The 72,089-nt window shown below is 32.3% G+C and overlaps 3 protein-coding genes across 5 annotated transcripts; 2 read left to right on the top strand and 1 right to left on the bottom strand.

The window, feature by feature from the left end:
- Positions 1-10,156: 10,156 nt before the first annotated feature.
- Positions 10,157-16,203, top strand: LOC120124770. The gene is made up of 4 exons (XM_039143348.1): positions 10,157-10,186; positions 10,785-11,118; positions 15,512-15,612; positions 15,976-16,203. The coding sequence occupies exons 1-4, from the start codon at positions 10,157-10,159 to the stop codon at positions 16,201-16,203; spliced, it is 693 nt and encodes a 230-aa protein (XP_038999279.1).
- Positions 16,204-56,003: 39,800 nt separating this feature from the next.
- Positions 56,004-57,420, top strand: LOC120124968 (transcription factor bHLH137-like). Its single transcript, XM_039143512.1, has 7 exons — positions 56,004-56,236; positions 56,323-56,454; positions 56,535-56,600; positions 56,676-56,744; positions 56,813-56,896; positions 56,991-57,110; positions 57,196-57,420. The coding sequence occupies exons 1-7, from the start codon at positions 56,054-56,056 to the stop codon at positions 57,235-57,237; spliced, it is 696 nt and encodes a 231-aa protein (XP_038999443.1). The 5' UTR covers positions 56,004-56,053; the 3' UTR covers positions 57,238-57,420.
- A 4,855-nt stretch (positions 57,421-62,275) lies between these two features.
- On the bottom strand, positions 62,276-66,454 carry LOC120125101. 3 transcript variants are annotated; one of them, XM_039143593.1, is made up of 7 exons: positions 66,052-66,454; positions 63,870-65,372; positions 63,527-63,778; positions 63,323-63,403; positions 63,178-63,225; positions 62,758-63,078; positions 62,276-62,491 (listed from the first exon to the last, which is right to left on the bottom strand). In XM_039143593.1, the coding sequence occupies exons 2-7, from the start codon at positions 65,085-65,087 to the stop codon at positions 62,435-62,437; spliced, it is 1,977 nt and encodes a 658-aa protein (XP_038999524.1). In that variant the 5' UTR covers positions 65,088-65,372; positions 66,052-66,454; the 3' UTR covers positions 62,276-62,434. The 3 variants fall into 3 exon arrangements, with proteins under 3 accessions (XP_038999524.1, XP_038999522.1, XP_038999523.1); XM_039143591.1 differs by having other exon boundaries at positions 62,758-63,225; XM_039143592.1 differs by lacking the exon at positions 66,052-66,454 and having other exon boundaries at positions 62,758-63,225; positions 63,870-65,939.
- Positions 66,455-72,089: the final 5,635 nt, after the last annotated feature.

Here is a 72,089-nt window from a genome sequence, read left to right as displayed (position 1 = left end):
TTGATTTATTAATTATAAGCTTAAGCTGCTAAGATCACAATCAAAAGAGAGGTTAGCCATTAGTTTAATAAATCAATATTCATAAATAATGTGATATGGCAAAATTGGTCATGTTGCTAATGATGATGTAAATGATGCAAAAATGAATAAAACACCAAACATATAAGTTCACACCATTCATAAATCCAAAATCCAACAATCCACAAAATCAAACAATTCAAAATGTTGAAACAATATTCATTTTGTTCAAAGTTTTAAAGCTAAACATAAAATCAAGCATCCGGATCGGTAGGAGGAAAACGGGCTCGCATAGCAGCCATTTCATGAGTTAGTTCATTGATACGAGCGTTGGTTGATTCATTGTTTGCACGCATCTCCCGAAGAATCTCTAATTGTTGAGCTCCCATTGTGGATAAATGAGACTCTATAGAGGAAAAGCGCGAGTCCATGGTAGCGTATCGGAAATCGAATGTCTCCATAAAGGATTGAAAATATGGAGGCATTTGATGCGTTTGTTGTGCTTGCTCCTCGGGCTGCTCTTCGGGCTGATCAGGCTCATCTTCGGCTTCATCGATATCTTGCATTAATTGCTCAAGCTCGGGATCTTCGTCAGCTTCGGGTGGAGCTTGTGAAGAACTAGCTCCCGGAGTAGAAGATCGAACCCATTCACCGGTTTCTTTGTTCTTTACCCATCCCGCTCTCGTTAAGGAAAGAAGATTTATTTGTTTCTTAAGAGGAAAAACGACATCTAGACCGACTCTAAGCCCAGCTTTGGAAAACAGATTACTCAAAAAGCAACCGTAAACTAGAGATGAACAAAGTTTCTTGTTAGGAACAAGATTTACGGTTTCAACAATTTTAGCAAAAATAATCTGAGGTAGGTTAATTTTAATACGGTTTTCGAAACAATGTAACCACCAAAGATCCAAAGCTCTAAGAGTAGAATAACGACCTCCGGATGGTCGAAACCACCAAGAAATCATTAGATGAAGAAAACGCTCATGTAGGTCTAAGACACTCGCACTATCTCTTCTTTTATAACGAGAACCTAAAATTTGTTTTTCATTCGAAATACCATCATTATCTAATCCAAATGTATTGGCTATATATGCCGGGTCAATATATAAGAATTGTCCTAGGAGGTAGGAACGAATTCCTATGGTTTCGGTTTCATTTTGATTTTTAATACAAACGGCATTAGAGTAGAATATACGAACAAGTTGATGGTAAACGATGGGTTCAAGATCAAATAGTTTATCAAATTTCCATTCTTGTAAAATGGGAAGATATTTAAAATCGATAGCTATCATAGCTTGACGAGAAGGAATACGTTCTTCCCGGATTTTGTAAGAATCGAAATATTGATAATACCAATATCGGTGATTTCTAGACCCAGTATGATTAAAACACGAATTTTGAATAGTCAAGTTAGGATCAGTGGGATTGGGATTAGGAATAGGATTTTGAGGAATAGGAGGAGGATTTGGTTGACGACTAGAACGACTAGATGAAGACCTAGGACGTTTAGGATTTGACATGGTGAAGGAAATCGGAATAGATAGAATAACCTGCAATTTTAAAACAGATGTATGCAATTCAATTAATCCCAAAACTCAAATGAGTCCTCAATATTTCAAGATTCTCTAAATCAATCCTCAATAATTAGTTGTAACATCTAGTTTCTAATCCCTAAATAAGCAATGCCCAATCACTATTTCAACCTAGAACTAATTACAACTAATCCTATGTTCAAAAATAATGAAATAGAGAGTTTAGAAAAATTACCTTGAAAGATGAAGATTGAGGGGATTTAGATGTTGTTTGCACGACTTTAATGATTTCAACAGGTTTAGAAGATGATATTTGAAGTAAATTCCGATTAATATCGTCGATTTGAGACAAAAATGGAGATTTGAGGGTGTAGGAGGTGAAAAACGGCGGAAGAGAGGGAGAGAAGAGGGTTTTGGGATTTTGGGGGTGTTCTGTCCGATTTTAACAGAACCCCAGGGGGTATCGATTCCCCTGTGGGGGGAATCGGTTCCCCTTCAAAGGGGGAATCGGTTCCCTTAGGGGGGGATCGATTCCCTCTGCACCAAAATGCTAAAATCTGATTTTTTAAGCACAAAATGCTAAATTAATCTTTTCTAGTGGTATTGGCAACTCATATATCAAACATTAATTATGTTCAAACAATTAAATTAATCTTTAATTGATTTTTGAACATAAAATTAATTTTCACTTAGAATCACAAACTCCCCCTAACTAATAGCAAGAATGCAATAAAAAATTATTATTATAAGCATTTTTCAAGATTTATTAAAAGTGCTAAAATTATTTTAAACACTAAGTGAAGATAGGTTGGTCAAACCTAATTCTCTCCTAAGTGTCCAAAATCTTTCCTTGTCTAAGGGTTTTGTAAAGATATCCGCTAATTGGTGCAAAGTATCAACAAATTCTAGAACTACATATTCCTTAGTGACATGGTCTCTAATGAAGTGATGTCTTATTTCAATGTGTTTAGTTCTAGAGTGTTGGATGGGATTTTTAGTGAGACAAATAGCACTAGTATTGTCACACTTGATAGGAATGGTACCTACTTCAATTCCATAATCAAAAAGTTGTTGTTTCATCCATAAAACTTGTGCACAGCAACTACCAGCTGAAATGTATTCGGCTTCAGTGGTAGATAATGCAACACAATTTTGTTTCTTTGAAAACCAAGAAATCAGCATATTTCCAAGGAATTGGCAAGTACCGGAGGTGCTTTTCCTATCTAATTTGCATCCTCCATAATCCGCATCAGAAAAAGCATGCAAGCTAAAGCTAGAGTCTCTAGGATACCAAAGTCCTAAACTAGGAGTGTCCTTAATGTATCTAAAGATTCTCTTAACAGCTAGTAAATGTGATTCCTTAGGACATGATTGAAATCTAGCACATAAGCAAACACTAAACATAATGTCCGGTCTACTTGCAGTTAGATAAAGCAAAGAGCCAATCATTGACCTATATAATTTAACATCTACACATTTACCTCCTTCATCTAAGTCAAGCTTTGTTGAAGAGCTCATTGGAGTGTTATGAGGTTTCCCATTTTCCAGTCCAAACTTCTTGAGCATATCTTTGACGTACTTAGCTTGATTGATGAAGATACCATCTTTTCTTTGCTTGATTTGGAGCCCCAAGAAATATGAGAGCTCCCCCATCATGCTCATCTCAAACTCACTTTGCATTAGCTTAGAAAATTCTTGACAAAGAACATCATTAGTAGAACCAAATATTATATCATCAACATAAATTTGAACTACTAATAAATCTTTACCTTTTCTCTTTAAAAACAATGTAGTGTCAACCTTTCCTTTTAAAAAACCTTTTTCAATTAAAAAATTTGACAATCTTTCATACCAAGCTCTAGGAGCTTGTTTTAAACCATAAAGAGCTTTTGTCAATTTTAAAACATGATCTGGAAAGTTTGAATCTTCAAAACCTGGAGGTTGTTCCACGTACACTTCTTCTTTTATAAAACCATTTAAAAATGCATTTTTAACATCCATTTGATATAATTTAAATTCATTGAAACATGCAAATGCCAATAACATTCTAATTGCTTCCATCCTAGCTACGGGAGCGTATGTTTCATCGTAGTCTATGCCCTCTTCTTGAGTATACCCTTGAGCAACAAGTCTAGCCTTGTTTCTCACTATATTACCACTTTCATCAAGTTTATTTCTAAAAACCCATCTAGTACCTACAGTAGATTTATTACTAGGCCTTTCAACTAATGTCCATACTTTACTTCTCTCAAATTGATTTAATTCTTCTTGCATAGCCATAATCCAATGTTCATCTTTTAATGCTTCTTTGATGTTCTTAGGCTCTATGCATGAAATAAATGCAACATAATTACAGATATTTCTAAGAGAAGATCGAGTAGTTACCCTTTTGATGGATCACCTATAATTTCACCATCCTTGACATAGTTGTACTCTCTTGGAAAAGATACTTCCCTTTCTTCAATGGTTGGATTCTCGAGGGGATCATGAGTTTCCTCATCTTTTGTTTCTTCCTTTGATGATGATTCTCCAACGTCATTTCTAACGTCATTTGCTTGTACAATACCTACATCATCATTAACAGAAGAATCCTTCCTCGGAAGGGGATTATCATCGAAAACAACATGTATAGACTCTTCTACAACTAAAGTTCTTTTATTAAATACACGATAAGCTTTAGAATTTAAGGAATAACCCAGAAAAATTCCTTCATCACTTTTAGCATCAAATTTACCAAGATTTTCTTTACCGTTGTTTAAAACAAAACATTTACATCCAAAAGGATGAAAATAGCTAATGTTAGGCTTTTTATTTTTGAGAATTTCATATGGAGTTTTCTTTAAAATTGGCCTAATCATTACTCGATTCACAACATAACAAGCGGTATTTGTGGCTTCCGCCCAAAAATATTTTGGCAAATTATTTTCACAAAGCTTGGTTCTAGCCATTTCTTCTAAAGTTCGATTTTTCCTCTCAACAACTCCATTTTGTTGAGGGGTTCTAGGTGCTGAAAAATTGTGGCTAATACCATTAGAATTACAAAACTCAATAAATCCAAGATTTTCAAATTCAGTTCCATGATCACTTCTAACACTAGTGATAGAGTAACCTTTTTCATTTTGGATTATTTTTGAAAATGTGATGAAATTTTCTAATGCTTCATCTTTAGTACTTAAGAATAGAACCCAAGTGTATCTAGAATAGTCATCTACCAAGACAAATGCATATTGTTTTCCTCCCAAGCTAGTAGTTCTAGTTGGCCCAAAAAGATCTAAATGGATCAATTGTAATACTCTACTAGTTGATACATCATTAATAGATTTAAAAGAAACTCGTTTTTGTTTTCCTTTAGCACAAGCATCACAGATTTTATCATTATCAAATTTAAGCTTAGGCAACCCTCTTACTAAGTCTCCTTGAATTAGCCGTTGCAAAACACTCACACTAGCATGACCTAGTCTCCTATGCCATAACCAACTATCATGCTCATCCTTAGCAACTAGGCATAAATTAGTCATATCAATAGAATCTAAATGTACCATGTAAATGTTTCCTATTCTATGACCAATAAGCATAATCCGATTAGATGCAATGTCAATAACTTTACAACCATTAATTTCAAATAAGACATTGAATCCTTTATCGCATAATTAACTAATACTCAATAGATTATGCTTTAATCCATTCACATATAAAACATTTTTAATTTGTATGGAAGAGGTATTACCTATTGTACCAATACCTTCAATGTGACCTTTTGAATTATCACCAAAAGTCACTTCTCCTCCATTTTTGACGTTAAGCTCTATGAACCGGCTTTTGTCTCCGGTCATGTGTCTTGAGCATCCACTATCAAGGTACCATGAATTTGAATTTGTTTCCCGTGCCTTGTAGCAATGCTCCTTTCCCTACAAACATAGATTAATTTTTGATTTTTGGTACCCAAATTCTTTTGGGTCCATATTCATTAGTTTCCAAAATCCTAGTTCCCTTAGGTATCCATTTGTGTAGGATATCTTTATCTTTAGTAGTAATGAGTCCTTTAGGAACCCATAGACTTCTAAAGATTTTACCATTTAAGGTTCGTTGAGGATATCTATGATTGTAGTTTCTAAAATCTTTTCTAACAAAGTTGGATTTTGAATTTTCTCCTTTTTCAAAACGTTTAGTTCCAACTTTATCAAAAGAAGTTTTAAGATCATCAATTTTCTTTTGATGATCATCATTGACCTTTGAAAGTAAATTTTGCAAATCTAAATTTTTCTTTTCAAACTCTTCTAGTTTGATTTGCAAATCTTTGATTTTACTTTCAAGATCATTGTTGGTTTTGGATATGAGTTTATTTTCATTTTTCAACTTTGAAACATCATTTTTATATTTTAAAAATAATTTCTCATAATCCGAAGCCAACCCATTATATTCCTCTAATAGCTCATCATAAGATAAATCATCAAAATCAGATGAGTTAGAGGTTACCTTAGAATCTTCCCCAAATGCCATTAAGCACAAGTTTGCTACTTCTTGTTCTTCTTCATCGGAACCTTCTTCATCGCTCCATGTAGCCACATGAGCCTTGTGCTTATTCTTTGATTGACCCTTCTTCTTCAATTGTGGGCAATCATATTTGACATGCCCTGGCTTTTTGCATTCATAGCAAATGATCGGGTCCTTCTCTTTTGGTTCATCTTTGAGGCCTTCATTTCGTTTGAATTTTCTTCCTCGGTAAGGTCTCGTCATTTTTCTGAACCGTTTGGCAAATAATGCCATTTCCTCGTCATCATCATTAGAATCACTCTCATCTTTTGTGGATTTGAGAGCAACTCCAATGTTTTTCTTCTTCTCCTTCTCCTTTGGTGTCTCTTCAACTTTATCAAGGTCCACCTCATCTTCAAGCATCATCTCATGAGTGAGGAGTGAACCGATAAGTTCTTCAAGAGTTAAGGACGATAGGTCCTTAGACTCGATGATTGCCGTCTTCTTTGATTGCCATGATTTTGGGAGGGAGTAGACTAACTTCCTCACAAGCTTTTCATTTAAGATGATCTCTCCATATGATTTGAGACCATTGACAATCGTTGAAAATCTATCCGTCATAGCTTTGATGTCTTCATTTGGTTTCATCCTGAAATTTTCATAGCTATGCGTTAGAATACTAATTTTTGATTTCTTTACCTCATCGGTACCTTCATGTGTGACTTGAAGCTTGTCCCATATTTCTTTGGCGGTTGTACACGATGAAACTCTTCCGTATTCATCTGGTCCAAGAGCACAAAAGATAATATGGATGGCTTTGGAGTTGAGCTGGAACATTTTTGTATCTCCTTCACTCCACAACCTTGGATGAGTGATAGGCTTAATGTATCCTCTTCTACGGCATTCCATGCTCCCATGTCACTTGCTTGAATGAAATACATCATTCTATTCTTCCAATAGGCGTAGTTAGCTCCATTGAAGAAAGGATGCTTGTTGACGGGCATCGAATCGAGACCGGAGTTGAAGTTTGAAGCGGAGGCCATTGATGACTTTAATAATCGATATAACTCTTCCCGAATCGACTCAAGAGGCGATAAAACCTTCAAATGAGTTAGGCTCTGATGCCAATTGTTGAGTTAATCGAATGACGAAATTGGCCAAGAGGGGGGTGAATTGGCAATAAAAATTTGTGGAAGCTTTTGCAGAAAATTGAAAGTAATTGCACAACGATTTACAGTGGTTCGACTTTCTCAAACAAAGTCTACGTCCACTACCTTAGCTATCCACACTAAGGATTTTCCAACAAATTCACTAATTTGTTCTTTCTTTTGAGGCCAAAGAGATAACCTTACAATTCCCTCAAGAGTATACCCCAACTCTTGAGAACACTCTTTTCTCAAAGAGAAGATTACAAATTTGCAAACTTACAAGAAAACCTCACAAGGTAAGATGTTTGCACAATTCTAGAACAAAGAAAAGAACACTCAAAGATGAATACAATTGAGCACAAAAAGTGTTCTTGAAAGAAAAATGAATATTGAATGAAAATAGGCTTGAAATGCTCAAACTTGAGGTTTGATGCTTTCTCTTTGATTCTCTCTTGATTCTAGTTGCTTGATGTTTCTTGTTCCTGATCAATGGCTTCTAAGCTTGCTTAAATACACCTTGGATCACTTCTGAACGTTGGGGATGATTAGAGAAGATATTATAGCCGTTTTAGTGTGAAAACATTTAATAAAACAGCTTGGAGCGTGGGGGGAATCGGTTCCCCATCATAGGGAATCGGTTCCCTAAGTGTAAAATTCAAATATTTCGACCGTTGAATAGGGGGGAATCGGTACCCCCTTGGGGGGGATCGGTTCCCTCCGAGCATACTGGAATTCTCGGAACAAAAATGTTTAGGGGGGAATCGGTTCCTCCTATGGGGGAATCGGTTCCCTCCGAGCATTCTAGAAATCTCTGAGCCAAACCATTCAGGGGGGAATCGGTTCCTCCTATGGGGGGGAATCGGTTCCCTCTGAGCAATCTGTAATTTTTGGCTTTGAATTGGTTCGAAATACTTTGTAAAATTATTTTAAAATTGTTTTATGATTAAAACTTAATTTTACACTTAAGTAAGGATTAAAAATGATTTTTGAAATATTTGGAGTAATGTTTTGATATTCGAATAGTTATATCGAATATACTTAGAAAATCATTTGGAAAATCTTAAAATCAATTTAACTTAATTTGTTATATCGAAATATTAAAATGTTTCAACATAAACTTTGTTTTGCCTAAATAATATTTTTATGTTTTATGAATGATGAATTATGTTTCCTATTAACTATTTTTCTCATCGTTTAAATATTTTACCTAACGCTGTAAGAGAATCGAGAGATAGTCTGGGGTCTTGGTAAAACATGTCTTGGCAATATAAGAGCAACGAGAGATAGCCTTTTATCTAGATAGTGATTCTTAAATTCAAGAGAATTAAGATAGATCCATGTGAGCAATGGAATGAATCCAGGATGGTGAAGTTCTAATTTGTTATCTTAAAGATAAGGAGTGAGTTTCAAACGACCAAAAGGGATAGATGCTAGAGTATGATAGACAACGCCTATAGTTTACGCTAAGAGGTATTGCTACAACAACAGTTTGACACACCAAGGGTTGTAGTTAACAGTGAGGAGTATTGCCATAGCAACCGTCTAAGAATACCTAGTAATCTTGTCGGGTAGCTTTAGCAAGTCATAATAATTCATTCTAGACTCAGAATAATTGTTGTCAAAGCAAAAGTTTAGCATAAGTGCTATGTGATACGTCTGAATATGTGAGATTGTTTGCATTATATCAACACTTGTCTTGTTTTATTTTAGCATTTTGTATACTTATTTTGCCTCGACCAAACTTTCATGCAATCGTTAAATCACTTCTTGTTTTATTAATATTAGTTCTTAAGCTGACACTTGGTAGGACTTAGTTTGGGGACACTAGTTCTAGTTCTGGTAAAAATATATTTCTCGACCAATCCCTGCGGAGACGATACTCACTTACCTTATATTACTCGAATTGATTGTGTATACTTGCACAGATTTGCTTGCCTTAACATATACATTTACAAGATCAAGTTTTTGGTGCTGTTGCCGGGGATTGGCAACTGACGAAATTTTTAGCCATAAGAAGTTCGTTTTGTGTCACCTTATATTTATTTAATCTAACATAGTTTATTATTTTCTTTTGTAGTTTTTTATTATTGCATGACCTTGAGATCTGTTGGCAAGCCTTTGGAACCATTCAACCCTGAAATTGAGTAATCACTCATATAAAGGTTGCGTGCCCAAAGAACTAGAGAACAATTAAACCAAATCCAAATACAAAACAACATGGGAGATTTAAGACCTGATGCAACTATCAATCTTCAAGTTGCAAGGTCAAGAGAAATACGAGATCATTTGAACCCAATTCTCGATGACCTCAATCCAGGCATAGTGGCACCTAAAATACAAGCCACACATTTCGAACTTAAACCGATTATGTTTAACATGCTAAACTCTATTGGATAATTTGGTGGTTCACTCAATGAGGATGATAGTCAGTATGTTCGTGTTTTCCTTGAAGTATGCGACTCGTTTCGATAACAAGGAGTACATAAAAATGTGCTTAAACTGAACCCTTACTCCCTACGCGATAGAGCAAGATCCTGGCTCAGCGGAGTTCCTTCTGGCTCAATGGAGTCATGGACAGATTTATGCAAAAGTTTCCTACTCCGATATAATCCGCCCAATATGAATACACAGCTTCGCAATGACATTGCTAGTTTTCAGCAAGGAGATTATGAATCAATGTATGAATGCTGGGATAGGTACAAAAGCCTACTTCGCAAATGTATTAACCATGGCTTTCATGATTGGATGCAAGTGGTGATGTTTTACAACAGAGTCAATGCACCAACTCGAATGATGCTAGATGCCTCAGCAAATGGCACCTTACTGGGCAAATCACCGGAGGAAGCTTTTGACATCCTCGATAGGATAACAAATAATGATTATCAATTTCCAAATACAAGATTGGGGACCGGCAGAAAAACATCTGGAGCATATGAATTAGAGGGTAAGGATTTGGTAGCAACTCAACTTTCTGCCATAACCAATATGTTGAAACATTTGCAACATCCTAATGAGGTAAGAGAAGTCAAAGTGACCAATAACGCATGCTTATTTTATCATGGCAACCATCATGAGATTGAATGCCCGGAAAACCATGAGTCGACCAATTTCGTTGGCAACTACAATCGGAGCAACAATAATACCTATTCAAACACGTACAATCCTGGTTGGAGACAACACCCAAATTTTTCATGGAGTAATCAAGGAAACGACAAATTACATGCCACAACAAAATGATTCTGACCATCAACATATTCAGAATCAGCATCATCAACAACCATGGCAAAACAATAAAGGTATAGCTTCTTCCTCTAATACAAATTCCAATACTAATTCCTTGGATTTGTCATTGCAGGAATTTATGGCCTCGACGAAATATTTCATGGCCTCGACGAAAGATTTCATGGCCTCCACAAAGAACTTGATACATGAATATTCTATAATAATTAAAAATCAAGGAAACTTGTTACAAAGCCAAGCAAAACTTTTGCAAGGCCATAGTTCATCCCTAAGAGAATTGGAGAATCAAGTGGGACAAATTGCTACATCACTACATTCTCGCCCACAAGGAAATCTCCCTAGTGATACGAAGATCACTAAACATTATGGGAAGGAACAATGCAATGTTCTTACACTAAGGAGTGGAAAACATGTCAACCAATATGACAAGTTTAGGGGAGAACACCTTAACAATCCTCGCCATGGGATAACACAACCAGAGGATCGAGTTGAAGATGTTGAACGAGAGAAAGCACCTGAAGAAAAGGAAAGAACTGAAGGCTCAGAAAGGCATCGTACAAACAATGAGAAATTCATGGTTAAGGCCAGAGATTTTTTAGCAATATTAGAAGATAATGTGAGACCTTCACCACCATTCCCTCAACGGTTGAAGAAGCATGATGATGATATCCAGTTCAAGAAACTCATTGACGTTCTGGATCAATTGTGTATCAATGTACCCTTGCTAGAAGCCATCGAGAAAATGTCTTCCTATGCCAAGTTTCTTAAAGACATTGTTAAAAAGAAACAAAAGGTAGAATGTGTTGCCACGACAACAAAAATCTGTTCAGCATTGAGCAAACTCCCACCAAAGCAAAAAGACCCTGACAGCTTTATAATACCATGCTCAATTGGTAATGACTTCATAGGATGAGCTCTTGTTGATTTGGGATCAAGTGTGAACTTGATACCAAATTCCATATTTATGAAACTAGATAGGTATCACGCCTGTCCAACCTCAGTCATCTTACAAGTAGCCGATCGGTCATATGTGCGGCCAGAGGACATAATAAAAGATGTCATAGTAAAGGTGGATAAATTCGTATTTCTAGTTGATTTCCTCATCCTGGATTGCGAAGCCGATAAAATGCCCCGATCATTCTGGGACGACCCTTTTTAGCCACTATGAGAATCCTAATAGATTGTGAAAATTGAGAGTTCACAATGCGAGTAGGAGAGCAAAGTATCACCATCAATGTATTCAACTCCATGCAATATGTGGACAATTCAGAAGAGTGACAATGCATTAGAGAAGTAAATGAGAAGACATTCCTTGGATGAGGCGAATCTTTAAGACTCGATGAATACATCGCTTTGTACCATGACCCTACATATAAAATGTACGAACAATACACTTTTGGCCCAAGCAAATTATTTTCAGAAGACGATCCAGAAAATCATGGCCCAGACAATGGAAATTTGAATAATGAACGCCCTGAAAACAATACCAATGCACGATACGGATGAAAGATACATGATCAATCGAGACTTCTTTATAGTAGATCAGGTATGAAATTTGAACCCTTAGATTATGATGAAATTAAGTCTCAAGAGTCATCCTTACAATATACACCAAAACTGGAACTTAAAATTTTGCCATCACACTTGAAGTATGCCTATCTAGGAGTTGATGAAACTCTGCCAGTGATAATTTCTGACAACCTAACCTATGAATAAGATAATAGTTTGTTGAATGTTTTGTCACAGCACAGAAAAGCTCTCGGATGGACAATGGCAGACTTGAAGGGAATCAGTCTGACCATATGCATGCACAAAATCAATCTCGAAGATAGCTATAGCATTTGGTGGAACCCCAAAGAAGGCTCAATCCAGCCATTAAGAAAGTAGTCATGAAGGAAATTATAAAATTGTTGGATGCAGAAGTAATATATCCTATATCCGATAGTTCATGGGTTAGCTCGGTGCAGTGTGTGCCAAAGAAGGGTGGTGTGACCGTGATTAAAAGCAAAAATGACGAACTCCTCACCACAAGAACAGTCACGGGCTGGCGCATATGCATGGATTACAGGAAGCTCAACAAAGCCACAAAGAAAGACCATTTCCCCCTCCCTTTCATCGACCAAATGCTTGATAGGTTAGCAGAAAAAGCATTTTACTGCTTCCTCGATGGATACTCAGGGTATAACCAAATAGCCACAGCACCGGAGGATCAAGAAAAAACCACTTTCACATGGTCGTATGGTACCTATACATTTAGACGAATGTTGTTTGGACTGTGTAATGCTCCAGCTACATTTCAAAGATGCATTATGGTAATCTTTTAAAATATGGTGGAAGAATGCATGGACATATTCATGGATGACTTCTCCATCTCGGGTGATGATTTTGACCGATGTCTCAGCAATCTATCCAATGTACTGAAACAATGTGAAGAAGCCAACCTAGTGCTGAATTGGGACAAATTCCATTTTATGGTAACAAAGGGAATAATGTTGGGTCACAAAATTTCATGTCGAGGCATCAAAATCGATAAAGACAAGGTGGACGTGAATGCAAACCTTCTCCTACCCACCAATGTGCGAGGTGTACGCAGTTTTCTTGGACATGCAGGCTTCTACAAGCGGTTTCATAAAAGATTTTTCTCAAATCTCTAAACCCTTATATCTTTTTCTTCAACAAAATCATCCATTTGAATTTACTAATGACTGTTTGAATGCCTTCACAGATTTGAAGAAAAAACTTTCGACAGCACCAATCGCTATCCCACCAGACTGGCGAACCTTTTGAGCTCATGTGCGACGCAAGTGACTATGCAGTCGGAGCTTTGCTAGGGTAACGAAAAAGTAAAATCTTTCATGTCATATACTATGTGAGCCGTACTCTTAATGATGCACGAGTAAACTATACCACCACTGAAAAAGAACTCTTAGCAGTAGTATTTTCATTCGATAAGTTTAGGCCATACTTATTAGGCACTAAGGTAATTGTGCATACAAATCACTCTGCCATTAAATATCTGATTAATAAAAAAGATGCAAAGCTTAGACTAATTCGATGGATATTATTACTGCAAGAATTATATTTAAAAATTAATGATAGAAAAGGTATAGAGAATCAAGTGGCGTACCATTTGTCTAGGTTAGATAACAAACATGATTGTCCTGACATAACAAAAATTGAAGAAGATTTCCCTGATGAGAAAATATTATTTGTCACGGTTGCGCCGTGGTATGCGGACATAGTTAACTTTCTTGTTAGTGGTATTGTTCCTCCTGATTTATCTAGCCAGGGCAGAAAGAAGTTTCAACATGATGTGCGACATTACTACTGGGATGAAACGTTCCTATTCAAGCAATGCGGAAATCAAATAATCCGAAAATGTATTCCAAAAGAAGAACATAAAAATATTCTACACCAATGCCACTCGTCACCATATGGAGGGCATTTTGGTGGAATGAGGACAGCAGCTAAAGTGCTTCAGTCCGGATTTTATTGGCCAACCTTGTTCAAAGATGCACATGAATTCTATAAGTCATGTGATAGATGCCAACAGACAAGAAACATATAAAAAAGGCATGAAATGCCATGGCAAAATATTCTGGAAATTAAATTCTTTGACGTTTGGGGAATAGACTTCATGGGACTTTTCCCACATCTTTTGGGGATTTGTACATTCTCTTGGCAGTAGATTATGTATCAAAGTGGGTTGAGGCCATCGCAACACCTAAGAATGATTCCAAGACGGTGTTAAAATTTTTGCACAAAAATATATTCACCCGATTTAGAACATCACGAGCTATCATTAGCGATGAAGGCACGCAGTTTAACAATAAATTGATTGACAAGGCACTAAAGCGATATGGAGTACGACATAGGATTGCTATGGCGTATCACCCTAAAACGAATGGACAAGCTGAAGTTTCTAACTGGGAAATTAAATAGATTCTAGAGAAAGTGGTCAATCCGAGTCGAAAGGACTGGAGACTGAAGCTAGATGAAGCACTATGGGCCTATCGCACAACATTCAAGACACCATTGGGAATATCACCGTTCAAACTGGTCTATGGAAAAGAATGTTATCTGTCTATTGAACTCGAACATAGAGCATATTGGGCCATCAAAAAGCTAAACATGGATACTCAGCTTACTGGAGAAAGAAGACTCTTGGAACTGAACGAAATGGATGAATTCAGAGCACACGCATACGAGAATGCCTGCCTATACAAGGAGAAAACAAAATGATGGCATGACAGAAAAATATCGCCGAGGCAATTCAATTATGGACAACAAGTATTGCTCTACAATTCTCGTCTTAAGTTATTCCCAGGCAAGTTAAAATCAAGATAGTCAGGACCATTCATAGTACACCAAGTCCATAATAATGGAGTAATTGAAATCCATAACCAAAACGATGGTTCCATCTTCAAGGTGAACGAGCAGAGACTCAAGGAGTACAAAGGAGCCCCAATCATGCGCGACAAACTGACATCGTTGCCACATGAAGCCCAAGAGTTTACTTTATTTACTTGAACAAAATTCGTTGCCTAGGCAACGAAAATTTAAATTATGTACATAAATAAATTAAGTTATTTTCTACTTTCATTATTCGTTTTATTTTATTTTTTTTATTTATTGCAGGCATACACATCAAACGTGGCAGCATGGGGAGTTGGAGCATGCATGAAAAGAAAAATAAACCCTATGGTGCATGGTTTTGGCGGTATAATAAAGAGGGAAAGAGATCTTTTCCCCCACTTTATGTCCAATCATATATTTCTCATTAAATGCAAAAATCTTTTCCCTCAGTGGAATGACAAAACTACCCTGAAACCACCCATTACTTTCCAAAGAAACAAACTGCCCAACTTCTTCGTCTTCATTGTGCCTCATTCTCTCTCTACCAAACAAGAAAAATTTTCTTTCTCTCAACGAATTCCTCCCCATCGCCACCACTGATTTCAACCAAGTACAATGGTAAGATCAAGGAAAGCCCCAGCCTCAACACAGAGTTTCGAACGTTTCCAAACAGCCAAAGCAGAAGCATGCTTTAAAATCCTTAAAAACGCTAAGTATATTTGGAAGATGGGTTTGTCTTTACAGCCGAGGATGAAGAACCGTTTGGACCTGAGGTGATGGACGTGATAAAGAAACACAACTGGGAAAAGTGTGCTCACCATCCCAAATCTGTAGCACCGGCTATGGTAAGAGAGTTCTATGCCCATCTCGAAGACCCGTCCAACCACACAGTGTACGTCCGAATGAAGCTTCTTTGATTTTCCCCTTCAGCATACTCGAAAAAACGTGACAAAAACGGACGCCTGAAGGACCACATGGAAATTTACTTCGAGTATGTCAAGGCTAGGAATATGCAACTCAACGCCTTCTTCAAGGAGTTGCTCCCGAACACTAACACCAGACTGTCGACCTTTCCCAGTGTCATCCTCAAATACAATGCGGGCGGCAGCACATTCCATGCCTCGACATCGTATGTCCCTCCAGAAGTTCCCCTAGGAGTGCCCATTGATGTGCCACCACTCGCAACCCATGTCCCACCCATACCATAGGAAGGCCAAGGCAACACAGAAGAGTTCCTCAGCTCCTCTTCCTTTTCCACCTCCGAGAGCAGTCAAGATGGGCCACCTAACTTCTTCCCCAATGAAGCTTTTACTCCAGCATCGAAGCAACCTGAGCACGGTCCTATACAGTCCCCTGTCAGTCAAGCAATACTGGTCCCAGCAGCAGATTCTAGTCCAGTGCCAGTTTCAGCACAACCAACTCCTACTACCGAGTAGTCAACTCCAGCACGCGACTCGACTAGCAAGAAGCACTACAAGAGAACGACATGTCATATAATTCAACTATCTCCCTCAACAATAGCAGTAGTAGACACGGGATCAGAGAGTCCCTCTCCTCCCAAGCGACACCGAACGAGGGCGTCCAGTCAAGTCACCCCACCACAGTGAGTTTCCATTTTAGTTTTCATTTTTTTTACATATGCATATAGCATCATGTAGTTTTAGTTTTCATGCATTGAGGACAATGCATCCCTCAAGTTTGGGGGAGGTATTATACCATATTTTGCCATGCTTTGTTAAAAAGCGGTTGATGATAATTGGTTGAAAATTTTCGTTGTCATGACATAAGCAGGTTAAGATTATTTTTAGGAATGAATTAGGGATGCTCGATGATGAATGCATAATTTGATTGCCTAGGCCAGAATTATTGTTAAGACTGTCTAAAGAAGAGAACCAACCCTAGGTCTGATTCTTTAAAATTTATAAACACAATTGTAGGTTGTCTTTTCTTCAGGTAATCTGTAAAATTTTTGGAAAAGAACTTTCTGCTTGTCGAGACTTCAAAAATATTTTAAAGGTAAAGTAAAAACTCCTTAGTGTTTAAAAACTTGAAAAATAAAAAAGTGACACTCCTCTGTGCAAAGGCATAAATAGAAAAACTCCATAAGAAATTAAGAGTAGCCAAGGCATATGAGTAAATGAAAATAGTCACAGGATGACTCTGTCTGACTAGCTTGGGGGTGGAAGGTATACTCATTTTCACCTAGAGTGTGGAACGGTAGGTGTGATGAGTTGACTCCCCTATATAAAAAAGAGAATAAAAAGTTGATAAATAACTAGGAGTATAAACCAAGCCTGACAAATAATTTGTTGCCTTAACAAACCAGAAGTTATTACTTAAGTTTTCTAATTACCTTTATGGATAGGTTGGTTACAATCACACACATTATAGCAAAGAAGCCTGACTAGGGAATGGACTTGACTGATATGACTGTCGAACATGTTGAGGCCAAACATTTTTGCTGAGGGATGAAATCTCAAACCATATGATTTTCTTAATACTGCTTTGCCATGACAATTTTGAAGACTCAATTTCCAGTCTTTTCACTTAAGTTATTGCTCGTCTAAACAAAGTATGCACAACATTTTAGTTGCATTTACTTGCATATAGGTTATGTTAGCATGTGGTGGATAAGTTTTGCTTAGGCAAAATTTATTTGGTTTGACTGATGCTGTTGAGGAGAAAGGGTTGTTTGGGTTGTGTTTGTGCAGGAAACTTACAGAGAAAGAATATTTCAGTCGTGACAACGTAAATTTACAAAGGCCAATGGAACAAATGGGAACGTGAGGAGAAGATTTATCTCGCAGAGGCAAGGTTTATCTAAATAAGTTTGAAGCAGGTGTGACGAAACCGCGTATGTCACACGCCAAATGGATGACATACTTCATGTGCAAGCAAGCCTTAATTATTCTGACAGCCGCCAACCGCCTTTCCTTTTTAAGTATGGACATTTAATAACAGTTATTTACGGAAACTCCAAAAGCATGCACAACCCTAGGATATCTTTCCTTATAAATAACCAATTGTAGTTGCTAAAAAAAGAGGCAAGTAAGAAGAGAGAAGAGCTTTATCCAAGGCATGAGTGAGCAACTGAAGTGCTTCTTCACCGTTTACCCATCGACCTTCCTTGGTTTCCTCCATGGTCAGACTTTAGCAGAACGGTGATCCGGTCTCGAGAGAGGCTGATCACCAAGGCAGGCGCAGTGCTGATCAAAATCTTTGCGACAGAGCCCCCAGTTTTGGGGGTCGTTCTTCCTTTGTTTTTAACTCTTTATCTACTTAGGGTTGTATTAAATGTTAAATCTTGGATGATTTTTGATAGCATCATGACTGTCTTACTTGATGTTAAACTTTATTTTGTCTGAACAATATTTTTTTATGTTTTATGAATGATGAATTATGTTTGCTATTAACTGTTTTGCTCATCGTTTAAATATTTTACCTTACGCTGTAAGAGCATCAAGAGATCTCCTGGGTCTTGGTAAAACATGTCTTGGCAATATAAGAGCATCGAGAGATAACTTTTTGTCTAGATAGTGATTCTTAAATTTGAGAGAATTAAGATAGATCTACGTGAGCAATGGAATGAATCCGGGATGGTGAAGTTCTAACTTGTTACCTTAGAGATTAGGAGTGAGTTTCAAATGACTAAAAGGGATAAACGCTGGAGTAGGATAGACAACGCCTATAGTTTACGCTAAGAGGTATTCCTAAAACAACAGTTTGACACACCAAGGGTTATAGTTAACGCTGAGAGGTATTCCTACAACAACAGTTTGACACACCAAGGGTTGTAGTTAACGCTTAGGAGTATTACCATAGCAACCGTCTTAGAATACCTAGTAATCCTATCAGGCAGCTTTAGCAAGTCATAATAATTCTTTCTAGACTCATAATAATTGTTGTCAAAGCAAAAGTTTAGCATAAGTGCTCTATGATACGTCTGAATAGGTGAGGTTGTTTGCATTATATCAACACTTGTTTTGTTTTATTTTAGCATTCTGCATACTTATTTTACCTCGACCAAACTTTCCTGCAATCGTTAAATCACTCTTTGTTTTATCAATATTTGTTCTTAAGCTGACACTTAGTAGGACTTAGTTTGGGGATACTAGTTCTAGTTGTGGTGAAAATATATTTCTCGACCAATCCCTGTGGAGACGATACTCACTTACCCTATATTACTTGAATCGATTATGTATACTTGCATAGATTTGCTTGCCTTAACATATACATTTACAAGCAATCAGAAGTCTAATAGGGTAGCTTACTGCTGAGTCTACCTATCACGATCAACGACGGTACTAGACCTTATGAATAGGAAGAACTGTATGAAAATCCTAATCTAATAAATAATAAACTTTACTTAAGCAATTTAAGAAAACCTATTAGTAGCTTTAGTAGCACATGGATCATACGTATCTGCTGGATGGGAAATGCCAGATCTAATCGATCTTCAATTAGGGGAAACACGATTACCCTTATGAAAAAATATTCTCAAATCAATTTTATATTCAATACCCAAATAATCATGTAAAAAACCTAAAATTACTAACCATTTTTAGTTTAACAGGCATACTTTGGAGCTTTCGGGTTACAATTTAGTGGAATTGACCGCAACAACAAACTCAAGACGTCAAAAAATTCAAGATGGTGGTTTTAAAAAAAATCAATGTTCCTCAATGGTCAATGGAAGTGGTTAAAAGTAAACGATCAATGGTCGTCAATCAATGACTCGACTCGACATGGTGCAACTTGGCTCGACCAGACTAGTTCGATCTGGTTCAATTAGACCAATTCAGTCAGGTTCGATTGGACCATTTTAGGATGAAGCGATTTTGGTTAGACGAGTCATACGAATCGAGTCAGACAGTCCAATTGGATGCGGGTCAGCGGCTCGTATTGACCCATTCCCAAAAAATCCACTAGGCGGTGGATAAGCCCCACGGGAAGCGGTGACGCATAGGGTACGATCAGTGGCGTTTGGGTTAAAAAATTTCTAAAATTATTTTAAGGGGTTTAGAGACACTTACCAAGCTCGATTCACGTCGGTGAATGACTAAAAGTTCAATTTTAAAACGTCAAAAAAATTATTCCTCACCCTTCTATATTGTGGTTGCAACAATGAAAATATGAACACCAGTGGAATGAGAAAAACACAATGATCACGAAGGTATGGGAGGTGTCAAAAAAAAGGAGCTTCGATCGATAGCAAAACGACAGTTGAAGCTTCTTAGGTAAAAGTTGCCAAAAAATAAAATATGGGAGGGAGATTTGGGGTTTCCAGGAATAGAAAGTTTTAGTTTTGGGAATTTATAACCTAACACATTTAGAAAATGGAAAAAATAATACCATGGGTCCTTGAGTTTTTTTCTAAATTTAATTAAATATTCACTTTGGTCCCTGAATTTAACTAAAATTTCAATTAAAACCCCAAAATTAATTCTAATAAAATTTCATCCCCTAAATTGGCATGTGACATATTTTTTTTGCAAAGCAGAACTACCCAGAATAGGAAATACTGATATTGCATAAAGGAGTATCATACTTCCTTTATAATTTTTAAATAAACCAACTGTTAGTACTGTTGGTCTTGGCCAGTATTGATACTATGGTTTCATGGTATCTATACTATTATATAAAGTAGTATCGATACTTCTAAAGTATTTGTTCTAATTTTTCTTACTGAAATTTGTACAACTTGAAAAAAAATAGGTAGTATCGATACTACCATGAAAGTATCAATATTTCTCTCACCTTTTACATCAGTACTGCAAGAACAATAATTGTACTATTTATGTGGTATTTATACTGTAAGAATAGTATCAATACTACTTACCCTTAAAACTATTTTTTTGTTCAAAATTAGGTTTTATGAACTTTATAATATTTTTAAAAACTGTGAACAAATTCAATTAAGTCCAAAAACATTTTGCCTTTAAATTATTATATCAAAATATATGGTTCAACAATCTCCCCTATTTTGATATAACAAAACTTTTGATTTTTTTTGCAGAAGTCCACCATAGTAAAACATTTCTTGAAAAAGAGAAAATACTGAAAACTATTTAAGCCCCCTTTTTTTTTTATCAAAAATAGTTCAAACTTTTAGGTTCAAAATAACAATGGAGATTAAATAATTTTTTTTACAATAAATCATTTGAAAATTTTAAAGGTCCCCTTCAATAAAAGCATTCCACGAAAAAATTTGACACAAAAACTTTAACACTTAAAAGATATTGAATTTCAACAAAGATGAACAAACATGTTAGTAACACATGAAATTCAATAAATCCAAGTCCATCATACTTTATGCAATAATTAGTAACAAGTCATTAAAACTCACATGCATAAAGCATTACATAATGTTATGCATTAAATATAGTTATCAATTGTTAAAGAGATATTATAGGCAATAAAGAACATATGCATAAACACCCAAATTAATGTCAAGATAAAAAATAAAACATAAAAAAAATATAATTTGACCAAAAATCATTATGATGAACTAAAACTTTGATATATTTAAAATCAATGTTCATTATAACATGTTTTCAACTTACATGATATAACAACCAATAAGTAATCATTCATGCTCAACACTCATACATGCATAAAATCATTAGACAACCAATATACAAAATAAATAAAAAATTAAGATTAGAGGCTCATTCTTCTTTTGTATGACTAGAGCATTGAAAATTATTTACATTTATCATCACTTCTCCAATAACCTACAAGAGACATTCATTTGGATTTCGGTGCCCATTTTGCTTTAGGTCCTAGAGGGTTAGTTTCAATGTCTCTAGTTCGCAAGGAAGCCCATACTTGTCTAATTTTAAAATGATTTATTTTCTTAATAGGACAAGTATGTACATTATGACCACGATAATGATAATGTGAGCATTTTACTGTTATTGAATTAGATGAATTGTTTAAAATGATTTTTTTCTTTCGTTAAGCATTCAAGCTTAACTTTTAAATCACGATTTTCTTTTTCTAAATCTACAATTTTGATTTTTGAAAGCTCAAAATCTTTTCTCAAAACTTCATTTTGTTTTACAAAATCCAATTTTGCTTTTAAAATATAATCATTTTCATTTTTGAATTTAGAAATCAAATTCTTATATTTGGAATTCATGGTCTAAAATTCCAAATACAATTTATCATAGAAATCTTGTAACTCTTTAAAAGAATAAAAATTTAGTTCACTAGAGTTAGAAGTTACCAGAGAATCTTGTTGAATAACCACCAGGCAAAGATCGACTACTTCATCTTCATCATTGGAGTTGTCTTCATAACTCCAAGAAGCCACAAATTCCTTCTTTTTATTAATCCATTCTTCTTTAAGAGGGGATAATCATAGCTCACATGTCCCATTCTTTGGCATTTAAAGCACACCGAGGGACCATTTTCCTTGTTCGATTCATTCTTCCCAACTTTTGAAGATCTTGGTCATCTCTTTTTCTTCATCCAAATCTTCACTTAAGTCTTGATTACTCTCAATGGTGGACTTGAAGGCATTCATACCTTATTATTTTTCTTGTTCTTTTTTTATGCTTTCTTCTTTTGGAGCCTTATCTCATGGGTGAGTAACAAACTGTTAAGTTCATCAAGAGTGAGCAAGTATAAGCCTTTGGCTTATTCGATGGCAGTAGTCTTTCTTTCCCAAGACATTGGCAAGAAAATCTTTCCTACTATTTTTTTATTGGAATAAACCTTCCTGAAACTCTTCAGCTCATTGATGATGGAAGTGATCAGTCAGATATCATGTTTATGTCTTCATCGGGGTTTATTTTGAATTTCTCATAGTTAAGAGTGATAATGTCAATCTTAGACTGATTCACTTGGCTGGTTCCTTTATGGGTCACATTCAATTTGTCCAAAATCTACTTAGCATTAGATCATGATGATACTATACTTTATTTGTCCACTTTGATCGATTTCTAGGAGGAGTAGGAGAACCGTCGATGATTACATCCCAAACCAAAAGGTCGGTGGCTTGAATGAACATCATCATCATATTCTTTCAATGGGAGTATTTGACACCATTGAAGTAGGGAGGCCATGTGATGGAGTGAGAATCCTCGAGGTAGTACGAGTCGGAGATAAATGTCATCTTCTCAGTTGAAGTTGAAATTGATAAAGAACTTCTAGGATCTTTACAAGGTCGTTAAACCTTTGATTGTGGCCCTCTCAAATATGAATTATTAGGATTTTTAAGGCTCTTTGAACAACTGAAAAAGTGCTAAGAGGGGTTGAATTGGTCTTTTGAAAAATTTAAGTGTGGAAGGGAAAAAAATTAGAAAATTTGTATAATGATTTATAGTGGTTGAACTTCTTCAATAGAGTCTACATCCTCTGCCTTAGCTCCACACTAAGGATTTTTATCAAATTCACTAATTTGTTTTTTTTTTCTAGGCTCAAGAGTAACCTTTACGATTTCCCTAGTTTTTCAAAGGCTAAACAAGAATCACTCCCTTTTTATAAAGGATAAAGAATGTAAACAAAAGAAACATCTAAAGGTAGATATTTACAAGATTTAATCTCACAAGAATGAATCCTAAATATTTTCAATTAACCTCAAAACATTTACGTACAAGAGAAAAGGAAAAATAAAGAGTAAAAGAGTTGTTCTCTTGATCTTGATTACCTGAATATGTGTTGTAACCTTCTTCAAGTGTCTTTGACATGTTCTTATACATGAAATGTGTTTGTGGCCATTTCTAACCGTTGGAGGATGTTTGGAGTCGTTGGAGACTTATTTTACTGCAAATCAAAATTACCCAGAACATGGAGTATCAATACTACTTAAAATGGTATTGGTATTTTCTTTATAATTGTTAAATAAACTAGCATAACATGGAGTATCAATACTTCTTAAAGGGTATTGGTACTTTCTTTATAATTTTTAAATAAACTAATTGTTAGTGATCATTGGGTTTGATATTTATTGATACTATTGTCTATAGTAGTATTGAAACTCTTAGAGTATCAGTACCAATTTTACTTACTGGAATTTAAACAACTTGAAAAACAATAGGTAGTATCGATACTACCATAAGAGTATCGATACTTCGCTTACCTTTGGTATTGGTACTACAAGAACAATATAGTACTATTCATACATTATCGATACTGTAATAATAATATCAATACTGCTTACCCATAAAACTATTTTGTGTTCAAATTCAGGTTTTATGAACTTTAAATTATTTTTGAAAACTTTGAACAAATTTAATTAAGTCCAAAAATATTTTTCCCTTAAATTATTATATTAAAATACATGGTTCAACAATCTCTGTCTTTTCTATATAATAAAACTTTTGGGGAAAATAGTTTTTGGCAAACTCCCCATCTGCAAAACATTTCTTGAAAAAGAAAAAATATTTGAAAAATACTTAAGTTCTCCATTTTTTTAGAAATTGAATTTTTCAACCTTAGTTCTCACCCTTTTTGTTATATAAAAAATAATTAAAACATTTAAGTTCAAAATAACAATGGAAAATAAATAAAAAATTGAATATAAAATCATTTGAAAAATTTGAAGCTCCCTCTCAATAAAAGCATTCCACGAAAAAAAATTGACACAAAAACATTAACACTTAAAAGATATTGAATTTCAAATAAAAATAAACAAACATATTAGTAAAACATGAAATTTAATAAATCAAAGTTTATCATATTTTATGCAATAATTAGAGATAAGTAATTAAAACTCATATGCATAAAGCATTACATAATGTTATGCATTGGATATAGATATCAATTGTTAGAGATATATCATAGGCAATAAAGAACATATGTATAAACATCCATATTAAGGTCAAGATAAAACAATTAAAACATAAAAAACATAACTTGATCAAAAATCGTTATGATGGACTAAAACATTGATAAAAACATTTAAAAAATGTTAAACATAACATATTTTCAACATACATGAGATAACAAAGTAATCATTCATGCTCAACACTCATACAAGCATAAAAAAAAATAGGAAACCAATATACAAAAAAAAATTAATATTAGAGGTTACTCATTTTTCTTTTGTAAGACTAGAGCATTTAAAATTATTTACATTTATCATTATCGCTCCAATACACCTGCAAGAGACATTCATTTGGATTTCGGTATCCAAATTGCTTTGGATCCTAGTGGGTTAGTTTCAATGTCTCTAGTTTCCAAGGGAACTCATACTTTTCTAATTTTAAAATGTTTTATTTTCTTATATGAAAAGTATGTATATTGTGACCATGATAATGGAAATGTGAGCATTTTTCCATTAATGAATTAGATGAATTGTTTAAAATGATTTATTTGTCTTTCGTTAAGAATTTAAGCTTAACTTTTAAATCAATTTTTTTTCAAATCTTTAATTTTTACTTTTGAAATCTTAAATTCTTTTCACAAAACTTAATTTTGTTTTTTAAAATATGATTTTGGTTTCAAAAATACAATTATTTTCATTTTTGAACTTAGAAATCAATTTCTTATATTTGGAACTCATGATCTCAAATTCCATATACAATTCATCATAGGCATCTTGTAACTCTTTAAATGAAAAGAAAAGGAATTTAATTCACTAGAGTTAGAAGTTATCATTAATATAATTGAATAGCCATGGGGAAAAGATTGACTACTTCGTCTTCATTATTAAAGTTATCTTCATCACTCCAACACAAATGCCTTTTTTCTTGATAATTTTTTCATTAGGAGGGGATAATCATACTTTACATGTCCCATTCTTTGGCATTCAAAGCACACCGAGGGACCCTTATTCTTGCTCGAGTCATGCTTCTCATCTTTTGAAGTCATGAATCTTTTGAAGAGATTGGTCATCTCTTCTTCTTTGTTCACCTCTTTACTTGAATCTTGATTACTCTTAATGGTGGACTTAAAGGTGATTCTTCTTCTTCTTCTTGAATCTTGATTGCTCGAGTCATTCTTCTTCTCGTTCTTTTCTTCTTCTTCTTCTTGCTTCCTTTGGAGCCTCATCTCATGTATGAGCAATGAACAGATAAGCTCATCGAGAGTGAGCAACTCCAAGTCTTTGTCTTCTTTGTTAGTGTTAGTTTTTTCTTTCCAAAACACTGGCAAGGAAAAAACATCTCTCTCACTACTTCTTCATTGGGATAAACCTTCCAAAAAATCTTAAGTTCATTATTGATGGAAGTGAACCAATCATGCATCATCTTTATGCATTCATTGGGCTTTATTTTGAAGTTTTCGTAGTTGAGAGTAAGAATGCTAATCTTGGACTTCTTCATTTGGCTTGTCCCTTCATGGGTCACCTCCAATTTTCCCCAAATCTCCTTAGCATTAGAGCATGAAGATACTCTACAATATTCTTTCAATCCAAGAGAACAAAAGATTATGTGCATGGCTTTGGCATTGAGTTGGGTGAACTTTCTATCTTATTTGTCTACTTCGATCGATTTCTTAGGGGGTGGGAGAACCGTCGATGATTGTATCCCTAACCAAAAGATCGGTAGCTTGAATGAACAATATCATCCTATTCTTCCAATAGGAGTAGTTGGCACCATTGAAATAGGGAGGCCTTGTGATAATGTGAGAATCCTCGAGGTAGTACGAGCCAGAGGTCAAAGTCATATTCTCAATTAAAACTGAAATTGATATAGCACTATTAGAATCTTTACAATGTTGTTAAACCATTGATTATGACTCACTATGATACCAATTGTTCAAATTTTTTAGGCTCTTTGAACAACCGAAAAAGTGCCAACATGGGGCAAATTTTCCTTTCGAAAAATTCGGGTGTAGAAGAGAAAGGATAAGAAAATTCACACAATAATTTATAGTGGTTCAACTTCTTCAATGAAGTTTACATCATCTACCTTAGCTCCACACTAAGGATTTCTAACAAATTCACTAATTTATTATTTCTTTTTCTAGGCCCAAGAGTAACCTTTACAATTTCCCTAGTTTTTCAAAGGCTAAACTAGAACTACTCCTTTTTAAACAAGAGAGGCCTCTAAAGGTAAGTGTATACAAGATTTGAGCTCCCAAGAATGAATCCTAAAAAATTTCAATTAAGGTCAAAACACTTGTATTCAAGAGAAAAGGAAAAATAAAGATTAAAAAAGCTTTTCTCTTGATCTTGATTGGTTAGATAGGTGTGGTAACCTTCTTCAAGTGTTCTTGACATGTTTTTATATGTTGAAATGTGTTTTTAGTTGTTTCTAACTGTTGGAGGATGTTAGGAGCCATTGGAGACTTGTTTTTTCTACAAAACAAAATTGCCCAAAATAGTACTATGTATCTTTACTTCCTTTATAATTTTTAATTAAACTAGCCGTTAGTAACCTTGGGTTTGAGCAATATGGATACTAGGGTTTCACGGTATCAATACTACTATGTAAAGTAGTATCTATACTCCTAGAGTATCGACACCAATTTTACTTACTAGGATTTGAACAACTTGAAAAATAGTAGATAGTATCGGTACTACCCTGAGAGAATCGATACTTCTCTTATCAAGAATAGTATCGATATTGTTCATATGGTATCAATATTTTAAGAATGGTATCGATACTACTTACCAAAAAAAATTTGTGTTCAAGTTCATGTTTTATGGACTTTGAATTATTTTTGAAAACTTTGAGCAAATTCAATGAAATCTAAAAATATTTTTCCCTTCAATTGTTATATCAAAATACATGGTTCAACATAGAGTGATGCAAAGACCCCTCAAGGAATAAGAACTAGGAATACTTGGTTCTAGATTAAGCTTAAGAGGTGTTTGGGTAGCTTTGAGGCTGATGTAACACACTCTAGCTCTAACTTACTACTTATATGTCATTTGCATGAGTTTACTTGCTTGTATGGGTTGATAAAGCATGTTGGGGGGGGGGGGGGGGGGTTGAGTGCTTGATGATTGCTTTTTATGTTAAAGTGTTGTAAATAAAGTGATGTAGTTCTTTGCTTCTGGTCCAAACATAGGAAATAAAAAAAGGGGTCTGGGGGGTTAACAGACTTGCAACATGGTTAACTTCCAAGGAAAGGCTAAAGCTCAAAAGTAGTTCTCTATTGGTCAATACTAAGCTTTTTGGCACGAGGTTTAATTATTTTTAATTAAATAATACTTTCTTTAAAAAATGAATGAATAATTTTTTTCTGTTGAAAATCAATCGAAGTATTTTTTTTCCAAATAAGTTCACTCCATTGATTAATTTTTCCTTCATATTGCACTTTCAAGAGATCAAATTCTAAATTTGAATTTGCAACTTTTAAAGATTTGAGGTAACAAATAATTTAATAAGGTATCAATTTTTGGTATTGTAGGGGTAATTTTTATCTTCTCTCATCCTCGTAATTAACTCCCGAATTTAACCTTCTTCTTTTGAATTTAAATGTAGACTTTAAAAAAAATTAAGTTAAAAGGCTTTTTCATGAAAGATAATTTTGTAAGTATTCAGCTATATCTAACATGAATGGTTGAGGAAAATTCTACATTTTAAAACACTTGTATTTTATATAAAAGCTCACAAATTAATAAGTTGGAAAGGACAAGAGCAGCGTCACTAGTGCCCCATTCGTCACTCACAAATCTAAATAGATATTGTGTGGTTGAGGCTCAAGGCTTGGTCATAGTTTGAATATTTAGACGAGATAGATATGTAACGTTGGATCGTTTGTCCCACCACAAGATTTCACAAAACGTGATCTAAACTCCATTAATTGCTCCCTAGTCCTACAATATAATCCACATTTCCATCATTTAATTGCTTTACATATATTTGTCGGCAATGGGAAAGCTTTTAAACTACCTGAGTGACTCAATTATTAATAATGGATCCATTAAGTTGTTTGAACGTTGATCATGCATGCAAAGAGTTAAATTCTTAGTGTGTTTTTTAATTATCCTGGATGATTTTTTTTTCGAAATCTGTATTTTGTATATAATTAATAAGTCTCGCATACAAAATGCAACTCAAATATGAGACTTGTTAAAAAATTTATCTAAATCTGTATGGAAGAAAAAGAGTGTACCAAGACGAAGTCAATGGTAGAAGTAACCGTTCCAAACAAAAGTGGTCGGTCCCAAACAATAAACGCTCAAACGTCTTTACAAATAATGTGCTTGAACCTAAGACTTTTAACGATAACAATTATCCTTTAATAATTGAAATTACTTGATTCGTGTTAATTCTTATTGTAATTAGTTACTCGAAAGCTGATTTTCATTATGTTTGATAGGGAGGTTGCAATTTCATTAAGAGTGCGGGAGTTAGCTGATTTTCCTTCTTTTTTTCAAGTGTTGTGATAGACCGTATGGTGTATATATATACACACACATATGGTCTCATTAATTAAAAAAAGCATTGTTCTATATATATATACACACATATGGTCTCATTGATTAAAGAGAATATGGTTCTCTTTAGATGTTCTAGGCTCGAGTATTGCTTTTGAATGATATATATGTATTGTCAATGGTTAAAAAATTATAAACAGATTCTACATTGTAATCAACCCTTACTTACTTCTTGTAAAAAATTATAATAATTTAATATTATTTTATAAGTGTAGCTTCTTTTCTTTTTCTTCTTGAAAAAAAAAAGAATTGTCATGTGCCTCGTTCCTAATTCTAATAGGAGGAAAAAATTACACGTGACAATTACAGACCCTTTTACAAGTAAAAAAGAAAACATCCCTAAGCCAAACAATTGCGACTCATTCAATGATTAAAACATCCATAATTAATATTATCTATTTTTTAGGCTTAAATGCCCTCGTTACCCTTGAATTATACCATTTGTATCGAATTATCTCATAATTTATTTTTCAAAACATTTTATCCCCTTATCTGTAAATTATTATCTTGTCTATCACAACTCGTTAAAACAATTAAAAAATATTGACCAATAAAACAAGCTACGTGGCCCCATAAATTTTATTTTCTTTATCTAAATAAATAAAAAAACAATTAATAAAATAAAATAAATACACTACCAAAATTACCCTTCTTCCCCACCACCCCAAACCTCCACCGTAATTTCTTGAACTTAAACACAGCTTCATCTGTTATGTAATTGGTTGAAATTTATTTTTACTTTTTAATCTAGATCAACAATTGCGGCTCATTCAATGATTAAATCAATCTAAAAGTAAAAGTAAATTATATTATGTAATTGGATTCTTTTTCTCTCATGTACATTTGCATTCTGAAATTACAAACACAAATAATGTATTTCTAAATAAATATCATAAGAATTAATTATTAAAAATTACAATCAAAATATTTTTAGACAAGATTCAGATATGATGTGACATAAACTAGAATAAAATATGAACTTAGAATTGAATTGAGTAAAACTTGAAAATTTAGATTTTCAAAATTAATCAAATCGAGTTATTCAAATTTTAAACCAATTTGAATAAATAATCTAATTTTTTAAATTCAATTTAAGTTTAAATTTTATAACTTAAGTACCCAAGAAAATCTATTAACAAATTATAATTCCCCTCAAAACCAAATAGCTTTTTCATGAATATATAAAATAAATTAAGTTAGACAATAATTAATTCTCGATTTAATAAAAGTTTTATTAACTTTAAATATTAAACAAGTAAATTATAAAATCTAGTTTATTATGCTAAAGTTTCTTGTCTTTGCTTTGAAAGTAGCCTCTAAATGCTTGTTCTCTAATTTATATGTTTTAACTATAAATTTAGTAAGTTTGTCGATAAATGTTTAATTCAACTTATTTATTTTTTTTTCCTAAATTTTAACTTTAATTCAACATATATTTTAGAAACTGGTTAAAAAATCGAATAAAATTTTAAAAATAAAATAAAATTCATCAACTCGATTAATTTAAAACATTTCACTCAATCAACTACAAATCCTACTTAAAATTCACACATGGTACTCGAAACTAGCCAAAGCCTCGTTAGCTCGATTTCAACGTATATATAGAGAGAGTTTATATAGGGATGGTAATATAACTCAAAATCGATTGGTTCTTATCCGACTTGATTCGATAAGATCGAATTTAATAAAAAATCAAATTCGAGAAAGGTCCAATTTTTTAAAGGGATGAGGTCGGGTCGGGTTGAATTCAAGTGGATGGTGAAAAAACTTCGATCCGACCCGACCTGGAGATAATAATATGATTTCTTTAAAAGAAAATTATTATTATTATTTAATTAAGTCCTTATTATATATCGGGTCGAGCCGGGTCGAATTTACTCTAATCTGGTCAAATTAACCGGACTCTAATCCGAGCCGTTGCGATCCCTATGTTTACATTTGAAAGAGTTGTATAATTTGTTTTCAATATATTACAAATTGTGGGAAGAATTAATCAACATATTTGAATCCTTATCTATAAGATGTCGTCTTAACTATCGCTCTTTAATATAGTCGTTGATGGCAAAAATACCCTTAAATTTACTAGACTTACACAAACCTTAAAGCTGCAAAGCCTGGAAATTGAAATGATTTGTACAAGACCCAAACGACTTTGGTAAAAGAATCGTGGTTGAAAATTATTTTTAAATATATATTATTTTCTATTTATCCTAGAAATAAAAAAAAATTCACCAAACCAAAATTGCAAGTAAACTATTGTTGTTTTTTTTTTTTTGCATGTTTAAATTCAGTCTAAGAATTATATAGGCGCGCATGCTTATTGAACAGTGAGGAGAGGAGGGTTAAATTTTGTCAGGGTCAGAAATTGAGGTGATTGGTCGGCTGATGGGTGTTTTACACTGAATTGATAGATCCCAAGTTCTGGTCAGATACATTTAACACCTCCTCTTTTCTTATATTTCCAATCTGCATGCCATTGCTTCTCCGCATTTTTAATATATCGTTTCGGTCCTACTTTGTTTCATGCAAATTCCTGCATTATATTGTCAATTTTGTTGCTTAAATGAGAAATTTTTGCTTCTTCACTAGATTAAATTAACCTCAAATTTTTATTATGCATCAGATTTAAACAGTTATGTTTATAAAAATATATCGTTAAATGTTAATGATTAAGAAAGATTCTGGACATATATTATTTTATAATCATCCGAAATTAATCAAAAAAATATACATGTAAAAATATATTTAGGAGAGGGATTTACTTATATTACTATAAAATTGAGTGAATTTTACATATTTTCGTGAGTTATATTCATGGTTAATAATTTGAATAATGTAATTGTTAAATTAATTAATATAACTTTATTTATTATGCATTTAAAATTTTCAATTAACTAACATCTTTATTATGTTGATCCAAAATAATATTTTAATTAATATACATATAATGATTGTAAAGTTTATATATAACATCGAAAACTAAATACTTTAAAAATAAGCGGTAGAAGAGACTACAAATTTAACTTCTTTTAAATCCTAAAAATCAAGTTTTCTTTCATTGGTGTACCGTTTATCTCTTCTTTTTCGTCTTTATTGAATGGCAGCGACACCTACTTTAATATTAGTTACCGACTATCGGTATTCGTTATCGTCTTTTTATTTTCTATATCATATCTTTATTTCCTTTTATTTTTTATTTTCAATAAGTTTATTTGTGTTGAACATTTTATTTTGTCTTTATGACACGTTTTCTTTTATTTTATTGTATGTTTTCGATTCTTTGGGTTTTATTTATTTATTTATTTATTTTCTAAGGATTGATTTGAATCACCACGACTAATCAAGATGGCGTTTATCTGATATATTGTTATCTTCCCTTCTTTGGACACTCGGATTGGATTTGGATACTTGATTCGTATTAGCATATAGTTTTTCACGTTGCTCGAGTCTGATTCGGTTTTTTGATGGTCTTTCAAGAGCTTGATCCCTTCTTTTGGTTCATTTGCCGACGCAATTAGATTTGTTTGTATCTATCTCTGTTCAAGTCTCTTTGTTAGATTTAATCTTTCCTTGTATAGTCCTTATGTGATCTTAAATTACTAGTTTTGTTTCAATGATTATATGAAATTTTCTTAATTATGTGCTTAATTTACTATTGTGATTGTAAATCTTTAATGTAATTTTGGATATTTTCTATTTAGAATAAAATTAGTTGTTTCTATAAAAAAAATAAAAAAGGAAAACTACATACTTTCAAAAGTATGAAATTTATTATGCATGAAATAATTAAAACAATTTGATGGATCCATTATTAATAATTGTAAATAATTGAGTCGCTCAAACAACTTGATATGCATGACATAATTAAAAAAATATGAAATTCAACAATTCAATTGTAAGTATATGAATATTATCAAACTGTGACTTTGTTTGGGAATATTTTTTCAAATGAGTTTTTCCAAGGAAAAAGTACAGTTTTCTAGTTACTTGGTTTAAGTCAATAATCACTTTTTATACATGAGTTTTTAGCTGAAAATGAATTTTTTTTGCAAATATTTTGGCATTTTAAACAGAATTTTAAGTCAAAAATACTTTCATAAACATTCTCAAATGACCCTGTAACACCCTCAGACCGATATGGGTGACCCAATCTGATCTAAGGTATCACATTAGGTCTACCAGAGAGATCCGCAATAAAAATGCAGGAGAAATTAATTTTTTTGTTAAATCATGTAAAATCATAAAACAATTTATAAATAAAATACAATTTCAGAAAACCATTCATATATTACAACATAAATAAAATCATACAACTTCCAAACTCCATATAAAAATCAAAAGTGACCTACATGCCACTTATTTGCACTGGTACCGTACTCTACAAGCCAAGCCGAAGAAACTCCTAAACTGATGTCATTAGTTGCACTGGATCGAATCTTTAAACCTGAAATGGTGAGTAAAAGAGTGAGCTTTGGGAAGCTTAGTAATACAGAACTACCAGATGATGCTGAAGGATAAGCAGATAAACGACAAACATAAAAAAAAAGTTATTGGTTCCGACATCTACATGTTTTCAAGATGAACTGAGGTTCTGTTGATATTTCTTTAGGTAACAAACAAGAAGCTTATAGTTCAGAGAAAATGTTCAAAAGATCAGGTTCAGAAGATTGAAACAGACGTCTAGTGTGTTCCCTCAAAACCAGAATAAAATGTAATCATAATTTAAAAACAATAGAAGTTATTTCAGTAAAAACAAGTTTTTAAAATCACTGTAGTACCCTCCATCTGAATACTCCATGTGAAATTGCCCAGGATATCATCCATAATGACTTACCCTAGACCCCTAGGATCTAGGAGTCCAATATGAATTATCAGATCAGAAAAAATTTACCAACTAGCTGAACCTCAGAGACTCCATAATCCTACCCAATCAATACCCCAATGAAATACTTTCAGATAGAACTAGTAACATCAGAAAACAGAAATCAGAAGTTGGGTTTTTATTTAAAATACAGAGTTTCCCTCCAACTGTACACCAAAGTAGTACCTAAAACAAGCATCCATAAAAACCTACCCTATACTCTATAGGATCGAGGAGTCCAATATGGAAGATTAGAACATAAAGGATTTACCAGCTAGCTGAACCTCAGAGTCTCTAGAGTAATATCAGAAATTAGGAGTCAATTGTATCTTATGTCAAGAATCAAAATTCAGAAACCAAAGATAAAAAAAATAAGTAATTAGAAACCAAATATCAGAAATCGTACTGTATATAAATCAGAGAAAATATTTTTATCCATAGGGAACACACTAGAGGATCCAAATGTTTTTCGAATGCACTTGGAAATTATAATGAATAAAAATATGAACTTACTAAAATTATCAAGAAATTAAGTTGAAATTGATCAGATTTCAAGAGCACCAGATAGTTGTTCAGGAACATTTGTATCATAATAGTTTAAGATTCAGATTTACTGAGAATGATTCCATTATTCAGAACCATAGGGGCATTTTATACATTATGATTCCTGAAGAATTCTCAATAACTTTATCCAATAATTATTAAGACGGTGATTTTTAGTATCCAAGATTTATATTGAATTATCCAAATTTTGAATTAGATCAGACTAATCAAATCTTAACATCGTGATGCTTACTAATAATTTAGACTGGGATCCTTCATGAATAACTCTTCTCAATATTGATTGCACTAGCAAAACTAATCACATCCAGAATCATCATTAAACAGATCTTAGAGAGAGAAAATATATTACGGTGGTATTAATTTTATTTCTAAATTGAAACGGTATCAAGAATGATCAATATGTTTGGTTTGTGGTTCATAACCTTTAAGAATGATACAACATATATGTCCATCAGTGTTTCCAAAATGATCTAAGTCATCCACTTAATTCTAGCTCAAAAGGGTATTTAGGTCATTCAATAGTTGAGGTTACTTTGATCGTTTCAGAATCAAGGGTATTTTAGCCCTTTTAGGGTTCAAGGGTATTTTAATCATTTAAATATTAGAGGTTATTTTAGTTATTTCGTAGTTCAAGAAATTTTGGTAATTCAATTCAATCCAAATATTTATGGTAATTTGGTTAAGTATGTTCTTTTAGGGTTATTTTTCATTGTCAGACGAAACCTTGGTCTTTTTTAAGTGCAAGGGCATTTACAAAATTTTACCCCATAGGGTTATTTTTGTAATTTCTTATCCAAGTATTCCTGATATTTAACCTTTAAAGAATTTAATTAGAATTTTATGTTCCCGAGGTTAATTATTTTACTGATGATTCATTGAGTTAGGATTTATTTCTTATCGATCTTTCAATTCCTTATACGAGTCATCCGAGTCTTATATAGTGTTCTACCTTTGTTGTGTATTCATTTCGAGTCCAACAATAATTAAATACACTTAATTGACCAATCATTTCATTCATGCATTTACCAATTATCAATGAGTTCCGAAAAGCATACAAAAGGTAGTAGAGTATTACCTCGATATTCCTGCCACATCGAACGACCAATTAAACTCCATTTGAATACCCTCACACTTGGTTTCACCGTCCCATAAAATCTTGGTCACATGATAAAACAATTTACATCAGAAACGGAACTTAACCGGGAAAATTATTTGAATCAAAAGATAAAACATTGAAAAATATATTACCAGGTTCGAATTTGGCAAAACAGACTTTGGATTCGGACTCAAGACGTCGAAAAACATAAAGTAGGTGTCTTTTGAGAAAAGTTAACTTTTTTGTCAAGCCAACGGTCTGGTCAACGGTTCATGTAAACGGTCAACGGGTTGACTCAGTCAGAGTTGACTCGGTTGAATCAACTGGGTTGACTCGTTCAAATCAATCCGAGTTGACTTAGTTTCCAGACGATTCGACTGGAATGAAGCACACGCGTACTGGTAGTGCATGGCGACACGTGCAACATATTATATGGATGAGGATGACGGCCGATTACTCCTCGTTCATTCACTTGCCAAAAACAACTAATAACAAATCATATATTAAGGCGAAACAAGCTGAAATGATCAAAAAATAATCAAATGCTTATCCTTCACGACAGACGACGAAAACGAAGATGGGATGGAACGATACCAGTTGGGTTTTACTCGGAAAAGGGCGAGAAGCACGGTAACGTAGGCGGTGTGGTCAACCGGTGATAGGATCGACTGGTGACCTCTTTATTTTTTGACGGAGTTTCGAACGTTGATCTACGGCGAACGGTAACGCTTTATGAAATAAGATTAGTTGGGGTTTGATTGGACAAGGGAGGTGCTTCTTAAGGTGGTGAAGGTGACGGTGACACACACCGGTTATCGGTGGACGAGGACGAAGATGGGTTTTTTTTGCAACTTTATGACCGACGACGACCGTTCTGGATACTCTGAGGGTCGTAGCTTGATCAGGTAACCACGAGGAGCGCTGTGGTGGTAGCAGTGCAAGCCACCGCTAGCCGGAGGTCGACGAACAAAGGTACGAGGTTACAGGAAAGAGGGATATAATTTGGGTTTCATATGGGTAAAGTTTCCATATACCCTTTTAGAAAAAATGGGTTTTAAGACCTATAAATTAGTTTTAAAATAAATTATTACTTCAATCTAATCATTTACAAAAGCATGGCTCAATAGTTATGGTGAGAGAGAATGCTCTAGAGTATATGGGTTCAAATCTCACCATTACATTTTTTTACTGAACAACAATGGATAAATATGAGAAAGAGTTCCTAAACACCCAAAAAAATTAATCTAAAAATTTGAAAACTCATAAATTGATCCCTAAAATTAATTAAATAAAAATCTAATTAAGATTATTAATGTTAAACTAAATTTTTTGGGTGTGACAGACCCCTAAAGTGGATTTCTTCTATTAATTTTATACATAAATAAAAATTCAAATTAATAATAAATATATTTTAGCTTTCGTAAGTATAGAAAATGGACAAGACAAACAAAGCAAAAAATAATCTAGCATACTAAAATTGTAATCTTAATCGATATAGAAAATAGAAGAAATCTTTTAATGAAATTTTCGCATGATATTATTTATAATTACAGTCAATAAGAATTATATATATCATTTTTTTCTTTTTTCGTTACTAATTTAATCATAGTTATTTCAAAATAATCAACTACATTCATATTTATATAAAATAAAAAAATTATTTTGAAAAATGATACATAAAAATAAAATAAATGAAATTTATAACCCAAGATAATGTAATAAAAAGTTTTATATAATGATTTTTTGCGGGAGCAACGGTAAAATCCCAAACACGCCCAAATTATTTGGATCAGAATGGAACTTTACCTGATACCTCCTTTTTTCCCCTTAACAATACTTGAAGAGCTGAGACAGGCCAATACGAAAACGTGGACCAAGATTCAAATATAATGTTATAATTTATTTTTAGGTAAACTACAAATTTAGTGCCTAAACTATTATTTTTGTTTTGTTTTGATATCTAAACTTTATTTTTTTTAAATCATACCTAATGTTTAGTTTAAGTTTCATTTTAATAACTTGTCATTAAAAGTTTAACGATGATGTTGACTATCACCTTAAGGTAATGTTATATTATCATTGAAAAATAAAAAATGTTACGTCAGTAATTCTGTTAATTTTTTAATATTGGGTACCAAATTGAAACATAAACTAAATATTAAGTATGGTTTTAAAAAAAATTAAAATTTGAACTAAACAGTAATTTAAGGACTAAACATATAATTTATGATTTCCATTTTTTTTATCGCAATTGATTAAAATATTATTTATAAAGTCCACAATTACAACAAACCTGAGATATTTGAACTTATCATTATTGGTGAGAGAGAAAAAAATGGATAACAAATTAAAATGCATGCAATAAACTTGGGTTCTAAATTTCGTTACCAATTCTACTGCTTTACCATCTCTCACATTCCGAATCCTTTATAGCTATGAGCACGGGCTATTATTTGATAAATAAATTTTAATTTTAAATATTATATTACAGGTTTTTAAATTTTAAATTTTATAATTTAAAATTCTAAATAAAATTTCATTAAAATAAAAAATTGTATAAATTGAAATTTATATAATTTGTGCATCAAATAATGTTCTTATAAATATATGAATGTATAAAGATATATATAATTTCTAAATATTATCATGACTAATATTGTTGTGTAATTTACAAGTAGCCTAGTCGGAAAAATCATTTTTATTATTTTATTGAAAAAACAACCCAAACAACATTAATTAGAAAATACCTCCTAAATTGCACTCGTCGGATTACCTCGCATCCTACAAAATGCGCATCAAGGCCTCGCATTCTATAGGGCACGAGATTCCTTCAACGTTAATACACTTTTTCAGAGCACACAATTTAATATTTAAAAATAAAAGACATCGTGTTATGTGTAACGCGAGGTCCCCGAGATATTGAAACGCCTCAGTAATTTATCGCGTTTTAAAAGTTTGAAATTATATTCCACGAACTCGCGTCCTACTTAGTGCAAGTTTTATCTGAATACATGTCTTTTCAAAGAATCTCATGCCATCTATAACACGAGATTCTTTTAATCTCGCTTCGGGAGGGGTGCGAGAACTCTTATAAATAGGCCCCCACCAAAACTCATTACACCTTACTCCACAAATATCTATCTTTTTTTTGTTACTTTCTCTTAACTATTATATTATTCATGTAACATCCTCAATACCGGATTAGTGGTTAAAGTGTAAGATTTTAAAAATCAATGACAATATTAAATAAATTGAAAAGTGAAGGAATTAATTAAAAGATGATGGTGTAGGATGAATTAATAAGTGAATGAGAAGTAAAATGGTAAAAGGGTCATTGAATAAATAAAAGAATAAAATAATAATTAGTGGGTATTATAATACCCATGTGAATCATAATTGAGGAGATAAGTTTCCAGCTTATCTTCTTCAACTTCTTCTCTTCTTCCAACCGTGAAGTCTCATAGCCAAGGTGAGTTTGATTTCTTTTGGTTAATCCTTCAAATTCAAACATGGTTTTGATTCATGAAGCTTTAGGGAAGATGATGGAGATGAAAAACGTTATAAAAACTCAAAGATTTGTAAGTTATGAAGGATTAAAGATAGGAAATGGATAAGTGAAATTTTGAATAAGGATGTATAAATGGATTTAGAAGTTGAATTTGACTTGTCATAAGTGTGAATAATAAGTTGTAAGTGTTAGAAATAAGTTTCGATTACATGGAAAATTTGGTATGATTCATAGCCTTAAGAATTTGGATGAAATAAAGGAGATTATATGAACAAATAGTATTGATATGGCACATAAGATTTCATGTTTATGTTTTAATGTAATAGAGGGAAATAAGTCCAATGATAGTGAAGTATGTGAATATAGTATATGTGTTATGCAATATGTGACAGTAAGATATGAATTATATGAAAGGGTTATACGAGTTTTATATATGTTTTGCCGAAGTATTGTAGCAGTACTGTAGCAGGGGAATCGATACCCCTTAAGCAATTTGGAAAATATTTAGAATTCGGTATTGTTCATGACACTGTTCGCAGTACTATTCATACGGCATTGTTCATACTGTTTTTACTATTCATAGATACATTTTTTACTTGAATTTTTATACTGAAAACAATTTAATAGAATATTGTGGTATTTTCTTAAAATGAGTTCAAATGTTTTGATATTTTGTAAAAATATCGTGTTTAAAAGTTATTGTGACATCTCGGACTCGTATCCGGGTCGGGTACGGGTTGGAGTGTTACAATTCAATTATTATGGCATGATTATCGAGGCTTGATCAAAGGCATGTAACACCCTCAGATCGATGATGGTAACATGATCCGATCTGAGGTGTCACATTAGGGCCACCAGAGCGACCCACAATAAAAATCCAGGAAAAATTGATTTTTTTAAAATGTGTAAAATCAAAAAACAATTTATAAGTAAAATACAAGTTCAGAAAATCATGTATTTATTAAAATTAGAATTCAACCTACATGCCCCCTAATTACATGCACCGTACTCCGCAAGCAATGCCGATGAGACTCCTTTACTGATGTCGATACAAGCACATGATCAAACTCTTTAACCTGAAATGGTAAGTAAAAGAGTGAGCTTTGGAAAGCTCAGTAATACTAAACTACCAGATGTAGGCAATAGGTCATCAGGTATAAGTAAAGCATGAATTTTCTTAACGGTACAAACATCATTAGGTTCTATCGACGAGCTCATATTTTAATAATCATTTCTTTAGGTATCAGTCAGGAAATCAAATATGTGAAGGAAATATTCAGAGAGGGAGACTAAAGAGATTAAATTGGAGAGTCTAGAGTGTTCCAACAAAACAGAGAAATATGGACAGATCCTTTAAAAATATTAGTAGTTTAAAACATATTTTAAAACCACAGTAATACCTTCAAACTAAACATCGATATGTAATTTCCCAGAACTGCATCCATAAGGATTTATCCTAAGCACACAACAAAGAAACCACCCTAAGGTAGTACCCTAAACCTCTTTAGGTCTGTAAGAATTTACCAGCTTGATCAGAGCTGAACCTCCGTACTCCAAACTCTTACCGATATAGTATCCAGTAGAAATCAAATTAAGCATTAGCTTTAATATCAAAATCATGATCAAGTAGAATGTTGTAAAAATAACAATGTAGTTATTTAAATCACATGAATACCCTCCATACGTACACCAAAATACACTCCCATACTAAAGGAGTGCCTTGGGGCCTCAAAGCCTACCCAATAAATACCTTAAGTTCGTAAGGAATTACCAGTTTGATCATAGTTGAACCTCTATACTCCAACCTACCCAGATAGTGTCCTAATAAAATAGTTCAAGTAGTAACTAGTAGATTTTATGATCCATAAATCAGGAACGATTATATTTTCCACTGAAAATAGGTAACATGTAGCCATAGTTCATAAACAATAAATCAGAATATTGAATACTTAAAAGATTCAGTAAAATAATAACTTTAGTAAATCACATTGTAGGACATATAAAATAATCATATAGCACATAGGGAACACACTAGAGGATCCAGTTATTCTCCGAAGTTACTTGGTATTTATCAGGTAGGGAACCATGAAACTTTTGTAATTTGACAAAATTTTAGAAATGAGATCCCTATTAAAAAGGGTTCACCAACTAACGGATTAATCAGTTATTCATAAAGTGATACATTAAGATCATCTAGTGTTTTGATATATCTGAAGGGTATTTAATATATGTTGTGTCAAAATTACTTAAGATTCAGATATTCAAGGGGTGATTCCATCAATTAGATTTACAAAGGCATTATAGTCATTTGATTCCTGAGAAATTTGATAAATCAGTTTAATACGGGTATACATCGATTTATAAAATTCCATATTTCAAACATATTAACAGGTTTCCAATTCCAAACGTATTGTACAAATCCCAGAAAAGGCGATATTTATCAAGTATGTAGGTATAGAAAACATCATGAATGTACATTTCTTAAAACTGGATGCATTGTAGAATTAAACTGATCACCTTCAGAACTATCTTTGGACTGATCATGAGGATATAAAAAAGTATTTAAGCGGTATTTATTTAATTCCCATATTGTAACCGTATTAGGGTTGATCGACCTAGTTAGGTCGTACTCTACAATGTTTTACATAAATAGTCTAGTCTTTCCATTTAATTCAATTTTTCCAAATAATTCAAACATAAATAATACTTCCAATGTTTTATCCTTTAGGTATTTTCTAATAAATAAATAATTCTAGATCTTGTACCTTCTCGGATGATAAGATCTGATTATCAATGACTTTCAGAATAGATCAGGAATTTAACAGGTGAATCATTACTTTATCATATTAAATATGAATTCATAGGGTACTTTCACTATCATGGTTAGTTCGGACCATTTTTATCTTATAGGGTTAATCTCATAATTTCTTAATCAAGTATTCCCGACATTTAACCTTTAAAGAAATTAATCAAAATTTTGGATCAATACTTTATAATTATTTTCTAACTAATCGCTGAGTTTATAATTATTTTCGATCAGTCTACCAATTTTTTTACAAGTCGTTTGAGTCATATACAATGTTCTGCCTTTATTCCATATTCAGTTTGAGTCCAATGATAATTAAAAACACATAATTGACCAATCATTTCTATTCATGCATTTACCAATTATCAATGAGTTCTGAAAAACATACAAAAGCTAGTAGAGTATTACCTCGTTTTACAAGGCACACCGAGTAACTAATAAAACTCAATCTGATCACCCTCTAACTTTAATTCCACGTCCAATCATGTCTCGGATACATGGCAAAACCAATTACATTAGAAACAGAACTTAAACGTGAAAATTTGTATTGAATCGGGAGATAAAATGCTGAAAATAGTTTATTGAGTTCAAATTTGGAAAAACAGACTTCGGACTCAGGACATCGAGAAACATAAAATATGAGTTTTTGGAAAATTTAAATTTTTGGTCAAAGTCAACAGTCAACTCTAGTCAAAGTCAACGAGTTGACTCAGGGAGTTGACTTACCTCGACCCAGTTTGATCTGATTGGACCGATTCCAGAAGGCTCATGGATTGGCAAAAGAATCCCACGCATATTACCAGCATGTGGTGGCACGTGCGGCAGCGACATGAGCCATTTTGGATGACCGAACTCTCCCCGATCAACTACACACTTAAATTTAGCCAAAATCAATCCAAACATCAACCAAAAGCAAGATAACATATTCCAAAACACCACTGAGACTTGCCCACAATGGTTAGCATCGAAAATAGTGATAACATGATGACTCGTCGATTGGGTTTCGAGCGATCGGGGACGGCGAGCATAGCTACGATGGCGGTGAGGCGAAAAGACGATGGTGGCTGCCAAATTTTACAATTAAATGAGGCTATGATAGGGGTTTCTCTGATTAAGCTTCTTCGACTTTTTTTTTAAGATTGACGGTCGATTCTGGTAAGGGGTAAGGGGGCTTTTGGTCACCATATAGGGATGAGTCGGATGGAGGTGGCTGCGGTGATTATAGAGGTTAGATGGTGGAGAATCGAGGTGGAAAAGGTGATGACACTAGGGATTTTGGGGGTTTGATTTGGGGATTTTGGGGTATATCCTGACTTAAAACAAATAAAATATATATTTATTATAAATATCACCAACAGTACCCTAGCCTAAGCAGCTAGGGCATGGGCAACCTTAACCCGGGGAATAGGGGTTCGAACCCTGTGGCTAACAACTCCTTTCTATTATTTTTTCACCATAGACAGAAAATGGGGAAATTCTGAGTTAATTCCCCGAACTTCCTATAGATACTAAAACTGACTGCAAGTTCTGAAATCTTGCAAATTGGTCCCTAATTTACTAAAATTGATTTATAATTTATAATTTTTATTTATTTATCTTAAATTAGGGTTGTGATAATTCTCCCCCTAAAAGAAATTTCATCCTTGAATTTTACCTGGAGTAAGCAGATGCGGGAAATGAGCTTTAATCAATTCTTCAATCTCTGTTGAAAACATTTTGATGTTTCGATATAACAAATAAAATATTAATGAATTTTAAGATTTTATATTAAATTTCAAATATTATATTCGATTCAATTATTCGAATATCACAAATATTACTCCAAGTTTTCAAATATCAATTTTACTCCTTACTTAAATGAAAAATTATGTTTAACTCTTAAAATACTTTTGAAACAATTTGTACAAAGTTTCCGAACCATAATCGAGTCAAAATTAAGCTTTTAATAGGGATGCATCGATACCTCTTTAGAGGGTATCGATACCCCTCAAACATTGAATGCAAAAGTGGTACTGATACCCTAGAGTGTATCGATACCCCTTTACATAGAGGTACCGATACCTAGCCAATAGGTATCGATACCCCTTAGTTGATTTTGACTCCAATATATAATATAATGCAAAATGGGTACCAATATCATGACATGTATCGATACCTATTTACATAGAAGTATCATCTCAAGATTTACACTTTTACCAAGTAAATGAATATTATCATTTAATCTCATACATGTCAAATCATTGGGGTACAAAGTTCATCACTTATTGGGTTTCAAACTCGTAAAATTGGAATAAGAATGATTCCAAAAATTCATCAATTCAGTACACCATTACAGAACCTTTTGGGGCAAAACACATTGTCTAAGTTTGGACCAAATACCTTGTTCTCCAATCTACTTGGGTAGCAGATCTAAATCTCAAAACTTTACTTATAAAGTTTGGTTACAATCTTATCAGCACAAAACATTTAGAGATAACCAAAAATCAAATCCAGGTTGGGTATTGGGTCATAATTTTTGAACAAGTAACTCGTTCATTACTCGTGAGACGACTTCTAGAACCTGGGTGAATGTTAATGAAATTATTTCCCTCAAAGAATAAACCTTAACAATCAAAATACATGAGTACACTTATGAAAGAAGGATAACTTGGCATCAGAGTTTCGACTCAGAGGAGTGCGGTCATAAACTATAGGCATGTATAGACCAGACATCATATGAAAATCGATCGGTCGATCTACCCAGAAGACTTGACTCAACCTAAGCTCTAATACCACTCAATGTAATACCCTCAAACCGACTGGAGTGACTAATAATAAAAATCAAGAAAAATTAACATTTTTGTTAAAACGTGTAAAATCATATATAAAATTCAAGTTTAGAAAATCATTTATATATTAAAAATATAATTAAACCTACATGCCCCCTAATTACATGCACCGTACTCCGCAAGCAATTCCAGTGAGACTCCAATACTGATGTCGATACAAGCACAAGATCAAACTCTTTAACATGAAATGATAAGTAATAGAGTGAACTTTGGGAAGCTCAGTAATATTAAACTACTAGATTTATGCAATAGGTCATTTGGAATAAGAAAACATGAATTTTTTTAATGGTACAAACATCATCAGGTTCTACTGACGAGATTCCAATAATCATTTCTTCAGGTAACATTCAGGAAATTAAAAATGTGAAGAAAATATTCAGAGAGAGAGAGAGACTAAGGAGATTAAATTGGGGAGTCTAGTGTGTTCCAATAAAACAAATAAATGTGTACATATCCTTTACACAGTAATGCCCTCCAACCAAACATTGATATGCAGTTTCCCCATAACTGCATCCATAAGGACTTACCCTAAGCACACAGTAAAAAAGCCACCCTAAGAGAGTACCTTGGGGCTTATGGGCCTACCCAAGGGTCTCCTTAAGTCCGTAAGGATTTACCAGCTTGATCAAAGTTGAACCTCCTTACTCCAGACTCCTACCCATATAGTATCCAGTAGAAATCAGATTGAGTAGTAGCTTTAATATCAAAATAATGATCCAATAGAATATTGTAAAAATAACAATGTAGTTATATAAATCACATGAATGCCCTTCATCCGTACGCCAAAATACAGTCTTATACTAAAGGAGTTCCTTAGGGCCTTAGAGCCTACCAAATTAATACCTCCAGTTCATAAGGAATTACCAGCTTAATCATAGCTGGAACTCCATACTCCAACCTACCCAGATAGTGTCCTAATAAAATAGTTCAAGTAGTAACCAGTAGATTCTATGATTCATAAATCGGGAACGATTATATTTTCCAGTGAAAACAGGTAACCATAGAGCACATATCAGGTAGCCATAGTTCATAAACAATAAATTAGAATATTGAATACTTAAAAGATTTAGTAAAACAGTAACTTAAATAAATCACATTTCAATATAGTTAAAATAATCATATAGCACATAGGGAACACACTAGAGGATCCAATTATTCTTCGGAGGCACTTGGTATTTATTAGGTAGGGAACCATGAAACTTTTTTAATTTGACAAAATTTCAGAAATGAGATCCCTTATAAAAAGGGTTCGGTAGCTAACGAATTAATCAGACATTCATCAAGCGATACATCAAGATCATATAGTGTTTGAATATATCTGAAGGGAATTTAAGAACTATTGTACCAGAATTACTTAAGTTTCAGATATTCTAGGGGTGATTCCGTTAATCAGATTCACAAGGGCATTATAGTCATTTGATTCCTGAGAAATTTAATGAATCAGATTAATACGAGTATGCAACGATTTATAGAATTCTAGATTTCAAGCATTTTAATAGGTTTCCAATTCCAATCGTATTGTACAAATCCCAGCAAAGACAATATTTATCAAGTATGTAGGTATAGAAAACTTTATGAATGTACATTTCTTAAAACTGAATGCACTATAGACTCAAACTAATCACCTTCAGAACCATCTTTGGAGTGATCATGAGGATATAAACAAGTATTTAAGCGGTATTTAATTAATTCCTGTATTATAATCATATTAAGGTTAATCGACCTACTTAGGTCATACTCTATAAACCTCAAGGGTGTTACCACATTTAAAGCTTCACCGGTATCTTTAGAATTTATCCAAGACATTTGCTCAATCCAAGTCACGAGGGTATTTAGGTTATTTTGGTATTCAAGGTTGATTTATTCATTTCAGAGCTTGATGGTATCTAGTCATTCTAAGGCTTGGAGGTACTCTGGGTCATTTTACACTTAAAGGGTATTTTGGTCATTTCCTTCAGTCTAATCTTTCTATTTAATTCAATTTTCTGAACAATTCAAACATAAATAGCACTTCCAATGTTTTAGCCTTTAGTTATTTGCTAATAAATCAATAATTCTATATCTTGTACCTTCTCGGATGTTAAGATCTGAATATTAGTGACTTTCCGAACATATCAGGAATTTAATAGGTGAATCATTAGTTTATTGGATTAAATATGAATTCACAGGGTACTTTCACTATCAGGGTCAGTTCAGACCACTTTTACTTCATAAGGGTAATCTCATAATTTTTTAATCAAGTATTCTCGACATTTAACCTTTAAAGAAATTAATCAGAATTTTGGATACTGAGGTTAATTTATTTACTAACTAATCCTTGAACTTAGAATTATTTTTTATCAATCTACCAATTTCTTTTGCGAGTCGTCTGAGTCCTATACAATGTTTTGCCTTTATTCCATATTCAATTTGAGTCCAATAATAATTAAATACACCTAATTGACCAATCATTTCCATTCATGCATTTACCAATTATCAATGAGTTTCGAAAAGCATACAAAAAGTAGTAGAGTATTATCTTGATTTATGAGCCACACCGGTTAACCAATGAAACTCCATTTGATTGCCCTCGAACTTTAATTCCACGTCCCATAATGTCCCGGATATATGAAAAACCCAATTATATTAGAAACGAAACTTAAACGTGAAATATTTTTATTGAATCGGGAAATAAAATGTCGAAAATAGCTTGCCGAGTTCGAATTTGCCAAAACGCACTTTGAATTTAGACTCAGTACGTTGAAAAAATAAAATATGATTTTTTCAAAAAATTTATCTTTTTGGACAAAGTCAAAGCCAACGGTCAACTCTGGTCAAAGTCAGCGAGTTGACCCAGCTCGACCCTATTTAGTCTGACTGGATCAGTTCGGTCTAACTGGACTAGTTCTAACGAATCACGCGCGTACTACCAGCGTGTGGCGGTGCGTGCGGCTGCGACGGGGGACATTTTGGACGGTCGAACTCTCCCCGATCAACTACACAGTTAAATTTAGCCAAAATCAATCCAAACATCAAACAAAACAAAGCCAACATATTTCAAAACACCACTGAGACTTACCTATAATGGTTATCTTCAAAAATAGTGACGACACGATGGCTTACCGGTTGGGTTTCGAGCGCCCGTGGACAACGAGCAGAGCTACGTTAGCGGTGAGGCAAAAGGATGATGGTGGCTGCTGGATTTTTCAATTAATCGAGGTGACAATAGAGATTTCTCCAATGAAGCTTCTTCGTGAAGATTAGCGGCTGATTTCGGTGAGGGGTAAGGGGGTTTTGGTCACTGGATAGGGACGAGTCAAATAGAGGTGGCAGCGACGATGTGGAGGTCGGACACCGGAGAATCGGTGTGAAGAGGACGACGACACTAGGGGTTTTGTGGGGATTTGATTTGGGGATTTTGGGGTATATCCCGACTTAAAACAAATAAAATATATATTTAATATAAATATCACTAGTGGTACCCTAACCTAAACAGCTAGGGCATGGGCGACCTTAACCTGGGGAACAAGGGTTCAAACCCCGCGGCCAACAACTCTTTTCTATTATGTTTTTCACCACCGACAGAAAATGGGAAAATTTAAGATTAAGTCCCTGAACTTCTTGTAAATGCTAAAACTACCTACAAGCTCTGAATCTTGCAATTTGGTCCCTAACTTACTAAAATTGATTTATAATTTATATTTATTTATTTATTTATCTTAAATTAGGGTTGTACAAGGCATGTGTTCAATTATTGACGAACAAATCCAAGAGTATTTATTTATTTTGTTATTTATTTATTTTATTTATTTAGTTTTTTATTTTAATTTTTTTATTAGATTATTTTTTTATTTAATTCAATTATTTATTTATTTATTTTATTTAGTTATTTAGTTTATTTGAATATTTATTTTATTTTAATTATTTATTTGAAAGAGTGTGAACGTTCATTGTCATGTTACATCAACTGTTTCATGAGCCCTCATGACAATATTCTTCTGTATTTGTACAAAACTGGTAATTTATATTGTTTCATCAAAATCGCCTTTCTCACGAAACCCACAATGTATATTGTTTCCGAATTCTCTTTTTATGTGTGATTCACTCTCCATCAAAACCGTCAGTATCATGAACCTTCTTCAACATGAGTAACTTGACCTTCTCGAGAAACTGATCGTTTCTAAAAAGATATCATCTAATATTGAAATTTATAATTTTTGGTATTATATTTACTGTTATGTTATTTTATGTTATTTTAATTATGTGACTAGGATTTACTGTGGCGAGGATTTAGTCGAATATAAAGAAATAACTGGAGAATGTTGGATTAAAATCCATAATTATGGACACATATTTATAATGTATATTGTTATCATAAAATATGGTATAAATTAAGTGACTAGTTATGTTATAAAGTCATAAGGTATTAAAAGTGTCATGGAAATAAAAGTGTAGATATCATTAAAGTTGTATTTATAATTCGATGAGGGGCAGAGTTATTAGTACAGAAAATAATTGATTCAATTAGCTATATAAAGGGTTATGGTCCTCAAGAAATAAATATTTTGTATTTTCTCTTATCTCCGTCAGAGAGTTAATACTAAAAGACATTTTATCTTATTGAAAGATCACAACCAAAGGAATATTAAAAAATCTCAACCTTCTAGGTAATATTTAACAGTGGATTCAGGTACGCTTTTGCAAATCTAATATTTATTTTATTCTTGATGATTTATCATGATTAGATCATGGTTAAGTTTTCATATTTATTTATGATTTATGTTTTAACAAATAGTATCATCATTTATCACGTTGAATCGTTGAGAATATATTAATTCTATGATTTATATTTTTGGTACTAAAATCTTGATTAAAAAAAATTGTGCGATAAACTCACATTTGCTTTATGTTCCCTGTGCGATTATTCTCAATATGCTGCTATGTTCCTTTTGCAATAAAATTAACTTTCAATTTAGAGATTTTGGGTATGATTTTGCGTTTTTCATTTATTATTATTGTTATTCTTATTATTATTTAATCTTTACGCATATTATGCCTTTATATTTTCTTTGTAATTACATGATCAGTGCGCACAGTTGTTACGCAAACAATGCTTTTATATTTTCTTTGTAGTCGCATGATTAATGTAATTAATTTCAGAGAGCATATTGTTTTTTTTAATATTGATATATTAATAAAAAAAATTAATTTGTTTTGATTAAAATCTTTAATTTTGATCATTAAGAAATTATTCAGGAACAAATAAATTCGTATTCTGATTATGTCTGGTATTTTAGTAAATTCGTTAAAACAAAATGTTGTCAAAGTGATCTCTTTTGTGTAGATTAATTTATTTGAAATATCAAGATGCTTGTGTTCTTGTAATTCATGCGTTTATGTTTATTAATTGGCCCAAAGGAAAATTAATATTTGGTCGGATTTCAAGTAACACTTGTGGTAATAATCATGTGACAATTATAAGGTATTTTTATGTGAGCATTACATTAGTCCTGCTAATATCAATTTCATTCTCATGCTTAATGGGACAAATTTCAAGGAATGGAAAAGGCACGTACTTATAGTGTTTGGTTGTATGGACATAGACCTTGCATTAAGGGAAGAACAACCTACACCTCTCACTGCGGAAAGTAACCTTAATGCAAAAAGGGATTTTGAGATGTGGGATCGTTCAAATCGCATGAGTCTGATGATCATGAAACACAACATTCCAGAAGCCTTTAGGGCACAAAATTTGAAGAGGTTACTAAGGCTAAGGTTTTCCTTGACGAAATTGAGAAATGTTTTACTAAAAACAATAAGGTTGAGACGACTTCACTTCTGACTTATTTGATGTCTATGAAGTATAAAGGTCAACGAAATCTGATGGAGTACATTATGGGAATGTTCCATATTGCTTCAAAACTTAAAGCACTCAAGATCGAGCTTTCAAAAGATCTACTCATTCTTATGGTTTTGCTGTAGCTTCCTGCATAGTTTAACCAATTTTAAAATTAGTTACAAATGCCAAAAGGAAAATGAGCTCATATCTCATTGTGTGCAAGAGGAAAAAAATGCATGTGCCTCTAAAGATAAGGGCAAGAAAAAGAAAAATCAGAATGAAACCGTTAAGGGTCCAGCTCAAAAGAAACAAAAACATGATAAAGAAAATTGTTTCTTTTGTAATAAGTCTGAACACATGAAGAAAGATTGTATCAAATATCACGCTTGGCGTGCAAAGAAAGATATGATTCTTACTTTGGTTTGTTCTTTGGTTAATTTACCTTGAGTACCTAGAAACACTTGGTGGATAGATTCTGGTGCTACTACTCACATAAGTGTTTCTATCAGGGTTGCCTGAACTACCAAAAGCAAAATGATGGAAAAAGATACATTTTCGTGGGCGATGGAAAATCGGTAGAGGTGGAAGCAACTGGAAATTTTAGGTTGCTATTAGGAACTGGTTATTATTTGGATTTAAAAGACACTTTTGTTGTACTATCTTTTAGGCGGAATTTGATTTTTGTTTCTTTATTGGACAAATATGGATATTATTGTTCATTTGGAAACAATTAGTTTACTTTGTCTTTAATTTCAAATGTTGTTGGAATTTGTTATTTAAATACGTATGACAACCTTTATTTACTGGATACAATTGCATCCTATAATGAAACCTTGCACGTGGAGTCACGTGGTACTAAGCGAAAATTAAATAAGAAAAATTCGGCATCATTATGGCATAAGCACCTCGGTCACATCTCAAAGGTAGAATTGAGTGCTTAGTGTCTAATGATATTTTGGGGTCCCTTGATTTTACAGATTTTAATGTGTGTGTGTTGACTGTATCAAGGGAAAACAAACCAAAACTAAAAGATTAGGTGACAACAGATCTAAAGATGCCTTAGAATTAATCCATACAGATATTTGTGGGTTATTCCCTACATCTTGGAATGGTCAAACATACTTCATAACATTCATAGACGACTACTCACGTTATGGGTAACTATATCTCATTTATGAGAAATCTCAGTCCTTGGATGTGTTCAAAGTTTATAAAGTTGAAGTTGAAAATCAACACAATAAAAGAATTAAGAAAATCAGATCTGATCGTGGTGGTGAGTACTACGGTAGATATGATGGCTCAGGTGAACAACGTCCATGACCATTTGTTAAATTCCTAGAGGAATATGGTATTGTCCCATAGTACACCATGCCAGGATCACCTAGTATGAATGGTCTTGTTGAGAGATGTAATAGAACTCCTAAGGATATGATAAGGAGTATGATTGCTCATTCTACCTTGCCTAAGTCTCTCTGGGGAAAAGCATTAAAGACAGAAGCTCATTCTATGGTAGATATGAGGGTTGTTAAACCTTCGAACATTCCAAAAGCACAAAGTCATTGGGAAATGGAGGCTTTCCTAGAGCACTAGTAATAATAGTTTAACCCTGACTGCGAGTATAGTTTCAACGATAAATTAAACAATTGGACCCAAACAAATATGTTAATCAAATCAAAATCAAGCTTCTTAAAGTGGAGAATCAAAGGCTTATGTTGAATATACCAAGGACCCCTCTAAAACCCTCTCCCTCGAAGCAACATCATCAAAATGAAATACGTACAAATTTGAACCAACCAGGTTTACCCGAACATTCGAAGATTTTCCCCAAAGCATCTCCACAGTTTGCTACATCACACTAAAATTGGGTGCTGCCAAAGCATGCTTCCAGTCTACCCAGTGGAGGAACTAGGTAGGGACCAACAGAAGCTTTGGTCCTTGCCAAATAATTTTTTTTAATGTTAATTAATGCTAAAAGATTATATTTCTAAAAAAAATAATACCCTCAATTGAAAAAAAAATATTTTTTGATAAATTTCTAGTTGGCCCTTGAATCCTTTTCAATTTTCTTATTAACCAAGTAATTTAAAAAACCATAATGTATTTTTCCATTAAATTTAAAAAATTAAAAACCATAAATTGAATATATATATATATATATATATATGAGAAATTTGAAAATATTCTCAAACTAAATTAAGTTATATAATATTTAATTCTTGAGTCAATTGAAAATTTATCAGGTTTAAACAATAAACAAGTTATGTATCAAACTTATTCTATCACACTAAATTATCTTATTTTCTCTAATTTATTTTATTCTTTAATGTATTTATTTTAACTTGAAATTTATTCCGATTATCAACAAAGTTTCAATTTGATTTATTTTATTTTGAAAAATTAAGTCGAATAAATATTTTATTCAAATAAATTTAAATTTTATAGATTCGATCCAACTCAGAAAAAAATTAAACAATAATAAAATAATAATGGTGAATTATATTAACTTATTTTTTTTCAATCTGACTTAATTAAATACTTAACCCTATTTATCATTTAAATTATTACCATTTTTCTTTTAAATATTTTATTAATTAGTTAAATTTTATTAAATTTTAATATTATAAATACATGATATATAGTATATTTTTTATTTTAACGAAGATATCGGTTAAAGGAGAATTTTTGCTCCTAACCGTTGAGTGACCTAATTAAGGTTTTATACAAATATATTATTGTTATTATTTTTTATAAATCTAGTGTGAATATAAGATATTTGTTTAAATCCTAATCATGTGGCAGTGAAAGATTATACCTTTATGTATGTAATATTTGAATTTAAAATTTTTAAAACAGAAACCATTTTAGTTATTGACGTTGTTTAATTTGTGTTATTAATATTATCTAGAATATACTTAAAGAGTAATTTTAATATGTTTATGTTTAAATATAAATTTGAATATAAATAATTAAAATAAATAATGATTGAGGATTGCTGATTTCTGAATAGGATGACTATTAAATATCTCTGAAAAAGTTGAGGTCAGTGCATGGCATGGAAGTTGGACTATCATTATGCAGCAGAAAGTTTACTGAGTCACTGACATATTAACCTTTAAGTAAATAAATACGCAAGATTTTATATTATTGATAACGAATTTGAATTTTTAAAATTACATGATCGATTTTAAATTTATAAAATTTCAGGATACGAAAAAAGATTTAAAATGTATATAAATTTTTAAAATATATGATAATTTTAAAATTTTAGGAAAGCGACTATCTCATCCACCCCTTTGATCCATCCTATATATATAATATCAAGTTGTTTTCTTAGAGAATATAATTTAAAGTATTAAATCGATAATAAAAATATTTTTTAAAAATATATCCAACACAAACAAAACTCATCAATCTTGAAATTTAAACAAACTTAAGATAATAGGATCATATATATGTAAAGATGACAATTTAAGTCGAGACTCGATCCGATCTGATAGGGTAAGATTTTTTTAAAGAAAAATTGGGTTTGGGTTGAGTTGGGTCGGTTTTTTTTAAGGGATGGGGTCGGGTAATTCTAGTTTCGGTGGAGGGTGAAAAAACTCAACCCTATCCGAGGATAATATAATGTAATTTCCTTAAAAATTTTATTATTTTTTAATTAAGTCTTTATTCTATATCGGGTCGGCTCGGGTCGAATTTATACTCTAAAAATTTGATTCGGGTCAGAGTCGGGTGGAGGGTATATATTTTTTGGGTCGAGTAGGGTCGGATTCGGATGAATGGTGCATATTTTCAGGTCGGATAAACCAAAACTCCCGTTGTCATCTTTAGATATACGAGACTAGTGTTAGCTATCAAAATAGGGTAAATTATGTATTTAATTATTTTTACAATTTTGTTTTCATTATTTAATTATTTAAAAAAAATCATATTCAACGTTACATTTTGATTCAGTTTTGGTCACTCACAGTTAAAAACTAAACATAATTATTGATGTGCCCAATTTTTATTTTTCAATGATGATGTGTTATTATCTTACGGTGACACGTTAGTATTATCATTAATTTTTTAACAACGAATGGTTAAAATAAAAAGAACATAACGTTATATATGAATTTTAAAAAATAATATTTGAACAACCAAAATAAAATGAATGGGTGACTAAATAAGTATTTCACTCAATCCTTTGTTAATCCACTAAATCACTAATTGCTTAGTCAAATTCATAGTACATATATCATATAAATGACTTTACTATAAATTTTGATATTTCAATACTATATTTTATTTATTACAAAATATTTGAATCAATTAACATATGTTTTTTTAATTAATCTAAGACGATTATAAGATAATATTTGTTTAAAATTTCTTTAATCAATTGACAAACACACAAACATCCTATAATAGCAATTGTCTGAATTCAAAATCATTAAGAAGAACAATATTCTTTTTATTAATCTCTCTTTTTATCATTTAAATCAAACTTAAACTAAAAATAGGTACTCAAACTGTGTTCTTTTTTTATTTATTTAAGTATCTAAACTATTTTTTGATCAAAATAAATCTTTAAATTATGATTTTTTTTTGTTTTAAGGACCTGAACTATATTTTTGGCCCAAACAAGTACTTAAAGTAGTAAGAATATAATAAGATTAAATAATTGATGGAAGCGTCTTGCAATTTTATCAAGAATCTTTACCAATTTTATTTTATATAATAAGATAAAATTACAAAATTTGAAAAAATCAGATTAAATTGACTACCTAAATGGATTTGACTAAAAATTGATGACCTGTTCGATTTTTATTGGGCCTCGTTTAGCCGAACTAAATTCGGACCTATAGATGTTTTTTCTACTCAAGAGCATGTCTATTATTATTAAAATTTTATATATATTTTTATTAATATTTACTATGCTTAATATTTATCTAACTCAAGCATTGAATTTTTTAATAAAAAGAGAAGATGAATTATCTAAAATTAAGTTAAATAATTAAGTTAAATATTTGAGTTATATGAATTGACTCTCGGTTTAAATTATGTCGTCGAGTTAGTGTTTTAAACTTTATATCGTCGAATTTATATTTAAAAGCAATGATGGTGTTAGTAGACATTATCTCCCTCATTTATCAAAAATATATAATTTTATCGTATCTCAATCAGAGAATTGAAGCCCAACACATAAGATCATCAAATTTTTTTCAAAGGAAAATTTTAAAACACAAAAATAATAAGATAATTATTTTATAATTTTAAATAATTGATAAATGAACAAAATATCTTACTATAATAGAGGATCATTCGTATACTTTAGCAATGACCGAATCGTCTCTCTCTCTCTCTCTCTCTCTCTGATGTTTATATAAAGCTCAGCAATGGCATCTTTATTAGTGATACACACACACCCAGTTTTCTTCACCGCAAGTACCATAACGCCGTCGCTGTTATCACAGTTTTCTCCGTTATGGCTGCTTTTTCCTACGATTCCATGCTTTTGTCTCCCACCAACAACTCATCCAATTCTTTCTCTCAATTCCACGACGCCACTGAAAACGATTCCACCGCGGTGGATAAGCTCCGACACGGCGAACAAGTTGCACAAAACGCGAAAAGGAAGACGAGAAACGCGACAACCTTGGATTCTTTGGTAATCAAAAGTGTTGCTGCATGCTTTTAAACCCAGATTTTCCTTGATGGTGTTTTCGATTGAATTAATCCGGGCTTTTCGATCAGGACGAAGAAACAGGGAAGAAAAGGAAGCAAAACAAATGCAATGAGAAGAAAGACAAAGAGGCTCCGACACAGTACATTCATGTAAGAGCCCGAAGGGGTCAAGCAACTGACAGCCACAGTCTAGCAGAAAGGGTATATATAATAAATGTAACTCAAAAAGTTTGGTTTCGGATTTGTTTTGTTTACCTTTGATGAACCCTAATGGATTGCAGGTAAGAAGGGAGAAGATCAGTGAGAGGATGCAGATATTGCAATGTCTTGTTCCTGGCTGTGACAAGGTGGGGGTCTCACTTGTTCACTTGTATTTTCATGAAAACTTTTCCGTGTTGATGGGGTTTATGTGTGAAAAATAGGTGAGTGGGAAGGCCCTCATGCTGGACGAAATCATCAATTATGTGCAGTCCCTACAAAACCAAGTTGAGGTACACACAACAATTAACAAAAAAAAACTGTTTAATTCTCTAATTTGTTTGCCTCTTGTTTTAATTAGCTTTTGTCGACCAAGCTTGCTTCTTTTAACCCCATATTTTATGACGTTGGAGTGGATCCGGATGCTTTAATGGTGAAACCAGAGGTAAATTTACATGCTTTAATTAATGCCTGTTTTTTTTTTCTTATTGTTTTAAAAAGCTGATGAAAATCTTTGTCTCTGACATAATCATTTTTAGAGTTGGATTGCACCACCACCACCATCGCAACAGCCCACCACCTTTGCTCCACCTTGTCTGGATGCTTCAGCTGCAGGTTTGGGAGGACGATGGACCAATGTCTTCTTCTCTCACCCTCAGGTTAGGTTATTAATTACAAAAGAACCACTTTCCAAGGGAAAACATAAATTTAGATTATTTGAAACTATTTTTTTTTTATTTTCAGGATAATGGTAGTTTATTCTGGGATTTGGGTTCTTTCCCTTGATAACAAGCCTCTGTTCTCCGGGAATAAGATACCGGTTTGTTTGTTTCAAGTAGGAGTAGAGAAAGAGAAAATGTAGGAGGAAGAAGATGAATAAAAGGAGGGAAAGCAAAGCCGCAAAAAGAGCACATCTTTTTTTGTGGATCCTTCAACTTTAATAGTGTTTATTTTGACTCCCATGCAGGAATCCCCTCCTATAAATCTTCCTTGTAAAGCTTCTGTTTTTACAGTTCCCTTGTACGATTGCTTTCATCAAAACTTTTTTATGTCTTAATAATTAGATTATATATTAATAATTAAAATCATCTATTTCACCCATTTCATCACAGCTTTAGAATGAGAATATATAAAAAGAAATAAATAAGAACCCTACCCGACAAGCAATTTTAATGGTTAAGGAGTATAATTTTTTCTAGAGTTTTTTTAAGTACAAACGAACATATATTTAAAGATAACTCTCAGCTATTTAATATTGAACATTCATATTCATAACATTTTTAGTACTCAAACTCGCGATCTCAAAATAATAACAATAATTCATTTATTATTGAAGTCTCATAATTTATATTTATTTCTAAAGATAAATAATATTATCTTCTAATGATGAATAATATTATCTTCCAATTCTGTTTGAAAAAGTAAATATATATTGGACAGTTATTGCTGCTATTGATGTGACCAGTTGTACAATTATTAGGCTTAGATTGTTTTCAATTAGGAATCTTGTTGTGTTTAATGCATGGTTTTTAGAATCGGATCGGTTAACGAATCGATCATGCTATCGGTTTATTGGTTCAATCGGTCGAATCGGTTTGATCGGTCAGAAGAACCGGACGACTTTATAATTATTTAAAAAATTAAATAAAAATACTAAAAATATTTAATAAAAAATAACTTTTTTATATCACAAGTTATATTCAAAGCAAGTCATAACATATATAAGTTAAAAACCATAAAATCAAGTGAAACAAAATGATTCAAATTAACTACAACATAATATTTAAGGTAAAACATATTAAATAATAAATATAATTATATAACTATAATTAAAAAATAAATTTGGGGTTAAAAAATCATAACAAAATGATATTGTTTGGTTTAATTTTTTTTAAAACAATCCCACATATCTAAGAAACATAGAAGAGCATCCCAAAAGTCTAAAGAGTAAAAATATGAGAACAAAACAATCTCACATTGCTAAGAAACATAGAAGCGCATCACAACTAACTTCTATAAATAATAGAGGTAATTTGACATTCAAAATCATAGAGCCTTTTGGTGAGCATTGAGTGAACTATTTTTTCACTTCAATCAAGCTCGAATTTTAGGCTTCAATCGAGTTTCTAATTTTTTTTTTAGTTCAAGCCTTTTTAAGTTTAACTTTCAATATTATATTTCGAGTTTGAGTTGAACTTGATAATTTTTAGCTTGTGAGTTTGAGTTGAGTTGAGCTTACTTTTAAAGTTTTCAAGTTCGAGTCGAGCTCAGCAATACTCGAGTTCGACTTGGCTCGTTTAACAAATGACGTTGTTTGATTTAATTTTTTTTTAAAAAAAAAACAAAAATTTTGGTTTTTCCCGGTTTTTTCCGGTTTTCAACCGGTCCGGTTCGAACGGTTCAACGGTTCTGGCCGGTTCACTAATAGTAGTTCAACCGATTTAGATTGAACCGAACTAAATAACGATTCCCGATTGAGCCGACCGGTCCGGTCCGATTTTCAAAACAGAGGTTTAATGGTGGCTGTCCTGGTGAGGAGTGTTCATCTTTGACTAAATATGATCTGTCAACGTTCGTTTGATTTTATTAAATTAGGAGTATCTGATTTTTATTTTTATCCAATTAAGCAGTTAAATCTATATGTTGTTATACAAAATACTTGAAAGTATTTGTTATTAAAGTAAAATTTATTCGTCATCCATTATTTATTATTAGAATTTTATATTCGTCCATCACTTTTAAAAATCACATTTATCATTCGTAATTTTTCTAAAGAATTCGACAATCATTTTTTCTATAATCAATAATTAAAAATTATGCTAAAAAATATCAGTTCTCAATTTTGCTATAATTAATTATATTAGTTTAATTAAAAAATGTAATTGATGGTATTAAAATAAAGAATAAATACGTAAAAATAATGGAAAATATATATGTTCATGTCATGACCTAATTCTAAACTGATACATATGATACTCTCATTTAATGTCTTACTATTTCACATGTTAGTTTTATAAAATAACTTAAATTGCATTATTTTTTAAAATATATTAATTATAATATAATTTTTAATATCAATTAAAGTACAGGGTAAAAAACACAAATGATCCCCCAACTATTGGATGTTGTTTTGTTGACTATATGGTGTTGGTTTGTTGAGTTACCCGACTATTCATATGTTCCAAACTCGTCATTTTTCGTTTAAAATTGATGTCGTCTGAGTTAGACATTAACATGATGACTGAGATATGATAAAATTATATTTAAATGATGTATACTAGCACCGTTGTTGCTTTTAAGTACTGGCTCGACGATATAATATAAACGGAGAGTCGATCAACAAAATACAACTCAAACGATTCTATGATCAGATTTTATCATATCTCAATCAACATGTTGACGTCCAACTCATACGACTGTCCTTTTTTAATGAAAATGATGAGTTTGAGACATGAATAGTCGAGTGACCATTTAGTAACTTTTCATAGTCGGGGGACTCAACAAAATAATTCAATATAGTTAATGGACAATTTTATAACTTTTAATAGTCAGATGACTCAAGAAAGTAGCAACCTATAATCATCGGGAGACCATCTGCGTACTTTACCTTAAAATATATTAATTTTATAAAAATATATGTGATTAAAGAGGGTGTTTTTATGTAGATACTATGTCTAGACATAAAAGGAATTAGATACGATACCTATTTTCATACATACACATAAATTATAAAAAAAAAGTTTGATGGGCATACGAATTTATCTTTTTCAAAGATTTGGGGAAGCAATGAATATTGAGAAACAAATAAAGTTGGACAACCAAAAAATAATGGTCGCGGAATTAGAAGAAAAAAAGGGGTGAATGATCATCATTTAATATTGTTCTATACCCTAAGTCAAAAAAATTAAATATTGTTCTATACCCCATCACACAAGCATTTCTTTCTTCAAAAATAGTGGAGGAAATTGCATATTTAATATCCCATTTATCACTTTTTATTTTCATTTTAGTCACACAATTATTTTTTAAACCAATCTGATGTTGCGTTTTATTTTCATTTTAGTCATCCACCGTTAAAAAATTAACAGAGCTGCTGATGTGGCATTATCTTATGGTGACACGTCAGCATCACCGTTAATTGTTAATGGCGGGTGACCATAATGAAACCAAAACTAAACGTTAGATATGATTTTGAGAAAAAGTAATCGGGAGACCAAAACGAAATAAAATTGAAAACATGTAGTTTACCCGAAATAATAACATATTGTTTCCAATATATTATATATTATAGAAATTTATAAGATTGCTTGAGTGGAACAAAATTGGACGTCTTTCTTTCAGAATTTAAAGTCCCATCTGCGGAAGAAATGGAAGTGAAAGAAAATTCTGAGCTGAACAAATTACAGATTGCTAAACTTAGATCTCTCTTTCTTCAACACTAATTATGAATTTCATTTTCCCCTTCAATCCTGCATTGAATTATAAGAAAACACAACACTTATATAATATATTTTCTTTTCGAAAGCTGCTTTTAACCCTTGATAAGAAAAATAAATAAATCTATGCCTAAAATCAAATATTATTTTGATAATATTTATATATATTTTCTTTGCTAAAATAATTCTAATCCTTCCTTTTTCTTTTCAATAAATATATTCAAAAATAGTATAAACCAAAAAATAACCATGGGTTTGTTGAAATTGAATATAATAGAAGTATCAGCAACAACAAGAATCAACCTAATTAGGGGTGCAAATGAACAAAATGTTGAATGAATTCTTCATGAACCGTTCTTATAACGTTCATTTATTAAGTTAACAAATATGAACAATTTTTGTTTGTTTGTTTAATAAATAAATGAACCGAACACAGATGAAGGTGTCTTCGGTTCGTTTATGTTTACGAGCAAGCTCGTTTTCTTGATTCTCTCTTTCTTTCTTTTTTATCTTTTTTATATTTTAAATATTGGTGAAGATAGAGACTAAATTGAACACATGATGAACTTAGACATTTAAACGGTGAAGCCCAAGGAGTTAAATGATTAACCTAAGGAGTTAAATGATTAATGACATGATTTTATCATTTCTAAACAAATAAACGAACGTGTTCGAGAACAATAAATAAACGAACATGAACACCTTCAAAAATAAATAAACGAACATTAATACAATATTAAAGATTTAAACAAACACGAACTAACATAAACATCTTCAAAAATAAACAAAGGAACTCGAACACGGCCTTATTTGTTAAAACTTGATTCATTTACGCCTCGAAACATAAAATAAAATAAAAAATCATCAATGTGATCAAAATAAATTAATATATCAAAGCCAAACCACTAAGGCAAATTTAAAATAAAAAAGGTAAATTACAAATTTCACAACTCAACTTTTTCCTCACTCTTATTTTAGTTAAACTTCACGACTTAACTTTTTCCTCACTCTTATTTTAGTCACGTTTAAACATTTTCAATTGAATCACTCAACTTTTCAAATTACTCTAATTTGATCACTCTACCGTTAAATCTTTTTTGAACATCACACCTTTATCTTTTTCCAAACAAATTAAACATCTTTTGTTTTTTATTCATTTCTTTTCCATGGCATAACCTCATAAGTGATTCATTTTAGTCCCTTCTTTCGTTATGTACTAATATTATTTGATCAAATACATTCTAAGGGTCAGTTCTCGTATTAACAACAAAGCAAATTAATTATTCAGAATTAATGGGATTCAAATCTTAAATATTTAGCTCATAAATTAACTATGCATGGCCCAAAGCTTAATTGCTTGCGTGATGAATGAGAAAAAGAACATTATCTGGTGATGAATAAATAAAAGTTTCTGATTATTGAATCATTATGTACAAATTAATTGGCATTTTGCCACCATTAGTGGTTAAATGAAAGAGGCTACATTTACATGCATGTGCAAAAATTATGAACAGGCAAAGAGAAATGAACCTTATGCAGGCATTTTTTTAGCTGCTGATGTCGAAGTACTTCGGATTCGATGGGAAATCGTACTCCACATGTGGCTGCAATGCAAGTGTATCGGATTAGGCACGGCGAGTAGAAGTCAGGCTATTAAACATCTCATCATTCATCACCAAATTCATGTTCACAAAGAAATATAAAAGCATAAGGTTTCTTTGAAGCTCTTGGTTGTATGTATCAGAGAAGGCCAGATGGGGGACCTGAAATTCGTGCTATATATCGAAAAAGACACTATAATGCATACGGACCAACACAGAAGAAGCATGAAGCACTTAAATATACTAGGATCGTACACCACACAATTTACCTGACCCTCATCGGCATCCGAATGGCGTTGCGGGAAAACCACCCTCATATTATTGTACAAGTAGAAGCGTCGCTCCCCTTTGATGTTCATGTTCTCTGCTGGTACAGACAGAGGATCGGATTTGCACCTTCGGACGGACTTTGAACATTTCTTGGAGGAAGAGCATAAAAAATGGAGATGAAGTGCATAGCGCAGAACACCGGCACCCATAATACTCTCATTCACCCTTGATGAGCTATGTACAAGTTTGTTTAAATTTACATTGCTATCATTCGATGGACTGTCGAAGTCCCCAGAACATTCAACAGTTTCACTATCTGTATCTTTCATATCCTGGTCAGGATATCCAGGAGTACGTAATATTCCACTAATCGGATCCGTTTTTATCTCGGAGCTTTTACGGTTTTCTTTTACTGGTGTGTGTGTTGCGGTAGCGGGAGCCAAAGTAATCCTTTGGCGCATAAATGTCTGTTGAAACAAGGGTCATTACAGAACTTTGGTTCTTGATAGTAAAGTATAATTTTCATGACGAACGATTCTAATGTTATTTATCTCTACGACACACCTTTGAATCGGCAGGCATGTCACTAAGATCATAGTTACAAAGGAAAGTGTGAATCGGAGTCTTTTCCGGATTGCTTAATACCTGTGAACACCAATTACAATTTCTCATGATGTCATAAAGCTTATATATAATAACATTAGCAATAACTGGACAGATGCGGTGAATGATTGGTCTAGAAGGTTCTCAATGCTCAGCTAACGTTACCAATTGTATCCGCCCCTTCATAGGTACAAGAAGGTGACTCCTTTCAGCTTGCGAATCGTCAATGCTCAGGCTCCATTTCGTTTTTAGGCCTTTAGACTTGTTTGTTGAGGCATGCCTGGCAAAATCTATTGATGAATAATAGAGCAAGTAGTTATCTCCATCGACACTAGTTACTGCAAATGGAAGTTTCTTTGATTCCGGAGAAAAATTCCCACCCGCGATACTGAGAATAGCAAGGAAACCATCAATTCTCTGCATACAAGCAATCAAAATACGTCATTGGTCTAGGAGAGCATTCAGTTCAAACACAAACAGGAACTCCGATTACACAAAACTTGCTAACCTGACTAGCTTTTCCCGATAACAGCCGACCAGAAAACAGGGACTCCTCAAATGAACCAACCAAGGACCTTCTGGCAGATGGTCCACTAAGACTTCTGACAAATTTGCCGCTTTTACAAGCAAGATTCAAGTCTCGATTCTGCAAATCATCGAAATGATGAAATGATTTACTATACAACCTAAAATCTTCATCCGTCTGAACAGATACTGTTCCATTAAGAGACTGCTCCATATCCTTGAACGTCATATAATCGTCTAATTTTTCCATCATATCCTTGCATCTTTCAACATATTTTGTTCTTTCAATAGATTTCGGACCAAGAGGAGACAAAGATAAGGAAGGTGAGGCTGTCTTCTTGATAGGTATTGCGATAGCTGGTGTCTGGTGCCTTCTTTTATTCGTTTCTCCAGAATAACTTAGCGCTCGAGATGTAGACACAAAGTGACCGTCAGATTGCAGCCCCTTGTTCTTTAGTAGAGGACCATCGGTGAGGACTATTGAGTTTGCTCGAGAATTATCAAGAAGTGAATTCTTCCATCCTCGAGAACAAGATGTTGAGCAGACCACAGGGTCTAAAGAACTAGAGTTGCTAACATAAGCCCTTTTATGCTCTTGTGACACATAAATATGGCAGGTTTTAATTCCATCGACAAAACAACTTTGGCTTATACCACCACCAATATCGAGAGCATCACCATTAAATTGATTGGGGCTGAGCATTCCACTCGAAGGAGACAATAGATGCTTCCTTGCAACTGAACCATTAGACTCGGCTGCATTACTGGTGATACGGACAACAGTGGAAGAAGTTGTCTGAATATTATTCCCAGTTTTATGACCGAACCAGCCATATTGTTCAACAGTACCAATCTTCAGCTTATAAATGTTGGATCTACCGTATTTATTCACATTCAAAGTCTCGGGATCCTTTGGATGCTCCCCAGTGGTTTTTATTCGCAAATCTCCTAAAGAAGAGCGTGGCAAATCCACCTGAATTTGATTTCCTAGATTCTCTCCATGCATCCTTATTAAATCACAGTTGTTCACACTGACAATCCTGTGTGGGGTCTGTACAAACGTACAGCGATGCAGCGACTTCCTCGACAACACCACTAGAGGAAACTTGAGGCAAACCCATTTTAACCATCCACGTCCAAAATTCAAAGCCCTTTGCAGATAATTGATTATCGACTCTCGAGCACTGTTCTTTTTGTACATTAATGCTCAACTTACTGAAGCAACAACGGAATAAAAAAAACTATTGATAGATGAAAAAGAAAATAAAAGCAATGTTGACAACTGCATTTCTAAGTATATGGAACAAGTATGGTTAACTAGCAACTAAATCCACCCCTATTCCAACAGCAGCTAGTTTACCGAATTGTGCACCCGAATTCCGTATCAGTGCAGAAAGGTCGAAAACAGTTTCTAATTTCGTCGTAGAAGCCTGGCAAGGAAAGAGAAATAGATTGCCCATGTTTTGCCAGACTCTAACGTACCATCCTGCATAGCGCCAATAATCAGCCCATGAAGGAAGAAAAAAGACATTTAGTTATAATATAAACACACACATATACATGTCGCAAAACACCAGTATTTGTGCGATGATCATCAAACTCACAAAAATTATCACCACTTGTCTTGTTCTCAAGCATTTCCAAAGATAAGAAGCTAAGAACAAAATAGAAATTCTCAAAGCATAGAATATATTCTATGCATATAGGATTTCCAGTATATATATATATATATAAACTTGATCAATTATGACATCCAGGCTACCAAGCACGAAAATCCTCAAACATTCCTTGTACTCAACTCCAACAGAACAAATAATCTAACAATTAAACACCAAAAACCATTGATCAAAGCAATGTTTATTGGAAAAATAGCTAAACCCCAAATATAAACAATAGATAATTTTTGTTTTAAACCACAACAAAACCCAATCATTTTATTGGTTTGGGTTTTTTTGATTTCTACATTCAGGTGACGAGATTCTCAGAGAACTTTCAGCTCTTTCTCTTAATTTTTTAAAACCATCAAATAAATGATCATCAAGAACAATATACAATTTCAAAAACCCAACTTTGAAGAAGATATGATTCAAATAACGATAAAAATCAAAACTTTGACAATTCTACCTCAAAACAAATGAAGAACAAAAGGCAGGAAAACAACATACCAGTAATGTTCCTGTTGATCAAACAAAAAAAAAGGAGCAAAACCCAGCTCAAACCTCAAAAACCCATCAATCTAAAACACAAAGAAAAACCAAAAGAACAAAAAAACCCATATCTAATTCCATATAACTTGTCTTCTTCCTTCTTCTCTTTTTATCTTTCTGTACATGTTCCTATAAGGTTTATATAATCTCTATCCAATATCTTAACCTTTTCTCTTTTCCTTGGATACAGTATCACTAAATTATCGTACGCCTCCCAAAAAAAATGAAGGGAAAAGAAATGTGTGTCAACAGTTAACTGGAATATTCTTGGTTGGCTATGAATTTATTGTCTTTTTAAATTTCCTTCAAAAATGGAAAAAAACAAATCTTGGGAAAACTCGCATGCTCCTCACGTTTCTAAGCTTTGTTTTTTTTCTTCTTCCTAGAATTAATTATTATGAGGCGTGTTTAGTTCAAGTTGGACGCTAGCGGCTGTCATTTGCCTCGCCCCTTGATATGACCTGTCGTTGTCAAAGTTGGTTTTTATTGGTGTTTATTTTTTTTATTAACTTAAGATTATTATAAAATAGTATATATTTAATTATTTGATAATAAATATTTAATTATTTTATTATAATAATTAATATTTAAATTTATTAATAATAATTTCTTTAATAAGGGAGAGGAGTTTATTCGTGTTATTGGTGTTTGTTTAATGTTAAGTTAAAAACCATTGCTCATTGAGTTCTGACATCGCCATTGCCACCGCGGATCTACTTTCGCCTCCAACCCACAACATGTTGCCTTCACCGCGTCTTTTACCCTTCCTTCCAATTTGTAAAGTATATACTTCGTCGGTCACTCAAAATAACATAAAGTTTACATTTGGTATGCAATACATAATATTTTTTTTAAAAAATCTTCATTTTTTAGGATAAGCTACGTACATGATCATTTTATTTTGAGTTTTATAATTTTTTTCTCATTAAATTTAAAAAATATAAGATTTTTTCTCTTTCGTTTTAATTAAGATGTGATCACTGAAGGTTAGTGACCATTAAATCTTTAACGATTAGTTGATGTGGAACAGTAAATATATAGAATTAAAATTACATTATTTCCACGTGTATAAAGCATGGATTAATTTTTGGTCACTTACGTTATTATTTTATTAAGTTTTAGACACTTACGTTATCGTTTTGTTAAGTTTTGATCACTTACATTATCGTTTTGTTAAGTTTTGGTCACTTGAACGATGAATATCATTAGTTTGATGATGTGGCCTACTAGTAAAATAGTTTACTTTTTATTTTAACCCCTAAACTTTAGACAAAATATTGATTATGAGTCTTTTTGTAAATTCAAATTAGTTTAGGGATAATATTTCAATTTACCCATTTTTTAATTTTTTTTCTTCCCAACCCCCAATATTGCTCATCTTCTCCCCGCTTCTTCTTCAGATATCTCTGCTCCATTTGCCTTCTTTCAAGGAATCATGTTGCATTTCAAGAAAAATGAAAGATTTCCAACTTCTAATAAAAAATAATAACATCACAAGTTCAGAGAAAAAGGAGAGGTAGGCATCTAGAGATCAAATGAAGCTAGATAATCTCAATTATACAAACTAAAATTCAATTTCTAAAGGTTAAGATTGCATAATGCCAAATCCAACAAGTAACAAAAAGACAAATCAATGGATCCAAATAACCCAATAATTGAATATCACTCTTCGTGGTGATTTTTCCTTGAGAAAACGTCTATGATGAAACATAATCAATGAATCTGAACAACCCGATAATTGGATATGTAAATTCATTCACTAAACTCAATCCAAAGTCCATGGTCTTCAACATCAAATCTTTGTTTTTACTCAAGAACAAGTAATTTTTTGATTCTAGATCCCTATGAATCACGGTTAACCTCTACATCCTACACGATTTGTCGTACCATCGCTACTGCATTGGCCTTCAAGTACCTCATTTTCGCGACGACCCAATCGAATAACTCACCGCCAAAGCAGAGCTCTAGTACTAAGTGAATGTCGGTTTGATATTCATAAATGTCATGGTGGTCAATCACGTTCGGATGCGACGAAACGTTATTGACAATCTTTTGTATCACATGGATTTCGTTGGTCAACAAAGCGTTAGAGATGGAAACATGGTACTATGTCATCAATAACGCTGCCATTGAAGAAGCACTAATTTTCTCGGCTCAAGACAGTGGCATCGCAGTGGTGGTGAACCTTTTCATAATTTTAATGGTGAATTCTCTACATTTTTTATGATCTTCATTACTTCTTTTCATACATTTTCTTATAATTGAGAATCCACTTAATTTGACTTCAAATAATTAGAAACAAGAAGGCTATTGGAATGAAGCAGAGATGTCTAAAAAAGAATCATGGAGAAGATGAACAATATCGGGGGTTAGGAAGAAAAAATATTAAAAAATTGGTAGATTGAAATGTTGTCTCTAAACGAATTTAAATTTATAAAAAGACTCATTATCAGTATTCTCTCTAAAGTTTAGGGTTAAAATAAAAATTAAACCATTTTACTACATCCAAGTGACCAAAACTTAATAAAACTATAACGTAAGTGAACATAACTTAATAAACAATAACGTAAGTGACCAAAACTTATGTTTTCTTTAAAGGAAACTGGCCAAAACTTTATATATTTACTGTGTAAATGATGTAATTTTACGTGGAAATGATGTAATTTTAATTTTATATATTTATTGTGTCACATCAGCAAACCGTTAAAAGTTTAACGGTCGTTAACCTCTAGTTACCACATCTTAATTAAAATAAAACGAAAGTGACAAAATCCTATGTTTTTCGAATTATGTGAGGAAAAGTTTACAAAACTCAAACGAAAGTGACCATTTATGTAGTTTACCCAATCTTTTTAGTCAATTTTAAAAGGTTAAATTATTTATTAAATATTTTAATTTTAATTTTAATTTGAGATATAAAGCATACCTTATTTGATATTTACATTTATGTGCATTTAGGTTATCAATTGAAAAAAATATAACGATAAAATTAACTCTTAATATTTTTCTAAATAACTATTTTGACTCTTATTTTTTTAGGAATATTTTAGTTTTTAATATTTTAATTTTTAATCAAAATAACCCCTATTAGATGGAAACAATTAGTTGACTAAGTACCAATATATGTTGTTAGTTGACTAAGTATCAACATATGTTGATGATCTGGAACGTGTTACATCACAAAAGGAATGACATGATATGTGTTACTTTACATATATTATAGCATGTACCACGTCATCTAAAGTGATGATATGTTATACCACTTAAATGATGATGTGTCATGTGCTATGTCCCTTAAATTGTTGATATGTAAAGTGTCACATCACTTGAATTATTTATATGTTATGTAGCACGTCATCTAAATTATTGATGTGACATGTGTTATATCACATATGGGTGAACAAAATTCGATTCGATTCAAAAAATCATTTTTTCAATTTTGAGTTATTTGAGTCAAGTTGTCGAGTTAACTCAAATTATCAATTCGGTTTTTGAGTTTGAATCGAATTGAACTTTGGAAATTTTAAGTTACTCGAAAAAATAAAAAAATTTGATAAATTATTTTGATATTTTTACACCCAATATTTTTAGCTAATATTAAAAGTTTAAATTATTTAGTAAATATTTAAATTTAAATTTTAATTTGAGATATAAAACATAACTTAATATTATCTAGGTTATCAATTGAAAAAAATTATAACAATAAAATTAATTCTTAATATTTATCTAAATAGTTATTTTAATTTTTAATTTTTTTTATATTTTAGATTTTAATGTTTCAATTTTTAATTAAAATACCCTCTATTAAATGGAAACAATTAGTTACTAAGTATCAACATATGTTGATGATTTGGCATGTGCCACATCACAAAAGTTTTTGGCGTTATATGTGTCACTTTACATATAATATGGTACGTACCACGTAATCGAAAGTGATGATATGTCATATCACTTAAATGATGATGTATCATGTGATATGTTACTTAAATTATTAATATGTCACGTGTCACATCACCTAAATTGTTGATATATCGTGTGACATGTCATATAAATTATTGATGTGACATGTGTTATTCGAGTCAATTTTTTTTTAATTTTGAGTTATTCGAGTCAAGTTGTTGAGTCAACTCAAATTATCAATTCAGTTTTTGAGTTCGAGTAAGTTGAAATTTGAAAATTTTTAGTTACTCAAAAAATCAAAAATTTGATTAAGTATTTTAATATTTTTACAATTTAGTCTCTGATTTCATTAGTTCTTTTAAGTCCACCTTTTACCAAATTTAAACAACATGCTCCTATATCATCATAGAATACATATGTACTTTCAATTTCTCTTTTTGATAACAATTTTTTATATTTCAATTTAGTCCCTTAATTTTACATATTTTCCTTATTTCTTCAAATCATCCTTTATTTAAGGCAGGGTTTTTACAAAATTTAAACCACATGCTCATATATCACTATAGAATATCTATGTAACTTCAATTCTTATTTTTTTAACTCAAAATATACTATCTTTTTTATTTAGTCCCTTTGCATTTTACTTAATTTGGTCTTTTGACTGCAATTATTTGTAAAGTTTTTATTTCCATCAATTCCTTGACTCTCTTATACTCTCATTAATATTTTACCCTCAAAATGTTTTATTTAAAATATAATATTATGAATATATTTTATAATTTTAGATTGCATTTAATATATTAGATAACATTATAGTGTGGAAAAAATAAAATATATATATCTTGTATGGTTAGGGAAAATCAAAAAAAATTTGGAACCAATCCTTACCAATACTATAAATAATTATACTAAAATTAATATAGAAACTCGAATAAATCAATTCGAGTAATTCGACTTAAATTCTTAAACTCGACTCAAAAAAATTCAAGTTAAGTTTAGATGTAAAATACAACTCGACAACTTGAATAACTCGAAATTTCTTGACTTGACTCGACTTGATTCCATCGAATGCTCACCCCTAATATCACTTAAAGTAATAATGTGACATGTGTCGCTTAAGCATATATATATAATGTCACATCAACAACATGAGTTGATTATTAGCCAAATAATAATTTTCATCCAACATGGGTTATTTTGACCATAAATTAAATCTCTAAGGGGATAAAATACTCCCAAAAATAGGGGAAAGTATCATTTAGACAAACATTGGAGATTAATTTTATTATTATGCGAAAAAATAAAAGCACATACTTCCTCCAACATTTCTTTTAGTTTCGTCATTATTAGAATTATTAGATATTAACACAAATTCTAATTGGTAATTAAGTTTAATCTATTTTAATTCTACTATTTAAAAATGATTTGATAATTAAATTTATTTAATAATTAAATACTTATTTTAGGTAAGAAGTCTTATGAAATTAAGTTTCTTAATGATTAAATATGTGTCTCTAGGTCTTAAGTTTATAATTATAATAATTATAGGAAAATTATTTTGGAGAGATATAATATTTTTAAGGTCATTGTAACTTTTAGTGTTTCAGTTGTAAAGATTTTGTAACTTTGTGATATATATTGTGTTATAGTATATATGACATATTATGTATTTTTATTTCTTGTGATCTCTACTCTTATAATAAATTATTTTTTCTCATTTTTGTGGATATAAGTAAGATTAAATCATGTTAAATCTCGTCTCTTGTGTTTCTTATTTTTATATTGATATCGCATTATCTATTTTATACTTTCAATTTCTTAACAAGAACTGTCATTGAATGAGCAAAATTGGCCATATAATCCAAGCGGGCCATTTATTTAGCCCAATAAGGCATACTAGTTTTTATTTTGGGATCTACGACAAATGCTACAGTGGACATGGAACTCGTCATTCTGGCGTGACGAGTTCCATGGGATATATTTTTTAACCATGTCCCACGACCTGAATATATTTAATATATGTTAAGGTAGTCTTTATGCCCGCGTGACGAGTCCTAATAAAAAATAATTGTTTTGGAAATTTTAAAAAATTGTAA

Source organism: Hibiscus syriacus, unplaced genomic scaffold (assembly GCF_006381635.1).
Source record: "Hibiscus syriacus cultivar Baekdansim isolate YM2019G1 unplaced genomic scaffold, ASM638163v2 tig00110429_pilon, whole genome shotgun sequence".
NCBI classification, from domain to species: domain Eukaryota; kingdom Viridiplantae; phylum Streptophyta; class Magnoliopsida; order Malvales; family Malvaceae; genus Hibiscus; species Hibiscus syriacus.
The sequence above is the reverse complement of the archived record's forward strand: the minus strand, read 5'-3'. Positions and strand labels throughout refer to the sequence as shown.

Coding starts and splice junctions, on each gene's coding strand:
- LOC120124770 (XM_039143348.1), top strand. CDS start 10,157: ATGTTGAAACATTTGCAACATCCTAATGAG. Junction 10,187..10,784: donor ATTTGCAACATCCTAATGAG/GTAAGAGAAGTC, acceptor CATTATGGGAAG/GAACAATGCAATGTTCTTAC. Junction 11,119..15,511: donor TGACGTTCTGGATCAATTGT/GTATCAATGTAC, acceptor TTGTCTTTACAG/CCGAGGATGAAGAACCGTTT.
- LOC120124968 (XM_039143512.1), top strand. CDS start 56,054: ATGGCTGCTTTTTCCTACGATTCCATGCTTTTGTCTCCCACCAACAAC. Junction 56,601..56,675: donor TTGTTCCTGGCTGTGACAAG/GTGGGGGTCTCA, acceptor TGTGAAAAATAG/GTGAGTGGGAAGGCCCTCAT. Junction 57,111..57,195: donor TCTTCTTCTCTCACCCTCAG/GTTAGGTTATTA, acceptor TTTTATTTTCAG/GATAATGGTAGTTTATTCTG.
- LOC120125101 (XM_039143591.1), bottom strand. CDS start 65,087: ATGTACAAAAAGAACAGTGCTCGAGAGTCGATAATCAATTATCTGCAA. Junction 63,404..63,526: donor TGAAGGGGCGGATACAATTG/GTAACGTTAGCT, acceptor TGGTGTTCACAG/GTATTAAGCAATCCGGAAAA. Junction 63,226..63,322: donor ACATGCCTGCCGATTCAAAG/GTGTGTCGTAGA, acceptor TTGTTTCAACAG/ACATTTATGCGCCAAAGGAT.